At 38.6% G+C, this 72,089-nt stretch overlaps 1 pseudogene; it reads left to right on the top strand.

The window, feature by feature from the left end:
- The first annotated feature begins 14,173 nt into the window (after nt 1-14,173).
- On the top strand, nt 14,174-43,823 carry LOC143669630 (DNA repair protein XRCC1 pseudogene; annotated as a pseudogene).
- Nucleotides 43,824-72,089: the final 28,266 nt, after the last annotated feature.

Raw genomic sequence — 72,089 nt, 5'->3', positions numbered from 1 at the left:
TTCTCTTTACAACAGGTCTGATTTTTTGTACTAATTTTATTTTTAGAGCATCTTCACATTTTCTTCACACAGCCCTGAAAGGACATCAGGACTGAGATGATTATTATCATTTTTCAAAGGAGAAAACTGAAAACAAAAGTCTTCTTAGAATCAGACCTCTAAAATAAGGTCCCTTATAGGACCAAGCCTCAGCAATTTTAGCAAGAAAGTGGATTTTCATACATACTGAGGTTGCTTTTCACTGTGTTTGTTATACATTGTACATATAAATACAAAAACAGAATAGAAAAAGACATTTTGGAACAAATTAAAATATACTTTCTTCATAGAGATGCTGGGAAATAGACGTCCTCCCAAGTTGAAAGGAAACTATTCCATTTAAGAAAAAAACAGTACCCTTTAAAGTGAATGTAAAAATCATGAAAAATACAGGGTATCATGATTACCATTAAAATCCTATTGCAATCTCACAAAGGATAGGTTAAGCCTACTTAAAATTAGGCCAAAGAGTCACCCCCAGAGAACCTCTTTTGTTGCTCAGATGTGGCCTCTCTCTCCCAGCCAACATGACAAGCAAACTCATTCCCCCTCTCTACGTAGGACATGACTCCCAAGGATGTGGACCTTCCTGGCAATGTGGGACAGAAATCCTACAGTGAGTTGGGACTCAGCATCAAGGGACTGAGAAAACCTTCTCTACAGAATGAAATGAGACAAAATAAAGTGTCAATGGCTGAGAGATTCCAAACAGAGTCAAGAGGTTATCCTGGAGGTTATTCGTTTACGTTATATAGATATCACCTTTTAAGTTAAGGTGTAATGGAGAGGCTGGAGGGAACTGCCTGAAACTGTACAGCTGTGTTCCAGTAGCCATGTTTCTTGAAGATGATTATATAATGATAAAGCTTTTGCAATGTGACTATGTGATTGCAAAAACCTTGTATCTGATACTTCTTTTATCTACCTTATCGACAAATGAGTAAAATATATGGATTAAAAATAACTAAATAACAGCGGGAACAAATGTTAAAATAAATTTAGTAAATTGAAAAGCTGGTGATCAGTGGGGGGAGAGGTGGGGGTATGATATGTATGAATTTTTTTCTTTTTTCTTTTTATTTCTTATTCTGGATTGATGCAAATGTTCTGAGAGGTGATTGTAGTGATGAATATACAACTATGTGATGATATTGTGAGTTATTGATTAAATGCCAAGAATGGAATGACCATATGGCGAGAATGTTCGTGTTTGCATGTTGTTATGTTTTTAAAAAAAAATTTTTTTAATCCTATTGCAAGGAAAAGCAAACAAATTCATTGTCCATTTCTTATTAACAGCAAACATTACATTTGGTGATAAGATTAAGTGAGATAACAATCATTTTATTTTATTAAAAATGTTGGCATCACGATCTGGATAATGTATTTTTAGAGGAAGATAATGCACTTTTAATTTCTAAATTAATCTTTACCAAGAATCCAGAGCCTCCTGTGGTAGGCACTTAAGATTTATAATAATGATCCAAAGGACAGCTGCTACCCATCCAAATGAGGGCAACCATAGAGAAAGCGAGTACTGGTTTATCAGTATGATGCATCTATAGGGTGCCACAATTGATTAATTTTGCTAGAATTGAGGCAATGTGAATATACAAACAGGACCCAAAATGGCCTTAAAATACAGCCTCACTGAAACGATCCAGTTATGCCAGCGAGGTGGAAATGAATTCATCAAGTTTCTGCTGCAAAACCACACCATGTGAACGTCTTTATTTCACATGAGCCAACATTTCTGCTAACCTGCATCATTTCATGGAGTTAACTTTTGTGTTTTCAAGCTCAACCTCTATATCTTCGCTATAGGGATTTTAAATTTTACTTGTCACCCCTTATTCCCTGAAAGCAGGGAAGTAACTTTGCAAGAAGTAGTAAAATTATGAGAATAAACTGGAAGAAACATTTTGGAGAAAGAGCTGGTAACATTTAAAGCAAACTGCTCGGATATAAATTCAACCCTGTACAAGCACCGCCTCATAGATCACAGGGTAGATGGCTAGCGAAATTGATGGGAAATTGAGTCCAGCAGGAAAATAAAGGGCCATAAAACAAAAGATGATTAACATGAAATCGTTGAGTGAAGCAAAGTTTTAATAGACTGGGAGTGGTTAAATAAAACAGAGAGTGGGCAAGAGGACTGGACTCTCGGATCACGTACACCTAAATTTCTTTTCATTATATATTAAAATTCTCCTGTGTGTTTTTACTTTCCTGTACATTATCAATCCATATTCACCCAGTGAAAAAGCATCTGAAATTAACATGTGGGGAAAAGTAACCAAATCTGGGACACATCATCAATCAGAGAGAAGGAAACCCGGAAAGTAATGGCAATGAGGACCTTAAAAAGTCTATAAATACTGTCAGAAAATAAACCTTTTCTTTATTTCTTTCATTTCACAAAGTCCCACTAATATTTCGCTTATTACACACATGCAACTTTTTTTTAATGCCGCTGCAGTGCAGTTCTGTGGGTTGATTTGTTGCTGAAAATATGCAGTATTCAATGAACAGATATATTTCTAAAATATCCTTCAAGTCAATTTCCAAGGCCAAGTCGTTTTTCATTATTTGGGGGCAAAATCACTGTAAAAGGAAATACACTCTCTCCAATTTTACACACAAACATTCACACATACCATTGCCACTGTATTTGATTGCAGATATCACAAAACAAGTTTCTTTTGCCCAGACAACAAGTCATCCCTGAAGCCTTAATGGTTCTATTCAATGAGAAAATAAAGGATGCCTTGTTAAATTTGACTTTCAGATAAACAATGACTAATATTTTAGTATAAGTATATCCAATGCAAATATTTGGTAAAAACGTATTTGTTGTTTACCTGAAATTCATATTTAACTGAGTGTCTTGTATTTTATCTGGCAACCTTACTCTAATTGTATATCCCTTGGCAATTTATAGTATTTAGGACTTACACAGTCATTAAAGGAAATAAATAAAAAGAGCTGGTAGGGATGGAAAAGCTTCCATTTGTGAATAAAATAATGTACATAAAACCCTCTTTAACTTTACAAAGTCCAAAGTTCTCAATGAGTCATGACAGGGGAGTGGGAAGAAAGAATCAGCATCATTAGAGAAAATTTTCCCTCAAATTGAATGCCACTACACTGTACAAATATTATGTAGTGCTTTCACATTTCTTTTTTCATCTTGGAAGGCAGTGGTTATAAACACAAACTCTAAAGTGAGACTAACCTAAATTTGAACCATGACTTTGGCACTTAGTAGCTGTTTAATCCTAGTCAAGGTACTTAACCTCCCTAAGCCTCCACTTTTTCACATTTAACATGAAAAAGACAAGAGTAAATGCTAAAAAGAGGTACGTCCTCTGTTCGCTTAGGGTACTGCCTGACACTGTAAGGACTTGCTAATTGAATGTAATTACTCTTATGCAGTGCAAACAGCTTTTACCATACCCATTAACCAAAGACAGAGCCCCCTGGCAACAAGAGTCACAAAGGATTTTCTACCCTGAGTTCTCTATCAACAGGGTTTCCTGGGGGTGGAACTGAGACGAGCCAGGAGAATAACACTTAAACTGCAGAAATTCTGGCCCTGTGCAAGCACTGACTGAAACAAGTTAGGAGCCCAAGGAAACTCAAGTTCCTCTCAGAGCAATTTCTCTCCTCATCCTCGCCCATGCTGACTCACCTTCCCTCTCACTAGAATGGGCTGAATCCTCTCCCCAGCCCAACAGTCAGAAGCGCTGAGCCCATCCAGCTTCCAGGTATAGAGTTCCTGCCTGAATCCCATTCTCACGTTTGCCACATGTGGTCAGGACCAAGCACTGCAAGTACTGCATTCCTGCCGATTCTAAAATGATTCATTGCAGTCTGGTTCTGAACTTCAGAGTCAACGCTCCCCACACCCTATCTACCTGTTCTTCTTTTTTCCTTCACAAAAAATATAACAACAGAATTTGCCAGCCTCCCACCCGGTACCCAACAGTGGAGGTGAGTGTAAGTGGGGGAAGGGCTTCTTCCATCACTCTGAAGCTTACCCTCTGTGTGGGCAAGCCTCTCAAATCATATACCCTGCAGGCTTACACTGCTCTTTCAAGCTTATTACCTTATTAGAGGAAATAAGGCGGCTGTTTTCCTAAAGGAAATGCTGGGAAAGCCCAATTTGCGAAATGTGTTTCATTTCAAAAGCTGTAGCTTGCAGGCAACATGGATTAAGCAGGAGAAATTTATAACAGCCATTCCAGACTCACCCTAAAACTGGAGTTTCTTTTAAGGATATCTATCTTTCCAGCAGGCTCCGGGAAGTGAAAGACTGCTTGTACAACTCATTGCTACCCACAGAGACAGCAGATGCCAGAACTGCTAGAATTAGTATAAGCTGCTGATGTTTTGCCCCCTGGTGCCCTGAAAGCACATGTATATCGTATACCTGAGCCTTTTTAAACTTTTAACAGACACCTAGAGTCACACTGTTGAATAGCATGTAGATGAGTGTGCAGCCTCTTGAGTTTTTCTATAGAAAGAGAAAATAATTTCCTAGGACCCAGGATTGTTTTTCTAAAGCTCTCCCATCTGCCAAGCTAATTACCAGAGCGCACCCCAGTGTGTACCAGATTCATGTCTTTTGTTTGCATTGCATTCCTAAGATGTTCTTTCAGACAAAATGCTTTCCCCTGATGGCAGAGAAGGAGATTAATAACTTGATAGTGGCATCCAGGCAAGTCATATGTGCACCTAAGTGGTTTCTGTCCCTTCATCTTACATAGTCCCCTGGACAGTGACCCCCTCCCACCAGTCCTTCCATCTGCTCCATATTCAACTGGGAAACGTGGAGAATCTCATCCCCTCTATTCCGTCCTCTTGCCTTTCCCCAACGCATTCCAAGAACTGGCCGTAGGAAGAAGTCAAAAACAAATGTATGAGGGCAGGTCAAAGGTGGCTCAGCAGGCAGAGTGCTCTTCTCCCATGCCAGAGACCTGGGTTTGATTCCCAGTGCCTATCCATGCAAATATATGTATATATCAGTTTAATAACTGATCATCATCAGAAGCAAGATCAAAAATTATTTCAGAAGCTAAGCAACAGGTATATGGCTATAAAGGAGAGTTTATAAGCAAGAGTTCCTTCGCATGGGGCTTATAGTCTAAATGTCTGAATTCTAGATTTGGTGAGATGGATGAACAGATCAAGACACATGCAGGTACTTTGATTTTTGTGTAATTAAGATTCAAGAACACTTGACATTCGAGAATATTTTCTTGCTACCTCCTTAGTGTCCCGTGTCTTTCAGATCAGTGCCTGAAATGTAAAAGAACACTGTTATCCATAGATAAATAGTGAGCCCTCTTAAATGTGATATACTATCGGTGAAATTGGCTGTGAAATAAGCAAAGAGGTGACTGTAGCAAGGTTGCTCTTGAAAGACATAATGAGAACAATCCTTACCCTCTCTCAGCAGAAATTCAGTCCTGGTGAGAAGAAGAATTGAAAGACGATAAAATCTCTAGAAGGAAAGCCCACGTCTAGGTAGGACTGCTCTGTGGAAAACGCCCTTAAGAATGCAGAGAGGTACCTTAATGGATCCAGACCAATAACGGAAATTGTAGGAGTAGCACAAACACCCAACGGAGCCAACTCTGATTGCACAGCTTCTGGCCCTTTGGGGCCTGCATTTCACTATATTAAAGAGAAAAAAAAATTCTTCCATGGAGGACACTCTCTGGAAAGTAGATACTTGAGACTCTCTTCATAGTTAATTCCTTTCAAAGAAACCTTGCCTATCCAGCCTCATAGCAGTTAGCAGTATAGCTAATTCAAAGCAAGAAGCCTTCATCTGAGTCTAACAGTAATGAGTAAAATGCATGAGGATTTCAAAATTCAGTGATCCTAGGACACCCTATTTAGCCTCGATGGGCAATTACAGTTCCTGGGACCTAAGAGACAGACTTTAATTTTTACTCCAAATAGCCTCATTTGATCATTTATTCAGAAAACATTGAAGCCCTTTGTGCTGGTTTGAAAGGATTATGTACCCTAGAAAAGTCTGGTTAAATCCTGATCCATCTTGTGGAGGCAGCTGTTTCTTTTAATCCCTTTTCAGTGCTGTAGGTTGGAGACTTGATGAGATTATCTCTACGGATATGTGGCTCACCCAACTGTGGGTATTAACCTTGGATTAGAGGGGACATGTGACTCCACCCCAATTCCAGCAGGTCTTGATTAGTAATCCTTTAAAAGAGGAAACATTTTGGAAAAAGCTTTAGAGTCACAAGAGAGTCTACACAGCCAGAGACCTTTGGAGATGAAGAAGGAAAATACCCCCAGGGAAGCTTCATGAAACAAGAAGCCTGGAGAGGAAGCCAGCAGATGTCACCACGTTTGCCATGTACCGTTCCAGTTGAGAGAGAAACTCTGAATTTCATCACCCTTTTTTAAGTGAAGGTAACCTCTTGTTGGTGTCTTAATTTGGACATTTGTACAGACTTGCTTTAATTGGGACATTTTCATGGCCTTAGAACTATAAACTTGCAACTTAATAAATTCCCCCTTTTAAAAGCCATTCTGCTTCTGGTATATCACATTCCAGCAGCTAGCAAACTAGAACACACTTAGTATGTGCAAGACACTGACTGGGAATGCAGCAATGGAAACACACGTATGTTCAAGTTCCCTGCTTCCTCTGTGTACCACCAATTGTAAGGGCTGGTGTACCAGTTTGGAAGTATTAGGTCCTCCAGCAAAGCCATGTTTTAATTCTCATTCAATCTTGTGGAGACAGCTGTTTCTTCTAATCCTGATTCAATACAGTAGAGCAGAAACTGTTGATCAGATTATTTCCACGGGCAATGTGGCTCTACTCATTCCAGGTGGGTCTTGATTAGTTTTTCCTCTTTAAAAGAGGAAACGTTTAGGAGAAAACTCAGAAATGACAGAGCTGACAGAAACTTCAAAGCAGAGCTGACACAGATGCCGACACTTGGAGAACAGAGACATGCATGTTTGGAGATGCTTGGAGCCAGCAGACGTTCCCATGAGATATTAAGCAAGCCAGAACCTGGAGAGAACCAAGGGAAGCCAAGAGATGAAACCAGCCCTGGAGAAGCAAAGCGAGGAACCTCGAGAGGAACAGAGGCTGAAAGCAACAGAGCACAGGAGCAAGGGACCAGCAGATGCCAATCACATGACTACCCAGCTAACAGAGGTCTTCTTGACCCATTGGACTTCCTTGAATTAAGGTATCTTTCCTTGGATGCCTTAGTCTGGGCATTTTCATGGCCTTAGAGTTGAAAACTTGTAACTTACTAAATTCCCCTTTTAAAAGCCGTTCCATTTCTGGTATACTGCAGCCCAGCTGCTTAGAAACTAATACAGCTGGGATGGAGCAGTAAGGTGAGTTGTAACGTGTGGATAGTCCCAGTCAGTTAAAAAAAAATAGCTGTTGAATTTTGAGCCTGCCTTAAACATTGCAGATGGGCAGTCGCCTGGATTCATTCATTCATTCACGGCTTTCATGTTACTGAGTGTGCACTATGTGTTAAATACCAGATCTAGATGATGAGATCTAAGAGGCAGCCTCCCCGGGCTGCCTGAAACCAGTGGCCATATAAAACCAAGCCCAGCCCCAGCTGCACGAAGGTATCTCACTATATCTCCCAACATTTGGCCTGCATTAGCCAACTCCAGTCTCACACCCACTGACACTCGTATACACGGCCACCTGCAAATCAGAAAAATGTTCTCACTCAGTCTCTCTAAACTAACTTAAAACTATGAGCATCTGTCTCCAGCATCAGCCATAGTCAAATTGCTAAATGGACAACATGGGCTGTAATCCCTCATGTTTTTTCCCTTCTCCACCAGCCTGCCCAACTCTTGCCCCATCTCACTCCTGGGTTAGCTAACCAGACCCCATGCTCTAACCTTTTTCTTTTAACCTCTTTTTCTCACTCACTCCCTTTCTTCCTTCCATTTCCTTGGAAACCTGCCCAGGATAATAGCTAGTCAATTTAGATGAGATTAAGGGATTATGCTTGATTTCTTCAGGTCACATATTTGCATTTGTCAATGCATTATCAAGACACCAAGAGGCAGGACAGTTAAGCATTTCGGGGTGCCAGCTCCAGGACCAGGTGATTTGGGCCAAAATCTCTGCTCAACATTTACTCGTTTTGTCTGTTTAACATTCCGTACTGTTTCTCACCTGTGAGGGTGGAAGCCTACCGTCTAACGCAGAAGATTGTCAAAAATATTAAATGAGCTGACGTACATAAGAAACTTAAAGCAATGCCTTGTATACAGTATGACCTCAATAAATGTCATCCTCATAATTTATGGAGCCCAGTGCAAAATGAAAATGCCAGGCCCCTTGTTCAAAATTATTAAGATTTTCAAGATGGCAACAGGAGAGCATTAAATCAAGTGAAGGACCCTTCTAAGTCCTTCTAAGGACCAACAAAGCCAGCCCGCACTCTCAAGCACAGGACAAAACTGTATTCTGATCCTTAGAACCAGAGACTCTTCCAGGTGATCATTGGAAAAAAAAAACTGGACATGGGGCTGACAAGAGAAATACGTAGTTGGATCAGCCAGGTTCTCCAGAGAAACAGAACCAACAGGACGTGTGTGTGTGTGCTTGTATATAGAGATTTATTATAAAGAACTGGCTCATACAATTATGGGAGCTCTCCATAGGGAAGGCTGCAGGCTGGAAATTCAAGTAAGAGTTAATGTTGAAATCTTGAGACAGAAATACTTTGGATCTCTGACATTCTCAGTTCTGGCTATCAAGACCTCCAGCTCATCGGATGAGGCCCACCTTTCCTTAAAGCCTTCCCTTAAAGCCAACTGATTATAGATGCTAATCTCATAAGCATGAGCATGAAGTACTTCCACAGAACAACTCGGCCAGTATTTGACCAAACAACTAGACGCCACAACCTAGCCAAGCTGACACATAAAATTAACCATCACAGTAGCACTTTCTGAAAACACAGATAAAATATACACATATTTTTAAAAAAATCCCAAAGTAGGTTTTGCAAATGGCAAGCACTTGAACAACTTTTGGGTGGAAGATCTGGAACAAAAAATAACTTTGTCCTATGTTTTGTGAAAACTATTCTTCAGTGGAAAAAATCTTACAGTAAAGCCATATTAGTCACTCACTATCAACTCCTGCAAACAAAAGCTTTCACATATAAAAGCAGTGTTGGAACAACAGAGTATATTTATAAGAAGTTTGGATTTCTTCTGAGATTAGAAAAATTGGCTCTTTAGATTCATTTGCTTTTAAAGCTATATCCTTTACTGTTTCATTTCGTGGCTTAAATTGCCTGTCAAACCAGAAGAAAATAAAGCCCAAATCCAGAGCCAAATAAACCAGTTTTACTTTCACATGCAATTACATTGTTTTAATCTTTTTTACCAGTTCATCTTCAACCTCTTTTTATTTTACCTTTTGTAATCAAGTCACAGCAATTTACTATACAAATATTAACAAATGCCTTCCATTTATTTTAAAGATCTAAATTGTGATGAAATAGGACTATACAATCAATGCAAATTTCATACTTTTTCCACTGCCAGGTCCCCGGTTGTAAATCCTGATATGACAGTATCTATCCCGAGACTGAATCACTGTGACAGTTCACCTGGTTTAGTACCAGATCGCAAAAATCTTCATAAATCATATTCCTTTTTCCTCCACTTCATATTGCAGTGAAAACACATTCATTTTCAGACTCATTATTTCCAGCAGTGTTCATTTTCAACCTTAATTTCCTGGCCAATCTATTCATTCAGCCACCTTCTTTGGGGGGTGGTACTTGAATACACTGTATTAGAGCCAGAAATTTTCATTGAGCTCTTCTCATCTGCTATACAATCCCTGGGAAAAGGTTACTATATCCTTATATATTCTTAAGTTTAAAATATCTTCCTATTACATGAGCTTAAAATGATATCAAGGCAATTTCAGACCACTTGAACTATGGTCTGTGGGGGGCCCCTTAGCTCTCTCTCCTATTTCAACTGGCAGTGATAATATTAGATAATATTTAGGCACCAGAAATAAAGAGTAGCAAACAAAATTTCTTTGAATATACCTTTTTATGATTTCCAAAAACTACCTGTCAAAAAGTCTACCTCTGGGAGAAAATTATTTTAAAATTTCATTTCTGAAAGCAAACTTTTTGTACAGTTAGATGAGAAATGTATTGTTTCACAGCCTTGGAAAATCCTCCTAACTGTTTATATTAACAGGTTATTTGACTAATAACGGCCCTGGGCTGTTAAGAGGCCCTTCCCTTGCCTCTGGGCCCCTTTTAACTTACTGGGTACTACTCTCTTTCACAGTAGAAGAAATAAGTATTAGGAGATGATTTTTAAAGCTCCCCAAAGACATTGCAATTCCCTTGATTTAGTCACACAAATTCGAATGATGCTGACACTGGAACAGGACCTGGGGATCCATGAGGAGAATTGAGACCTGTCTCATACTCATGCACAGCCCCCCTCTCCTCCTTCACGCAAAGGTACCACCATGACTGTGAGCAAGTTTATATCCTTGAATTCAAGACCACAACTAACGGCAAAGTGAACAGTGACCTACAGCCATGACTTGGAATAGCAGTGGACAAATGAGTAACTCAATAATTATGTCACATAATTCTCCCCCTCTTTCTCAGATACACAATAAGGACCCTAAGAGAAAGGGAGAACTTAGCACCCAGCACAGTTCTGGACACATGGCATCCCATAACCTAAGGTGAAACTGATCCACTGATCTCATCGAAAAATGGCAGCTTGATGAGTGCAGTCCCTCATGAAATAAGACCCAAAAAAGGTAAGTTATGCCAAGTAGGGAAAATGTGAAAAACCAACCAGTGGGAGATTGTTGAAACCTTAAGAATTGATATAGGCCACGGGGAAAAAAAAGAGTAGACAAGCAAGATTATTGGAAAGGCACCAAAGACTAATTTCTCTAATTTGAAATTTTATCAGGACTTCCCTAGAGGTAGAGCCATTCTAGTCAGACCCACAGTATCCAAGTTGGGAAAAAAAAAAAAAAGACCCCTACTTGTTTCCAGCATTACCAGTAGCCTCAAAATAATGGACAGTCAAAAGTGAGATGATTGCAGCCAAGGAGATATTTAATAGTCAAGAATAAGAAGTGCTAGAACATTTTATAGTAGGACATCCTTTTACAGTTCAGAGGTTTCCTTGGCTTCTGAACCTCCTTCTCCAATTCAACTACCTCTAAAAGTCATACAAAGACCATGTCAGTGATTGTGCAGAGCACAAACCATTGGAGAGCCATGGTGTCCTGCAAATAGGCAAGCTATTTCCAAGATAAAATTATCAAGTGGCACTTTACAGGATCCAATGAATAAAATTATCCTCCTTAAAATATTTGATAAGATATGATTTCTTTTATGCTGAACAAAAGAAGTCAGACCCAAATGAGTACATAGTGTATTACTCCATGTATAGGAAGTTCTAGACCAGGTAAAACTAATCTACAGTGACAGAAAGCAGACCAGTGGTTACCTGGGGCCAAGAGATGACTGGCAAAGGGAGACTGATCGACAAGGGGCACAAGGGAACCTTCTGGATTGATGTAAAAGTTCAGTATCTTGATTACTTGGATGGTGTATTAGTAAGTGTTTTCTAGGGAAGCATAACTAATAGAACCATTAAAAGATTTATTATAAGGAATTGGTTCTTGTAACCATCGGGACCAGCAAGTCCAAACCCCACAGGGAAGGCCACAAGTTAGAAACCCCAGTAAAGATAACGCTGAAGTCCTTAGTCCAAATTCCCCAGGGAAACCTGGTTGGCTGGAAATTCCAACAAGAACCAATGCTAAGATTGAGTCTGGATTTCTCTTCTGACCTCTGAAATCTTCAGTTCTGGCTTTTAAGATCTCCAACTGGTTGGATGAACAGACTCCACACAGTGATGAGAGCAATCTCCTTTATTGATCATACATACAATCAAATGATTATAGATGCAAATCCCATCTTGAAATAGCCTCACATAAACAAGTTGACCAAACTACTGAATATCATAACCTACCCAAGTTGACACATGGAATTATCCATCACAGCTGTATAAATTTGCCAAAATACATCAAACTCGACTCTCAAAATGTGTGTGTTTTGTTGTATTTAAATATTTCCATCAAGTTGATGAAAAGAAGCTGTCTTTATTTACACATAAACTCTGAAGACTTTCAGAAAGTCATAAAGTTCTCTACAACTGTTGTTCAACACATGGATACATGTAGGCAACCAGCCAATAAAGCTCAGCACAGTACAACAGAAAGGTCATCCTGTAACATGTAATCTATATGACAAAGATTAATGAATCAGGAATGTATGTCTATGTTTTCTGTATTTTTTTAAAAAGTTTACCTAGTTCCCTTTATATAGCATAAACTCATTCATTCTGTCTCAATTAATCCTTTTTAAATCTAGAGTTAAGAACCCATATTATGCATTTGATCTTTGATAAGGCAGTCAAGCCAACTCACCTGGGACAGAACAGTCTCTTCAATAAATGTTGCCTAGAGAACTGGATATTCATATGCAAAAGAATGAAAGAGGACCCGTATCTCACACCCTATACAAAAGTTAACTCAAAATGGATCAAAGATCTAAACATTAGGTCTAAGACCATAAAACAGTTAGAGGAAAATGTAGGGAGATATTTTATGAATCTTACAACTGGAGGTAGTTTTATGGACCTTAAACCTAAAGCAAGAGCACTGGAGAAATAAATAAATAAATGGGAGCTCCTCAAAATTAAACACTTTTGTGCATCAAAGAACTTCATCAAGAAAGTAGAAAGACAGCCTACACAATGAGAGAATATTTGGAAACGACACATCAGATAAAGGTCTAGTATCCAGAATTTATAAAGAGATTGTCCAACTCAACAACAAAAAGACAGCCAACCCAATTACAAAATGGGAAAAAGACTTGAACAGACACCTATCAGAAGAGGAAATACAAATGGCCAAAAGGCACATGAAGAGATGCTCAATGTCCTTGGCCATTAGAGAAATGCAAATCAAAACCACAATGAGATATCATCTCACACCCACCAGAATGGCCATTATCAACAAAACAGAAAATGACAAGTGCTGGAGAGGATGCGGAGAAAGAGGCACACTTATCCACTGTTGGTGGGAATGTCAAATGGTGCAACCACTGTGGAAGGCAGTTTGGCGGTTCCTAAAAAAACTGAATATAGAATTGCCATACGACCCAGCAATACCATTGCTAGGTATCTACTCAAAGGACTTAAGGGCAAAGACACAAACGGACATTTGCACACCAATGTTTATAGCAGCGTTATTTACAATTGCAAAGAGATGGAAACAGCCAATATGTCCATCAACAGACGAGTGGCTAAACAAACTGTGGTATATACATACGATGGAATATTATGCAGCTTTAAGACAAGATAAACTTATTAAGCACGTAATAACATGGATGGACCTAGAGAACATTATGCTGAGTGAGTCTAGCCAAAAACTAAAGGACAAATACTGTATGGTCCCACTGATGTGAACCGACATTCGAGAATAAACTTGGAATATGTCATTGGTAACAGAGGCCAGCAGGAATTAGAAACAGGGTAAGATAATGGGTAATTGGAGCTGAAGGGATACAGACTGTGCAAGAGGACTAGATACAAAAACACAAAAATGGACAGCACAATAATACCTAATTGTAAAGCAATCATGTTATAACACTGAATGAAGCTGCATCTGAGCTATGGGGTTTTTTTGTTTGTTTGTTTGTCTGTTTGTTTGTTTGTTTATGTCTTTTTTTTACTATTATTATTTTTTTCTCTATATTAACATTCTATATCTTTTTCTGTTGTTTTGCTAGTTCTTTTCCTAAATCGATGCAAATGTACTAAGAAATGATGATCATGCATCTATGTGATGATGTTAAGAATTACTGATTGCATGTGTAGAATGGAATGATTTCTAAATGTTGGGTTAATTTCTTTTTTTTCTTTAATTAATTAAAAAAAACTGAAAGAAAAAAAGAACCCATATTATGGTTCTTAATATATAAGAGCTCACGCCAGGTGAGCTCAACTGATGACAGCAATAATAATGCCGGTGCCCAGCGTGGGCAGATCTGGCCAGCAGCACCCTGTAAGGACTGGTGTCTCAGGGGCTTTGTCCTATCAGGATGAGATGTACTTTATATTGCAGGACAAAACCAAAATGTCCTAAACCAAACAGCGCCAATAGGACAGTTACAGATTGAAATCACATGCCCCATGTTCATGACATGTTCATGTCTTTTACCCAAGTCCTGGGGAACTCATTTGTAAATAGGATCTTCAAAGATGCTTTCAGTCAAGGTGAGACCAAATGGGATCAGGGTGGGTCTTAATCCAATACGACCAGAACCCTTAAAAGCAGAGGAAATGTGGATGCAGACCCAGAAAGGGAAAGGAAAGAGATGGTCACGTGATAGAGGTAGAACTGAGTTATGCTGGCAACCCACCGCCAGAATGCTACAGACTTTGGAGAAAGCATGATCCTGCTGATAGCTTGATTTTGAACTTTGACCCTAAATATGATGACCTTATCCATCAGTAAACTTTTGACATATTCTGCTAAAGGTAGATCTATACCCCTATTTTATTACAACATCACATTTTTACAGTACAGCCCAAACCATTTTTATCATTTTGATACTAAAAGCAGTTATCAGCATTCCTCAATACAAGTTTAGGTCCTGAAAGCATTTCCATGAAAATATAAATTCTGCTGTTTAAGCCAACCAGTCTGTGGGATTTATTATAGCAACCCTGGCAAACTAAGACAAAGACCCATTCGTCTCCAGGTGGAAGAGAGGTTTTTATGTGCTAGTTTGTATTTGTCATTTTTAACGGGTCAATTTTATCCAAACTACATGCCATTCTTCACTGAGCATGGGGCACAAGGTGTCTTTCAGTGTAAAATAATTAAGCTTACTAATGATTTGGAGACTTGAGTTCTAATGCTGGCATGACGTCTAACAATTAAGGAACTCTTTAGGCTTCATCTATAAAATGAGAGAAAAAGAAGGAATAATATCTAAGATATGATACGTTCTAGCTCTAAAATTCTATGGAGGATTCTAGACATCACCTGGCCTCCTGAAGGTCAGATAGATACAGAAGGGATCCAGCCCTATCAACTTGCCTGTGGATTCACAACAATAGAACCAATATTCCTGGATCCTCAGTTGACCCTTCCATCAAGAAGACCATCTCAAGAGAAGAAAGCACAGCACAAATAACACCTGCCTATCTGGAAGGCATTCATATGACTGTTGCACTCCTAGCTACCATTTAAATGGCTACCATCTCCATCAATAAACTTTTGACATATCCTGCTAAAAGTACATCTATACTTCTATTCTATTACAACATCACGTTTTTGTAGTACAGCCCAAACAATTTTCATCATTTCAACATTAAAAGTAGTTATCAGTTTTGCTCAATACAAGTTTAGGTCCTGATAACATTTCCAAAATTTGGAAAACATGTAACAGGATTATACCCACAAGTCTCCTACAATTTAAGGGCCATGTTCCAAAAGGAATAGAAATCAAGGTATCATTTCAGCAAAGTGGCATTCCCACATGTTGTCCTCCTATGTGTTTTTTTACTGTCTTCAACACCATTACCAAATTCACCTACTGCCATTGGTTGAATTGTGCCCCCCCTTAAAGATATGTTCATGTCCTGGCCCCCAGTACGTGTGAATGTGAGTTTGTATGGAAACAGTTCTTTGCAGATGTACTCACATTAGTATAAGCACGTTGTGGATTTAGATGGGCCCTAAATCCAATGACTGGGATCCCTATACAAGAAAAGAGAGGAGGATTTGGATACAGAGACACAGATGCAAACAGAAGCATGACAGCAATGTGACAACAAGAGGCAGAAATTGGAGTGACTCAGCTATAAACCAACGAATGCCAAGGTGCTAGCAACGGCAGAAGCTAGCAAGAGGCAAGGAAGGATTCTTCCCTAGTGCCCTTAGAGAGAGCACAATCCTGTCAATGCCTTCATCTTCTAGCCTCCAGAAACTGTGAGACGATAAATTTCTGAAGTTTTTAAATCACTCCGTTTGTGGTAATTTTTTATGAAAGCCCTAGGAAGCCAATAATGAGGTAGCTTGAGTGTTTTGTTTTGTTTGCAATAGAGTATCTAGCAAAATGTAGTCACTGTTTCATGGGTTCTATGCTCTCAGAATGTCTTTGGTCACATGGCCACTCTTATTTGGGACTTATTTGGATTAGTAGAATTATATCCTTTATAATTTCACTGTCTTAGGGCACAAACACAGAGAAAGAAAGCAGTTAAGGAAATATACATCATTTGAAACTTGAGTTTGCAGCCTGCTCCAAGTATCAGTAAGCTGGGCCTTTGACAAATAACACAGGTGGGGAATTCCATGATGTGCGTTTGAGGAGCCACTTTCTAGGAAGGAATTTAAGAATTTTTATTAAGAAAGCCCTGGATGATCTCACATAGAATCTGTAATTAAGCAGGAAATGGCACTTTCTTATTAATTTTTTAAAGAAAGTATGTTTTATAATATCTTTGGTGAGTGTTTCTGCTATTCAAAAGAGTGCTGCTTTTGAATACTGAACCAACTCATTCATTAAATATCCAAATAATATCTTTTATAATCAGCTGGCTTGAAAGAATATAGGTTGTGCCAATATATGGCATTTCAAACATTTCAAAATGTGACTCTGAGTCAATGAAGGGAGGTTGCTCTTTCAAACCTGCAATGTTTATGATTCACCTGTCAGAAGAACAACTTAAGTACAAATGATTGGAACCATTTGCCTAATTTTTTGCTCCTAATATTTGTAAAACTTTGAAAAAATGGATACATATATTTTTTGACCATCCATCCAATGTCAAGCCTAAAAATGTGTCATTCAAAATACTCTGCCTGCATTCTCAGCACTGTACTCATGACAGCTGAGGAAATGGAGAAGAGCAAATCAGACATGGTCACTGCCTAATGGAACACACAGTCCAGTGGGGGAGACAGACATTAACAAAAATAATCATACAAGTAATATATATTCTAGTCCCAACCTATCATAAATGTTACAAAAGAAAAAAGAAAGTGCATAAGAAGATATAACTGGGGAGCCTAATTTAGAAGACTGATGGGAAAGCATTATGGGAGGGCTCCTAGAGGAAGTGACATTTTGCCAGCTATGATGGATAAATAATAGTTAAACAAAGAAAAGCTCAGAGAAAGACCTTCCCAGGTGAAAGGGTCAGCACATACAAAATCTCTAAGTCAAACAAGAGGTTGGCTTGTACAAGGAACCAAAAGAAGCCCAGTGAAAGCAATGAAAGCAACATAAAGCTAGAAAAACAATCAGTGGAAAGACAAAAAGGCTAAGTTAAGGACCTTCTATTTTATACTAATTATAAGAGGAAACTATTGAAGGATTTTAACCAAGGGAGTGACATAATCATATTTTCCATTTAAATTCTTTTGTCACATAGAGAATGGCTTGAAAGAGACGAAAGTGGGGGGAAAATATTTTAGAGGGGTTTGAGAGTTCCATTTCTGATGATATAGTAGAATAAGTGTTCCAGAAAACACTCATTATATAAAATATGCAGAATAGTGAATAAAATATTAAAAATTCCTTTAAATATTTAGCCAAGCTAGCAATAATAATACTTTTTAAGGAAGTAGGAATATTTGAGGGCCAGAAAGTGACCTTTTGACGTTCTGGACGAAGCTGTACACTTCTCCTACTGGATGTAGGAGATTAGAACTGACCCCAGAACTTGCCTCAACAAGTTTGATGTGTTTTATTTGGGGGGACTTAAATCCAGAATGGTAAGCTGTCACTGCAGCTGTGGTGTGCTCGAGCATTTGTGCACCACTGGGCCTGAAAGCCTGCGTTTTATGTACTGCACAGAGGACAGTATGCAAAGCATGATGGCAGCACAAAAGAGGGAGTTAGAATGGAGATCTACACAAACACCCAGAGCCCACAGAGTTAATAAATATATTCTTCTACTAGCAAAAATGATTGCAAAGAAAGGTTACTCTTGGCCTGGACTCAGGGTTAAAACAAATTTATAGATGTTTTTCATGAGAATACATAACTATTGAATTAATCAACTCCAAAGTTGGACTTTGAAATTATACTACCTTGTAGGTCCAGGAAACTTCGAACCAAGAAATTATCTTAATTAATCCTGGGTTGGTTTGCAACTGGGAAGGCTCAAGAGAAGTGAACACAAATGATCTGCATCAATTGTGTTGATTGAACACAATTGAACATAAGCTCAATTCAACATATAAAAGTCCATAAGCAAGAGTTAACAGAGACAACCAATAATAGAATTAAACTACCAAGGATTTCAGATATTAGAAAGAGTGGACACAAAATATAAAACAAATATTTTTAATTATTCAAGAAGAAATTGAAATCATGAACTAGGAATAAAGTGCTATAAAAATCAGGCTTATTTGAAAGAGAATCAAATATTACCTCTGGAAATGAAAAATGTAATCACTAAAATTAAAAACGTGTTAGATTAAGCAAACAAAAGTTTTTTGCAAAAATGAGCAAATAACAAATTGTAAAGAAATAATCCAGAAGGAAGCTCAGGGACATGATGAAATGCAAAATAGGAAAGAAAGATTAATATACATAAAGAATAATTTGAAAAGAGGTAACCAATGTTTGACTGATGGTCCAGAAGGTAAGAATAGAGAAAATAGGGGAAGTCAAATCTTTTTAAGCAGAATCAACAAAAGTAAACCCACATCTAGGCACACAGTTGAAACTACAGAATACCAAAGAATAGGAAAGATTTTTAAAATATGCTAGAGCGAAAAGATTACCTACAATGGAAGTTATATGGAAAGCAGATTTTCAACAGGACCATGGATTGAGAACACAAAGATATACTGTTCTCAAATTGCTGAAAGAAAATAATATCCACTGCAATTTTCTGTTCTCAAATTGCTGAAAGGAAATAATGTCTGTTCCAATTTGTTATTCAGCCAAACTCTTATTTAATTATCAGGGCCCCAAAAAATACATTTTTAGACAAACAAAATCTGGGTTTAATATAATCAGTAATTTGTAAAGGAAATATTTCAATAAGAAATAATTCCAAAAAAAAGGTCTATGAAGAAAGAAGGAATAGCAAACAAAGAAACTGGTAATACAAAGGAACATGAACACATAGAATAATAATGTAAATATACGGGGGAAAAAACAAGATAGAATCCAAATAACGAACAAAAGTGCTGTGTAAGACAAGAGGATAATGATGACTTAGGATACTGCATTGTTAGGGAAAAAAAACAGATTACTTCTGAACTTTAGGATTAAGAACAACCATGAAAAGAACAGAAAAAGAGTTACAACTTCCAAACAGAGGTGGAAATAGCAATTTTTAAATCAAAATATAATCAATAGAAAAAGTTCAAAAGAAACAAAACAGAGTAATAGTAGGATAACTATAAAGCACAAAATCAGATGAAAATAAATCCAACTATACAAAAAAATCACACAGAATATAAATAGATTAAAATCACTAATTAAAAAAATAAAATTTTATATCTGGTTTTAATTCAGCTCTAAGTTGTTTACGAGACATATTTTAAACACAGAAACTCCCTCCTTCAAAAAAAATAACTAAATTAGATCATTAAAAGTAGAAAAAGCAGTGAGCCTTTGTTACGAGCCCACTTACCACATATACATTATGTTCCAAAAGAAGCCTTTATTATTTCCATATTACAAAATGGGGAAATAGGGTGCAATGAGACTAACTGATATATCCAGGGTCATGCTTGATACAAACTTGCAGAGAAAGAATTTTCAAACCCAGTTCTGTCTGTTGGCCAAGACTTCTTCGGTGTCAGCAAGGGCTTGGGTCTTGCTAACAGGGCACGCTGCCACATGAGACAAAGGTGTTACAGGCTTTTGGGGAAGACAACCGAGAAATCAAGTAACAAGTGAAAAGAAAAGGTTAATTTGTACTAATTGTTCCATTAACAGGTTCTCAGCATATCTGTTTCAATTTACTTGGGGCTGCGAACCCACAGGTGACTGAATGGAGAAATGTTTTAACTGTAAACTCCTTTGTTTATACTCCACTTGCAATTTGAAGACCTTCAGATTTCATTCTTTTCTTATCCATATTTTTTTTTAGAAAGGTTTAATGAGGAGTTTGATGTATTTGCTAATAAATAGTCTAACCATGCATACACACACCTGTTCACTAGCTAGTGAATGAATATAAAAATGGCTCAGGAAAATTGAAAGGAAGGCAGCTGAACTGATTCTACAGAGAACTATCATCTCCGAGGTAGATAGGACACTCTCTCCAACTTCTCCTCTCTCACAAGGCATATTATCTTCAGAGCATTAATATGCTAGCAGCCTAAAAGTAACATGCATGACGGTGGAGAGATGCCATGTGTATCTAAAACCACAGCGTAAAAAGCTGCGGTCATGTCATGTTTTTGTTTCAGTAGTCAACACTTTGCATTATTATCAAGGGTAGTTTTTATAACATAAATTATACAAGCAATATAAATTCTAATGTAAAACATGAATAGTTTGATCCTGCATTTATAAAATTTATTTATTTATTCTTTTTGCCTGCCTTTCTAACAATCTCCTAGTGGTCCTTCATGGGGTGTTTTGTGTGTGTGTGTGTGAGAGAGTGTGTGAGTGTGTGTGTGTGTGTGTGGAGAGAAAGAGAGAGGAAGTTTAGCGTGAGATTCACCTAATGTGATGATGATTATTACTAAGCAGTAGGATTTTAGATGATATTTTGTTCTAATCTTTTACTTCTTTGCATTGCTTGAAATTTTTATAATTTGGATGTATTTTAATAAAATATTTTAAAAGTAATTCACAGCTATTGTAGAACATTTGGAGAATATCAGAAGTATAAAAGAAAAATAAGCACAACTCCTGATTCCATCACTGTTAGCATTTTGGTGTGTTTCCATCATGACTGATTTGAACATTCAGTTTGGACTTCTACTTTTTTATATAAAGTCTTTTCCTGTGTCGTTAACTATTCCAGGACTTGGAGGAGGAGATTTTATTCCAGCAGTCCTGATAAGAAAGAAATGATGGGCAGGTGGGCCACGGTGGCTCAGCAGGCAAGAATTCTTGCCTGCCATGCCATGCCAGAGGACCTGGGTTCAATTCCCGGTGCCTGCCCATGTAAAAAAAAAAAAAAAAAAAGAGAGAGAGAGAGAACGAGATGATGGGGACATGGCCTGGCATGGCAGAAGTAGGAATGGAAACAAGTGAAGAAACAGGAATAGTAATTAGAGATAAAACAGACAGAACAATGTGTCCACTTAGTGTATTACTCTGAATAATTTTCAAGTTACTTACTTTATTTCCACAAATGTAAAGCTCTCGTGTAACATCATAAACCAAGGAATGCACATGCAATAGTAGCTTCATTGGAAGCACATGAAAATATCTTACAAAGTCAGAATTTGAAATTGTGATTTCATACGTCAGTATATTTACCTTAAGAGTCAAAAGACTACGTTCATGAGTATTATTTTCTCTAAATTTGACTCAACAGTAAGAAGGTGTACGTTCCATTCTGAGCATCAGATAGAAACAATAGGACCTAAAATAACGCAAGGGAAAAAGGCTTTGGCTCTTAACTGGAGACTTCCAGGGCATATTTCTGTCTTCACTACATACCAGTGAAGTCCATTAAAAAATCCAAAAGAGAAGCAAACTTAACTCCTCATACTACTCCAGTAATTGGGTTAGCGAGTTTTGCTACGTAATTGAAATCTACTATATTTTCAAAGCAAACTGACTGATTTATGAAGAAGTGCACATGTGTTTTTTGCTTCACAAAAGCACATTTGGATATTATTAAACTGAAAAGATAAAATACTACACTGGTCTGAAGAATTAATTTTAAAATGTTTCTTTAAGATAAACAGGGTATCAACTATACCTTAAACGTCATCACTTTGGATGACCAACTAAGCAGACTTACAAACAGCTGCATGGCTAAAAAGGAATGATTTGGGTCTGTCATAAACCATGATGTCTGAAGACAAGACATCATCTCCTACACCCCCACCTGCAAAAACTCCTCCCTGCAAAAGCAGTGGAATCTTCACTGATAACAAAATACAGGATATACTCCACACCATGCATAATTCTTCCCAGAATTTTCCTATCTTAAGACTGGCTCAAAAATGAGCTGTTAAGGGGTGAAAAAAAAAATTCTAGCAATCACAAGCAAGAAGAAAAAGGAACTGTCAGCATTCCATCCTTCAGCCTGTAATTCAGAGCTATTGTACAAGGCACATGCTAGTCTTATCAGAATCTGCTTTCTGAGCTTTTCTTTACACATTCTAACCTGTCTTCACATACTTTGGGTTGTTTGTGATGAAATAAGAATCCTAAAATAGAATGACTGGTTGCCGTTTTATACTTTATTAAACAGGTCTGTGGCATTAAAAAGTTAAATCATGTAGCCATGCATTTTACAAGGGTAGGCAGCACAGACCCCAGCCAGCCATGATGTCCTGGGAAGGGTCCTTTGCTTATGCGTGGGTTGATGCAGACACCCCAAGACCTTTCAACTGCTCAACTGTGACCCCAGAAGGATTATGAGTTTTGGTAATCTAGGCCACAGAGTTCTGCTCCCTTGGGGAATGAGCTTGGGAAACACTAGGGCAAGCTATTCCTAGAACAAAGGAGTAAAAGGAGACATATACAACTCACTGAAAACCTTTTCCTCCCATGAGAAGGTCATTGGACGTCAACTTGCAATAAACCCACATCCTGCAGTATTTCTTGAAGATTCATGCATCCAATTCCACAAATATTCACTGAGAGTCAAGCTGTGTTCTAGGGGCTCAGAACACGGCAGAAAACAAGAGGCAAAAATCCCTTCCACATTTTGAGAGGCTTAGTCCAAAAGAACCCAGAGACAGGATTCCTTCTTCTCCCACACAGAAAGAAACCCCATTGCACCCTTTACAATAAGTAAACTCTGAAGAGAAAATTAGAGCTTCTGGTTATAAATAATAGCTATTAACAAATGCTTATAGCAACTGGGACACTACATTCCTTCTCTGAAGCTGAATTTCTTCAGTCTTGGTAAGCACATAGCCACACTTTCCTGGGGGGAAAAAACCAGAGGATGAATCATTTGAACCCCTTGGAGCAAAGTGTTAATCTGATACTTAGCTTATGGGTAACTATTCTTAAGAGCAGCTACCTCATGGTTCATTACCTTGGAGAATAAGAAAAGAAAAAAAAAAAAACTTGTATCACAGATGCTGGGAAAGTATTGTATTAGTAATAGAAAACTGCAGTAACGTGAGGAATCATTCTCAGAAGACTTTAAATCCTCTCTCACCTTCCAGCACATGGGAGGCTCAAGGATCTTTAAAAAGATCTGGGAGAAGGATGGATAGTATCTCTTAGCACCATGACTCTCCCAGGAACCCAAGATAAAAGCATGAGGCTGGGGCCCCATCTTTCAGCAGTTTCTAGTCGTTTGTAAGAAAACAATGGCTTCTTTCTTATATAAAGAACAAACCTTGCTATTCACTGCAATTGAATTAATCTCAATATGTGAGGAAGGGCAAAAGCTAAGAGGTAAGTCTGAAAGAAGAAACAGTTTATTTTATAAACTCGATTTGAATATAAACCTTATATTCAGGCTAACTGAATCCAAGAGTAAGAGTATTCATTCTAAACATAACAAGGGGAGGATCAATTTTGAGTTTTTCCCTAATTATAAGACCTGCTAGGAGGATAATAATGTGGAAAACTTTATCATGGAACTAGATCCCACGAAACCTAGCAATAAGGAAACCTGAAAACTGAGAATTACAAATTATTCCATAGTCTCCTCTTTTTTATTCCATTTTCTCTTTTAACCCATCTAGCTATCTATATTGTGGAGTCTGTATTATAGAATCTATTTTACAGATTTAGAGAGAGTACACTCTAAAAGTAAACCTTCCTTTTGTTTCACCAATAGGCCAAAAATTTCTATTAGGACATTTTTTTCTAGTCATGTAATGTTTTCCATTGACAAAATGTTTATTTTTGTAGTTTCTAGACCTCAATAGGTGAGCAGATTAAAAATTTATTAATTTTTAATGGTTCACTTGAGATGGCAAAAAGAACACTTTTTAATACATCAGCAACAAGATTAAAATCATTTTGCAATCTTGATTAAAGAGATCAACATTCAGAAATAAGACTGGGGAAGCAACATAGAAATTCAGTAGTTTGGTCATAACTCACAATTTGTGAGTTTACAGTAGAGCCTGTTAGCAACTGACAGGGCCTTATATAACTAAAACGCAATTCTTGTTTACCCAAAGGTTCCAGGTTTATTCTCAGGCATAACACATAAAATGCTGTAGAAGTCCCTGACATCTCAACCTTGGCCTAGAACTACAATTGAGTTATGAAGAAACACAGCATTTTCTTGGTACCATAAGAGGAAAAATAGGAAGACATAGCCTCTCCGATGAAGAGCTCAACAAATACTTCTCAATTCTGTGAACAAGCAAATCTCTCAGATGTCCAGAGCAAGGGTTCCCACCAGTTCTTCATCAACTCATCCTAGTTCTGAGAATACCTTCCATTCAGTGCCTTTGAGGCTTCCTCAAGCTCAGAAGCTCTGGTCCACAAGACTCATTTCACACACAACTAACTTCCAGACACTCCATTCTGATGAGTTGAGGATATAGTACTCACCAGTCTCTGGAGAAAATGGGTCAAGGGCCACAGGTCTGTCCACTGATAATTAAGCACAGGGAGTAAATGAGACATATGGAATGTTTCTTACTCTCTAACTATCTCACTGGGTTGAAAATAAATCCAATATTCCTTTTCTCCCTTTATTATTTGGAATATAATAAGTGTTTTAGTTTGCAAGCTGCCGGAAGCAATGTACGAGAAACAGGACAGCTTTTCATAAAGGGGAATGTAATAAGTTACAAGTTTACAGTTCTTGGACCATGAAAAAGTCCATATTAAGGCAAGGCTATAAAAATGGCCAAATTAAGGCACCCAAGGAAAGATACCTTGATTCAAGAAGGCTGGTGACGTTCAGGGTTTTCTCTCTCAGCTGGAAAGGCACATAGTGATGTCTGCTAGCTTTCTCTCCAGTCTTCAGCAGCTTCCCCAGGAGTGTTTTCTTTATGCCTCTTCAAAGGTCTCTGGCTATGTGGGTTCTGTTTGTTCAAAAGCTCTTTACAAAATGGTTCCCTCTTAAAGGGCTCCAGCAGGCAACCCTTGTACAGATGGAGACATCTCCATGGAAACCATCTAATCAAAAGTTACCATCCACAATTGGGTGGGTCACATGTTCATGGAAACAATCAAACAGATCCCACCAAGCAATACTGAATGAGGAATAAAGAACTTGGCTTTCCTAGGGTACACAACAGATTCAAACTGGCACAGTAGGTGTTTAGTAAATATCACATTACATAATGCAAAAGATTTGTCCACAGAGTCACAAAACTGACTTTATAATAAGCATAACCAAGAAAACGAATGTCATATACATGTACCCCCTTTGAGGCTACTATAGCACTAAACATTCCTTGCTTTATTCAGAGCCAATAAGTAAACCACTCAAGAAAATCAAACAAATTGCTTTACAACAAACCCTTTGTCTTTTCCCAGTAGCATATGATTCAACTCATCTACCATTTCATTTTTCAGAACTAATTTGATACATTTTTACTCCCCTCCAAAAACAAATACTCCCCACCCCAATGGTATTCAAATTAATGTGTCATAGTATCCAAAGGCATTTGCAAAAGAAAAATTCATAGAATGCTGTGACTAAGGAAATACTTGGAATAAATATGTGGCCTCACAAGGTGAGAACCTTGAGGTGGTACCCACGTTTACACACATATATACACTAAAATGGCAAATACTGACCTAGGACTATAAGCTTTAGCTTTACTTGATTTTATGTATTTGGGTGACATTCTGAATTTGCAGGGAAAGAACTGATCTTTTGTATATTTTTAAATATCATGAATAAGATTTTGCTCACCAGATAATCATGTAATTATATCATCGTGACTATTATTCAACAATTTTCATTTAAAGTTACACTTGAAAATACATATCACATCATTTAAAAATTACTAACAGCGACAGTGAGTCTTTTTACTTTATTTCCAGACTACTAATACTTCTTTTATCTTTTAAACTAAACTTCCTTCCAAGAAACTGCTAGATTAAGATATCATCCTTTTAAGCAAATTTGTTAGCGAAACATTCCAGAGATGTCTTTTCTTAACCAAACTATTATTAATTCCTAAATTTAAAGTAATTTGTTCTAATTTATTTTTTTTCTGAAGTAAAACTCATCATGGTATAATACTGAAACCAGAGATTTCACAGTGAGTTTCTTTATTTTACTGAAATTGTTATTGAGATCACTGTAGAGTCACATGTGGTTTTAAGAAATCATACAATGAGATCCTTTGTACACTTTTCCCAATTTGTTCCAGTGGTAGTATTTTGCAAAACTGTAGTATTTTACAAATCACACCAGAATTTGACATTGAGATAATCCACCAATATTATTTAGATTTTCCAAGTTTTACTTGTACTCATTTGTGTGTGTGTGTGTGTGTGTGTGTGTGTGTGTGTGTGTGTATGTGTCATGGTCAGGTTCATGTGTCAACTTGGCCAAGTGGTGATACCTGTTTGTCTGATTGGGCAAGTGCTGGCCTGTCTGTTGCAATGACAACATTTCATAGAATTAGATCATGATCACGTCAGCTGCATCCACAGCTGATTCCATTTGTAATCAGCCAAAGGGGAGTGTCTTCTGCAATGAGTGATGCTTAATCTAATCAAGGGAAGCCTTCTAAGGAGGATTCAGAAGAGACAGGCTGTTCCTGCTTCGGCTGGTGAGCCTCTCCTGTGGAGTTCGTCCAGACCCTCCATTGGAGTTGTTAGAACCCTAACTAATACAGTGTGTGTTAAGTTCTACACAATTTTATCACCAGAGTAGGTTTGTGTATTTACCACCACAATCAATAAATTATTTGGTAGACATCTACACTGTGGTAAATGGAAGATGCCAAAGTGTTCCCTGATTCATTATCACCCAAATGCAATTTTCTTGGGGGGTGTCTATTTTCAAACTCATTTTCCTAAGCAAGTAGCCTACATCTCAGATTCTCAGATTAACACATTATAGACAGCTTTCCTGTTACAGCCAATGCCAGGCCCAGAGAGGGCACTGCACTGCATGCACCAAGCACATTGCTACATTCTTCAAGGACAGGATAGCCAGATGAAGGCAGTTTGCACTACCTGGTTTATCTCAGTAGTGCCCTTCCTGGGGAGGCAAAGCCACCTTTGGGTATCTAAGGACTGCATAATAGACTCCATTCCTGGGATTCACCAAAAGCACCAACGATATAGCATTGAAGCTCACTCACAGGAAAGGAGCCGGATGACCCCACCACAGATTCTCTCATTTGGGCCTCACAGTTCCTCTGTTCCAGTCATTGGAAATAACCCAAATGAAGTTTATCATCTGATACAGTCATTGCTTAATTGCATTTTCATCTAATTATACCCCTCAGCAGCTCCTTAATTCCATTCAACAACTGAACGAATATCTACTAAGTACATAGAATTTTGCCGTGGAAAGTAATAAGTGAACACTATTCAATAATATTCTTTCTACAGCTTAATATTGCATTGCTTTTATGCAAGTTCCTTCCACATTTTTGTGAGAATTACATGGTATACCATATGTATTTTCAACAGTGGTGCTAAAAGCTTCCTCCAGTGGCCTTACAGATTATTTTTTTATGCTAATCAATACAACTAAATTGCTAGTCTATGCTAACTAACCCACATAAATTAGTATTCTATGCTGATTAACCCAACTTTTTTTTTACTCCATGCTTGCTAACAGTTCCCAAACTGTTGCTGCCATTATCAGTTAGTTCTAAAGAGGGTAGGTGCTTCTCCTAGGGGCTCTTATAGCACCTTGAATTTTGGGATGAGAGTATTGATTGCCCTGTAGCGAAATTGTTTTTTTCCTTGCGAGCTGACCCTCCTTTAGCATTCCCGCAGAGCATGGACTGTGTCTGTCTTATTCATCATTGCAATCCCAGTGCCTGGGGTCAGTGCTCACTTATTATAGTGAGCCTCTGTTTTCCCTGTTGGTGCATAGCCTTGTTTAGATTGCTGATACCAGGATAATGCGGACACAATCTTATTCCCCACCACTCTGCTGCAAAGGAGCTCAAACATACCTTAATACACTCTGACCCCTTCCCAGCTTCTGTTTCACTCCTTGAAAGCAAAACAAATTAAAGGACTTTTCTTTTTCAGTAAATTCTGAAAAATAATCGTCTTGCCAATCTTACCAGGTGAACCTAATTAAGCAGTTTTAATGCAATTAGCGCTAATTCATCAGAGAAAATGGCCTAAATCCTGACTTTAACAAAGACAAAAGATCAGGGACTCCTCTAATTCAACTCACAATATTGGGCTGCATTTCTTTTGCCATGAGCATGGTGAAAGGGATTCAACTGAGTGAAGGAAAGAAAACAAAAGGAAAGGTTAAGTAATGGCATATTCAATTTGTTTTCTGGAGGGGGAGAGTTTCTAATGCTAGAACACAGGGATTACTTCAGAACGTGCTTTCCCCATCTTTATTAATGACTTTAGGGAGGAGAAGCAAATAGCATCTTAATAACTTCTGCAGGCAAATCACAACATCCATCTGTGCAGTGTTGTTAACATTCAGAGCTGAGAAATGAAACCAAGTAATACAGTCAGATTAGAAATGAAGGCAGGCAATAAAATAAGATCCAGCCTAGTAAGCTAATATCTCTGTAGGGAATGTTATAAAACACCTTTATGTAATGGAAGGAAGGTCCTTGTAAAGGTATAATGGTAGAGAGACATAGAATTGTTATATGAAACCAAAACGGGATTTACTATGAGTGATGACAGCTTTAAAAAAAACAAAACAAAACCAGTGACTGAGGTACGGGTAGCACAGACACGGGCACCCAGTGTCACTTAGAAGTGATGTGACTGCCTTAATAGGCCTACTAAATCAGCGTCATAAAGTTATGCTTAGTCCTCAGGACTCCATAAGAAAATACAGAAAAATCAAAGTGAATTTAGGAGGCATAAAGCAATGAGAATTAAAGGACTCAAGAGGATAATGTATGTAGAAAGAACAGAAAAATCAGATCTGAGTAATTCACCTAAATAACAACTTTGGAGAGATACAACTAGCTACAGAGGTTTATAAAGCATAAAAACCAAAGAAAACAGAAAATTACTTAGAGTGCCACAGGAAATAGATGAAAATTTTTAAAATGGAATGAAAGTGAGTGAAAAAAGTAAGTATGGTGGATTTGGGAACAGTCTTTCAAAACACATGGAGGAAATCCCACCACAGGCTATATCTAAAATATAAAATTTTAGATTTTATATTACATGTAATTTGGGGATATTTTTAAGTACAAAAGAAAATTATGGATTCTTCCTTTTTCATATAAAACAAAGGGGTTACATTCCCCTATGCTTTCAACTTAGACTAAACACTAATATTATGCAATGCCTGGTTGAAAGCATATGAAAATATTTAACTGCTGGCCCATACCAGTTAATGGAATTCAACACTCCTGTCCAAAAATTTGGTGCTGGGACCTATTCAGCTATGGATGCCAAGGTTGGAATTGAAGCTACTTAATACAAAACTTTCAATAAGTAAAGAGCTTTCTCAGGCATATACAAAATTTACTCTATAGACAAAAGAAAACTGAGACTAGAGAAACAAGAAGTATAGGTGCTATTTTCTGGGTTTCTTCTTTAAAACCTGTTTTACCCTATCATATTAACCCCAAACTGTGCAATGTATAATAGGACCCTATACTTTAATCAGTTGTGTGTGCTGCAGAGATACCTAAAATGGATTCTAATGAAACCAGGTTTAATTTGTGTGCTAAAACCTCATTTTCTACCTGCTACAAGTACTGGACACAGTCCCTACCATCAAGAAATGTGTAATCTTCTTAGAGACAGTTGGCATGTACCTAAAAATAATCCACCAAGAGAAAGTAGAACACAACCCCAAATAAATAGGACAAAGACACAGTAAGCCATAAAGTCAAGAAACCAAAAGAGATCAGGGACAACTAAGGGAAGATGTAGATGGTGGAGTAGACAATGCATTCCTATGGCCAGAACAACTACTCAACATGCAGGAAGTGACTGAAACAATAATTTTAAACTCCGGAGGCCAGAAGAACACCGTACAGCATCCAGGCTGCTAAATTACTGTAATAATAATAAACTGCTCTCTCCACATGGCGGCTGCTGGGGCCCATCCCCCATTCTCATGGCAGACTGCCATGAGGTCTAAGTCTCTCACTAGATCACTGGTAACAGACAGAGACATAAAAACCCTCTTCCCCAAGATCCAGGGTAGACACAGTTGATCTCAGGTCACAGCTTTTGATTAGCAACTTCTGATCACTGGGGTCCAGCTCTGAGGGCAGTTGTGGTTTCAACCTGCCCCACGCAAAGGCAGCAGCTCCCATTGTTTCAAGACACTTCAGACAGGGGCAATGACAATGAAGACTAAAGAAGCCTGGGCTGCTGGAGACAGTTGAAGGGCTGCATTTACTGAGCAGGCCAAGAAAGCTCACTTTTGGGAACCCCTGCAAGAAGTTCTTGATCCATTCCTGATGCCCTACTCAGGGCACTGTGGAGACATCAGCACCCCATGTGGGTCCCTGGTCCTTCTCAGATGGGAAAGAATAATTTAGGAAGGTCCTCTCCAACTTGCCCCTTCTCACAGGATTTGCTCTCCAAGCAAAAGCAACCTGAAACAATGAAAGGAGAGTAAGAAACTACAGATGCGGGACAGTCTGCGACAAAGACCTGCCAGCTTCAAACACCTGGGAGAGGGAGGTCTGTTTCCTAGGAAACAAGAGAGGACAACCAAACTTCTGTAAATAGGGAACTCCAAAACAACTAAGAGGCAAAAGCCAGGACAAGACACAAGACCAGAAAGACAGGGAAAATCCTGCAGACACCATTCACCGTGGGCAGACCTACCTGATGGAACGGCTGAGGCTCAAGAATATCGTTATTTTCTCACCAGCTGGTTACAAAATCAAGAAACAGAAATTGCAGGGAATAAATCCAAGAGTTCACATTTTTAAATATTAAACTATACAGTGTACAGCAACAAAAAAGTACAAGACAAACAAAGAAACAGGAAATGATGGCCCATCCAAAGAAAAAAGATAAAAATTCAGAAAACACCAACAAAGAAAAACATGATATGGGCATACTAAAAAAAAAAAAGGTCTTTAAAAAAATTACCTTAAAAGTACTTGAGGGGATGAATGCAACTAAAGAAAAGGAAAAAAGTACATCAGGAATGAATGAATGAGCAATATTTAGCAAAGAGACAGAAATTTTATAAAGGAACCAAACAGACCTACTAGAGTTGAAGACCTCAATAACTGAAATGAAAGGAGGGTTTTAAGAGTACATTGAAGTTGGCAGAAGAAAGAATCAGTGAACTCAAAGATAAGACATTTGAAATGAGTCAGGCTGAGGAGCAGAAAGAAAAAATAAGTATTAAAAGTGAAAATACCCCCAGGTACTAGAGTAACTTGCCAGAAGCCTACAACCTCCAGATGGGTCCCTGGTCCAGATAAGTGCTGAAACCTAGCCCAGCCTCTCCAGAACATCAGATAGTTCCATCTTCCTATGCCATATTAGTGACAGCCCTTCCAAAATATCAAAAATTTAGACTTGCCATAACCCAAACAACCCCAGTGAGAGGGATGGAAAGATAAAAGGTGATGGTGGAATTATACATAGAAGGTAGGACTTAACAAATAATTATGAAGTTCTGAATCATTAAATTGATATTTCTTTTAGTGCCCAGTATTTTAGAGCAGCTAGAAGTAAAAACCTAAAATTGTGAAATTGTAACCCATGCCAAAGTCTGAAATACGTTCTACAACTAATTGTGGTGCTATGCTTGGAAATTTATAGCTTTTTGTACATATGCCATTGTTTACAAAAAAAGTCAATTGTGATGATAAAACAAAGTATTTAAGCCCTCTAGCCTCCTATATTCTGGAGCAGCTAGAAGGAAAAATATGAGAGGATCGTATACACAGCCCATGACAAACTCTGGGATCTGTCCTATAACCACTTTTTGAAGAGTGCTTCAAAAACTATTGCTTTTTTATTTCTTTGCTTTGTATATATGTTATACTATACAATAAAAAAAAGTTTAAAAAAAAAGAAAAGAAAAAACTCATTCATACCTTACCCCTTACCCCTTCCTCTCATTGACCACTAGTATTTCCATCTACCCAATATATATAATTTTTATTTTAACATTTGTTTCCCGTATTATTTATTTATTTTTAATCTTTATGTTTTACTCATCTGTCTATACCATAGACAAAAGGAGCATCAGACACAAGATTTTCACAATCACACAGTCACGTTACGAAAGCTATATCATACAATCATCTTCAAGAAACATGGCTACTGGAACAGAGCTCTATAGTTTCAGGCATTTTCCTCTAGCCTCTCTAATACACCATAAACTAAAAAGGAGATATCTATATAATGCATAAGAGTAACCTCCAGGATAAACTTTCAGCTCTGTTTGAAATCTCTCAGCTACTGACACTTTATTTTGTCTCATTTCTCTCTTCCCCCTTTCAGTCAAGAAGGTTTACTCAATCCCTTGATGCTGAGTCCCAGCTCATTTTAGGATTTCTGTTCCATGTTGCCAGGGTGATTTATACCCCTAGGAGTCAAGTCCCACGTAGAAAAGGGGAGGGTGGTGAGTTTACTTGCCATGTTGGCTGAGGGAGAGATAGGCCACATCTGAGCAACAAAAGAGGTTCTCAGGGGGTGACTCTTAGGCCTAATTTTAAGTAGGCTTAGTCTATCCTTTGAGGGGATAAGTTTCATATGAACAAACCCCAAGACTGAGGGCTCAGCCTATTGATTTGGTTGTCCCCACTGCTTGAACAAATATCAGGAATTCTCCAAGTGGGGGAGTTGAATCTTCCCCCTTTCTTACTGTTCCCCCAAGGGGACTTTGCAAATACTTTTTTATTCACTGTTCAAATCATCTGGGATTATCAAAGCATCACTCTGGACAAGCCTACAAAATCTCATGCCCTATTCAAGGTTCCAGGTACTTAAGGTGTTCAGTTAAACTGTCCATATAATTTATATTAGGAAATGCACTAGCCAAAATATAAATTTTGTACCAAATAAACATTTTTTGCTTTAGTCTCACACATAAGTTAAAGTTTTAAAATATGAATTACCATTTCTTTTCAACATCCTGCAATATTGACATTCTTTTGTTCTTCCTCATGCAAAAACATTTTTGCAAATACACCTTTTATGATTAATTATTACATTAGCTATCTTCTGCCAGGAAATCAAGGGTTAAGTGCCCTCCCAAATATATGGTCACTTAGATGAATCTATTTACATTTGCTTTACCTTTATAAAAAGAGCTTGTTCGATAGATGAGCACTAGTTAAAATTCTAGGAATACTGTTCAATTCACTTCAGAAAGACAAAATCTTAAGTTCCTCTTAAAGACAAACTCAGACTGACTAATACATAATAGCTGCCTACAATTTTCTGTTAATTACGTTATTGAACTGTAGTTGAATTTCTGAAATAAAAATTTTTGAGTAAGACCTTAGATGTAAGTAGAAACTTTTTCTAACTCATTCATATCTTGGGGACATTTTAAAGTGATTGTTAAAACAAAAAAGAGAGAGAGAGAACAGAATCTTAGTGATTGACTAGCCCAACTCTAAGATTTTTGGGGGGCGGGGGAGGGTACATGGTCTAGAAATCAAATCTGGGTCTCCCGCATGGAAGGTAAGCATTCTACCACTGAACCACCTGTGCACCCCCCAACGCTAAGATTTCACAGCAGAGAAAAATGTGATCCAATTAAGTAACCAATAGCAAATCAGTAGAACTGAAACTAGAAGTTTCTTAACTCTCATGTTAGTGTTATTTCATGCTCTCTTTACATCTGCAAAATTAGTATTTTTAGAATAAACTGTACTCTTAAGAACAATTTCCGATTTACAGAAAAATCAAGAAGATATACAAAGATTTCTCATATACTGTGCCCCCAATTATTACTATCTTACATTAGTATGGTACATTTGTTACAATTAGTAACCCAATATCCATGCATTATTGTTAGCTAAAGTTCATACTTCATTTAGACCTCTTTAGTTTTACTTACTCCACATAATTTTTCAAATATTCATTAACATCCTATGGAGAGAAGAAAAGATGTTTCGTGGCAAAATACATATAGGAAACATATGAAACATATTTCTTGCCTTCTCAGAGCCTTTACGATATTCAATTTAAATCTCAAAGTGGAGTGTGGAGTAAGATGTATTTCCCAAAATGGTTGGATCATGGGCCCTTTTTAGGTAGAACACTTTGAAGGATTGAATGTTTCTGAAGAAAAATTCAGCACTACATGATGGTTTGACATATTAACCTATATTGGGTTAGAGCTCAGTCTCATTTGAATACTTGGATGTCTGGAAGGATGACTGAGAAACTGATAACAGTGGTTAGTTCCCAGAGGTAATTGTTGGCTGAAGATAAACGAAAGGGAAAAATCTGTTTCTTGTATACTCTTTTGAACCTTTCAAAATTTTGTACCATGTGCTTGTATTACCTATTCAAATATTTTTGAAATGTTAAAAAATACATACTTTTTTTTTTAAAAAAAAGTGAAAATATCCTAAAACAGCTATGGGACACCATTAGGCATGCCAATGTAGGCATTATGGGAATTCCAGAAAGAGAAGAAAGAGAGAAAGGGGCAGAAGTAATATTCAAAGAAATAATGACAGATAAAATAAGCAAAAGATGTGAATGCAATCCAAGAAGCCCAGAGAACATCAAACAGGATAAACGTGAAGAAAAATGCACAGCATGCTATACTGACCACACTATTGAATTCAAAGGACAGGGTGAGAGTTCTGAAAACTGCAAGAGAAAAGCAACAAAATAAGACAGTCCCAATTACATTAAATTCCAATTTCTCATCAGAAACAATGAAAGCAAGAAGGCAGTGGGTTGAAATACTTAAAGTTGCTGAAAGAAAACTATTACCAATCAAAAATTTAGTATCTGGCAAGGCTTTCTTTCAAAAATGAAGGAGAAATTAAGATATTCCCAGATAAACAAAACTGAAGAGAGGTCATCACCACTAGATCTCCCCTACAAGCAATGCCAAGGGGAGTTCTTCAGACTGAAAGGAAAGGGTACTAGACAGTGGTTCAAAGCACATAAAAAAATAAAGGCCAAAAGTAAAAGGTAACCATTTGAATAATCATAAATGCCAGTACTATTGTACTATATAGGTTGATATGTAAATTCATTCCTTACTTCCTATTGGTAAAATTTGCTAAAATGAAAATACATAAAAAGTAATGATAAATCTATTATTTTGGATATACATTATACAAAGATAAAAGTGTTAACAGGTACAAAAAAAGGTGGGGAGATGGGGGGGTTAGGAAAAGTATTTGTGTATGTTATTGAGGTGAAGTTGGTATCAAACCAAATACAACTGTTATGTATTTAGGGTGTTAAATTTTAACCCCATGGTAACCACAAAGAAAACAAATAAAAAATATATCCAAATAAAAAGACAAGACTCCTGTTCAAACTTTTCCAAAACACTGAGGAAAAAGGAACTCATTTTATGACGTTAGTATCATTCTAATACCAAAACCAGGTGTGTTTGAAAGGAAGTATTCCCCCTAGAAAAGCCATGTTTTAATCAAAATATCATTTCATAAAGGTAGAATAATCTCTATTCAATACTGTATGTTTGAAACTGTAATCAGATCATCTCCCTGGATGGTGTGATTTAGTCAAGAGTGGTTGTTAAACTGGATTAAGGGATGACATGTCTCCACTCATTTGGGTGGGTCTTGATTGGTTTATTGGAGTCCTATAAAAGAGGAAATATTTTGGAGAATGAGAGATTCAGAGAGAGCAGAGAATGCTGCAGCACCACGAAGCAGAGAGTCCATGAGCCAGCAGCGTTTGGAGATGAAGAAGGAAAACGCCTCCCGGGGAGCTTCATGAAACTGGAAGCCAGGAGAGAAAGCTAGCAGATGACACCATGTTCACCATGTGCCCTTCCAGTTGAGAGAGAAACCATGACTGTGTTTGCCATGTGCCTTCTTACTTGAGAGAGAAACCCTGAACTTCATCAGTCTTCTTGAACCAAGGTATCTTTCCCTGGATGCCTTTGATTGGACATGTCTATAGACTTGTTTTAATTGGGATATTTTCTTGGCCTTAGAACTGTAAACTAGCAATTTATTAAACTCCCCTTGTTAAAAGCCATTCCATTTCTGGCATATTGCATTCTGGCAGCTAGCAAACTAGAACACCAGGTAAAGATGCTAAAAGAAAGGACTGTTAATGTTGACATATTAACCTACATTGGGTTAGAGCTCAGTCTCATTTGAATACTTGGATGTCTGGAAGGATGACTGAGAAACTGATAACAGTGGTTAGTTCCCAGAGGTAATTGTTGGCTGAAGATAAACGAAAGGGAAAAATCTGTTTCTTGTATACTCTTTTGAACCTTTGCTAGCTGCCAGAATGCAATATGCCAGAAATGGAATGGCTTTTAACAAGGGGAGTTTAATAAATTGCTAGTTTACAGTTCTAAGGCCAAGAAAATATCCCAAATAAAATTCCTGTTTATACCAGGAATGCAAGGATGGTTCAACACAAGAAAATCAATTAAGATAACACAGCACATTAGCAAATCGAAATGGAAAAATCACATGATCATCTCGATTGATGCTGTAAAAGCATTAGACAAAATTCAGCATCCTTTTCTGATATAAACACTCCAAAAATAGGAATCAAAGATAACTACCCCAATATGATAAAGGGAATATATGAAAAATTGATAGCCAGCATCATACTCAATGGACAGAGACTGAAAGCTTTTCCCCTAAGATCAGGAACAAGACAAGGATGCCCACTTTCACCACTATTATTCAACATTGTGTTAGAAGTTCTAGCTAGAGCAATTAGGCAGGACAAAGAAATAAAAAGCATCCAAATTGGAAAGGAAGAAGTAAAACTCTCATTATTTCCAGATGATATGATAACTATACTTGGAAGATCCTGAGAAATCTACAGCAAAGTTACTTGAGTTAATCAATTTAGCAAGGTGGAGGGATATAAAATTAATGTGCAAAAATCAGTAACATTTCTACACACAAGCAATGGCCTAGCTGAGGAGTCAGTTAAGGAAAAAATTCCATTCAAAATAGCAACTGAAAAAATCAAATACTTATGAATGAACTTAACTAGGGAAGTAAAGGACTTGTACACAGAAAACTACATAACATTGCTAAAAGAAATCAAAGGAGATCTATATAAGTGGAAAGACATTCCCTGCTCATGGATAGGAAGGCTAAATATAGTTAAGATGTCAATTCTCTCCAAATTGATCTACAGATTCAACATGGTACCAATCAAAGTTCCATCAACCTACTTTGAAGATATGGGAAAGCTAATTACCAAATTTATCTGGAAGGGAAAGAGACCCCGAATAGTTAGAGTGTCCTAAAAAAGGAAGAACGAAGGGGGAGGATTAACACTCCCTGACTTTAAAACTTATTATAAAGCCACAGTGGTCAAAACAGCTTGGTACTGGCACAAAGATAAAAGCATTGACCAAAAGAATCGAATCAAGAGTACAGAAAGAGACCACCAAATCTATGGTCAATTGATTTTTGACAAGGTCCACAAATCCATTAAACTGGGACAAAGTAATATTTTCAATAATTAGGCATGGAAAAACTGGATATCAATAGCCAAAAGAAGGAAAGAGGGGTGGACAATGGTGGTTCAGTGGCAGAGTTCTCACCTACCATGCCCAGAGACCAAGGTTCAATTCCTGATACCTGCCCATGCAAAAAAAAAAAAAAAGAATGAAAGAGGATACCCATCTTACACCCTACACAAAAGTTAACTCAGAGTGCATCAAACACCTAAATATAAGAACTAGCACCATAAAGTTTCTAGAAGGAAATGTAGGGAAACATCATCAAGACCTAGTAGTAAGAGGTAGCCTCCTAAACTTTACACCCAAAGCACAAGCAACAAAAGAAAAAAATAGATAAATGGGAACTCCTCTAAATCAAATGCTTCTGTCATTGTCAAAAGACTTTGTCAATATTATTTCTGGACTTTGAGAGGCTGTTTTATATATATAACCTGATATTTAGAGATAAGAATGAAGCCGAACAGGTTGGGGTTAAAGTAATTCAGAACATAAGGGTAAGGAAGACAGTGTCTATATTTTAGAACTACACATACTCTTTGAGACCAATGAAAGAAAGGTTTATTTGCTCAGGAAATGAAATTTTCTGTAGTGCATAATCTAATTCAACCTATCTGTATAGCTCATTTGAACAATTGAAACACAGGGAGCCCAGAAGAGAAAGAGGTTCTTTAATCTTGTAAAGATTATTGTAATGTCTTGATACATCCTAGAGTATATTAAACAGATAATCAAAAAGTATGGGCAAAGTCCCCTGAAGGATGCGAAAAAGAATATGGAACTATTAAACCTTACCATCAGGGAATCCCCTGATACAGTGTCAAACTTTAGGGACACCCAAATCAATTGGCCATGCCCTCGATCATGAGGCTTACTCTTGTGAAGTTTATGTGGGTAATGGAGAAGCTTAGACTACCTATAGATGTGCCTAAGAATTACTTCTGGAGGGCCTCTTTTGTTGCTCAGATTGACCTCACTCTCTCTAAGCCCAACTCTGCAAGTGAAATCATTGCCCAACATCAAATTAGCCATAAGGGAAATGTAAATCAGAACCACAAGGAGATACCATCCCACACTTAATAGAATGGCTGCTATCTTTAAAAAATGGAAAATCACAAATGTTGAAGAGGATTCAGTGAAATAGGAACACATTTATTATAGGTGGCAATATAAGATGGTACATCCATTGTGGAAGACAGTTTGGTAGGGCCTTAGAAAATTAAGTACAGAACTACTGTCTGATCTGTCATTTACACTGCTTGGTACATCCTCCAAATAATTGAAAGCGAGGACTCAGATATTTTCTCACTGATATTCATAGCAGCATTATTAAGAATTGCCAAAAGATGAAAGCAGCCCAAGTGTCCATCAACAGATCTGATAAATAAAATGTGGTATATGAGTACAATGAAATACTATTCAGCCATAAAAAGTAATGAAGTCCTTATGTCTGAGACTAAAGCAAAAAATGTTTATTTGTTAAAAAATTTATATTTTGACTAGAGCATTTCCTAATATAACTCATGTAGATAGTTTGATTGAATGTCATAAGAACTTGGAATCTCATGTAGGACATGAGATTTTGTTGGTTTGTCCAGAGTGATGCCCCGATGAATCCCAGAGTGATTTGATCTGTGACTGGAAAAGTATTTGCAAGCCCCCTTCAGGGAATGGTGAGAGCGGGGAGAAATTCAACTTCCCCAAGTTGAATTCTTGATATTCTCACAAGCAGTGTGGACAATGAAAGCTATAGGCTGAGCCCCCAGTCTTGGGGTTTGTTCAAATGAAACTTAACCCCACAAAGGATAGGTCAAGTCTACTTAAAATTTAGGCCTAAGAGTCATCCCCAAGTGAGCCTCTTTTGTTGCTCAGATGTGGCCTCTCTCTCCAGCCAACATGACGAGCAGTCTCACCACCCTACCCCTCTCTGCGTGGGACATGACTCCCAGGGGTGTGGACCTCCCTGGCAACGTGGGACAGAGATCCTGGAATAAGCTGAGACTCAGCATTAAGGGACTAAGAAAGACCCTAGAATGAGCTGAGAATTAACATCAAGGGATTGAGAGAAACTTCTCGACCAAAGGGGGAAGAGTGAAATGAGACTAAGTGTCAATGGCTGAGAGATTCCAAACAGAGTCGAGAGGTCATCCTGGAGGTTATTCTTATGCATTAAGTAGATATCACCTTGTTGTTCAAGATGTAGTGGGGAGACTGGAGGGAACTGTCTGAAAATGTAGAGCTGTATTCCAGTAGCCATGTTTCTTGATGATGACTGAACAATGATATAGCTTTCACAATGAGACACTGTGAATGTGAAAACCTTGTGTCTGATGCTCCTTTTAGCTACTATATCAACAGAAGAGTAGAACATATGGAATAAAAATAAATAATAGGGGGAACAAATGTTAAAATAAATCTAGTTTGAAATGCTAGTGGTAAATGAAAGCGAGGGGTAAGGGGTATGGTATGTATAATCTTTCTTTTCTCTATTATCGTTTTATTTCTTTTTCTGTTGTCTTTTTATTTCTTTTTCTAAATTGATGCAAATATTCTAAGAAATGATGAATATGCAACTATGTGATGATATTAAGAATTACTGATTGTATATGTAGAATGGAATGATATCTTAATGTTTTGTTTGTTAATTTTTTTTAATTAGTAAAAAAAGTTAAAAAAAAAAAGTTACCACCCATAATTGGGTAGGTTATTTCCCATGAAAACAATAAAAAAGATTCCCCCCAGCAATATTGAAGGACATGGTAAAAAAAAAAAAAGTAATGAAGTCCTAATACATGGACATCGTTGAATGTTGAAGACACCACATTGACTGAAATAAGCCAGACACATAAAGACGAACATTTTTTTATCTCATTGACTTGACATAATTAGAATAAGAAAACTCATAGTGTCAGAATCTAAATAAAGGTACTAATGTTTGAAGTAAGGATAGGAAAAGAGAAGTTAAGGCTTAAAATGTTCACGATTCTTATTTGGAATGATGGAAATGTTTTGGTAATGAATAGTGGTGATGGTAGCACAATACTGTAAACATAATTAACAGCACTGAACTATACATCCGAATGTGATTAAAAGGGGAAATATTAGATTGTATGGTGATAGAATAAATTTTTTGAGGTCCATGGACCTACACTACACAAACAGTGAACCCTGAGTTAAGCCATGGACTATAGTTAATAGTACAATTTTTGAAATGTGTTATCACCAATTGTAAGAAATATTCTAGACCAATACAAGGTGTTAATAATAGTATGGTATATTACAATCTTATAGTTTACGTATAAACTCACAACTTCTCTAATAAAGAAAGAAACCATTTGGCGCTATTAAGCTAGCCAAAAGGTTAAGAGAAAACTTTTTAGAAGGATTTTGCCTCCCTATTTTTAGTTCGTTGTTTGTTTGTTTACAAATGAATATTCAGCTCCTGGTGCACAAAAGCAACCCTTAAAATAAGTGTTCCTCTTGAGAACATTCATTTCTGCATGCAATAGGTACCTACCCACATGCCTACACTCTTAGTTCTCCAGGCCACTGTGACATATACCAGATATTAGGTTGTCCTAAATAACAGAAATTTATTGGCTCACAATTTCAGAAGCTCCCTCCAGAGGTCTGTAGCATTCAGGTTGGCCAGCAATCCTTTGGTTCCTTGACTTTCTGGTTACATAATAATGTCCTCCCTTTCCTCTTCCAGGTTCCAGGTGACTTTGCTTTCTCCTTCCGTGGCCCTCTCTTTATAAGGTCACCAGTAGTAGGATTAAGGGCTGTACTGATTTAATTGGCCATACCTTAACTAAAATAACATCTTCACGAGATCCCATTTAAAAAGGGGTTCACACTCATAGAAATGCAGGTTAAGATTAAGAGTACGTGTTTACGGGGGTACATAACTCAATCTACATTCATTCTATGTGCCAGGCACTCTTCTAGGAGCTAGAGATACAGCGATGAACAAAATCAAGTCCTTGTTCCCATGGGCCTCACAGGGAAGGGAGGAAATAGGAGTAAAAAAAAAGAAACTTTAAAAGTGCATTTTTTTAAAAAACCTGCATATAAAATGCGTATACAAAATGTCAGGTGGCAAGAAATGCGATTAGGAAAAATAAACTGCCCCCATCCTCGCCCCAATTCTGGATCATCCCCCAACTTGCCTGGCCAGGCTGATGCCGAGAACGGTGACAGGCCGGAGGTCCGCCTCCCCAACTTGGTAGCCCTGTGGCCACCAAGAGTCGACCCACTGTGCAGAAAACCTTCTCAAGGAGGACACTTACCAAGAACGGCGGGCTGCCAAGGTAGGCGAGAAGACCGTCTCTGTGGTCCCCCAGCAGGAGAAGGAGGAGCAGAAACACAGCGTGGACATGGGAATTACCGCGCCGCCTTCGTAGTTGTGCCGGTGGGCAGCTGGGCTGCAGGGCGCATGGAGTAAGACTTCGAGGTCCTTCTGGTCTCCTCGTCTCTCACGGCGCCTTCGGAGAGCTGCAGTGGCTCAGACCCCAAACACGTTCGCATTTGGGGGCCTGAGAAGGTGGTCTGGGCAGCAGTTGAGAAGCATTGGGACCTCATCAAAATTGGTTATGTCCAGCCCTACAGCAAGGATGGATGCCCCCTAATGCCTGAGTTTCATACGGCTTCCCAGCTCCCCAGACCAAGATGAAGCTCCCCTGGAGTTCTCATCCCAGAAGGTGCCCAAGCTCAGCTAGCTCCGTGGAAGGAGGAGGACCGGAGTGGCAAAAACCTGCCACCCGGGCTTGTCTTCTTCATCCAGGTCAACAAGACATCCCCAGCCCGGGCGAGGGACCAGGCAGGACCTGCTGCGCTGCAAGCCTCCATGCCTCAGGAGTCTCCTAAGGTGAAGAGAAAGGTGGATTTGAACCAAAAACAGAAGATGCCCAGCAAACCATCAACCCGCCCTGGAGAGTCCCAAATTGCGCATGCCCCGCCCACCCCACCCCACCCCCGACACCCCAGCCCCAGCACAAGGGCAGTGCCAAGGGAGCCCCGGGGAGCAAGCACCAAGCTCAGGAGGCCCCAGGCAGTCCCCAGGAGCTAGGAAGATCCTTCAGGGTATGGTGGTGGTGGCGCTGAGGGGTTTCCGGAACCCTTTCTGCTCGCAGCTCGGGGACAGGCCTGAGGACCCAGGTCCTAGGCTTCAGAGGCCGCCTCGTGCGTAAACAGTGGGTGCTGGGCTGGCAGCTGCTGCCCTCCCGCTGGCACCTCACGGCGGGATGAAGCTCGAGCACCAAGGACCAGGGGCCTCTCGGTGGCAGCAGCAGGAACAAAGCACCCACGCTTCCCCCGCAAGCACCCCCTGACCAAAACCAAGCACTCCGAGGCAGCAGGACCCAGCTCACCCCAGAGGCCCCGGGCCCGGACCACACCAGCCTGGCCAGAGCTCCAGGATGATACTCCCAAGGAGGAAGAACAGCAAGAAAATAGAGCAGAAGATTCCGGGGATCCCGAGGATGAGCTGAGAAGGGCGGCTGAGCAGAAGGAACAGAAGCATCTCCACCACCACCACCACCATGGCCAGTGAGAAGACCGGGAGGGCCCGTGAGCCGGATTCACAGACAGCAAGGATCACCGGGGAGTGCCGCAGCCTGCCTGTTCCTGAACTGCAGGACTTGTTCGGGACAAACACTTCTTCCTCTTTTGGGGAGTTCCCTGGGGACCAGCCGTGGGAGCTCACCCTAAATGTCACAGCCTTCAAAGGGGAGCTCAGGGACTGCGTGAGCGAACAGGTCCACCCTGTGATCACTGCACAGGCTTGAGTCCTCAGCTCTGAGGAACACCTGATGTTCACCCACCCCTGGTGGATCTACAGTTGCAACGAGAAGCAGAAGTCATGGACCTCGCCAGCTGTATGGGTGCCACCCCAGGCCTGAAGTGTGTGCGTGCAGATGTGCGCACGCGCACATACACGCAGGATGAGTTTAGTAAAGGTGACTTGGGTTTGGAAAAAAAAAAAGAAGAAGTAGAAGAAGAAAGTAGGACACTGGAAGAGAAAATAATGTTGGAGTGCTATTTTAAATGAAGTGGACAGAAAATCACCTCTGACAAGGGGGTAATTATTAAGCAAAGGCTTAAATAGGGAGAGGAGGTGAGCCATGCTAACACCTTGTGAAAGACATTCCAAGCAAATGGGGGCCATGGCAAGTGCAAAGACCTGTGGCGGTAGTGCACCTGCCTGCCATCTTTGGGATTTGCAATGACAGAGAGGAGAATGGTTGGGCAGGAGATCAGAGAAGAGTCAAAGAACAGGATGATTTAAGTCCTTGTTAGCCATGGCGAGGTACTGGCTGTTACTTTAATCTGAAAAAACATTGGAAAGTTTTAAGCAGACGCATAAAATGATCCACCTTAAATTTTAAAAGGCTGGTTCTGGCTGCTCAGTGAAGAATAAAATTCAGGGGACAAAGGTGGAAAGCGGTGCCCTAGTTAAGCAGCTATTTCAATAATTCAGGAGATCAGTGATGATAGCTCAAAGCAGAATGAATGCAGTGGGTATGGTGAGAAGAGGTAAGATACCGAGTCTATTTCAGCAGCATTTGCTGATGGGGGGTTTAAGAAACAGAGGAATCAGGTGACTTTCCTAATCGAGTAACTGGTAGAATGGAGTCGCCATTGACTGAAATAGGAAAGGCTAAGGAAAGAGCAGGTGTAGGGGGGAAGGGGAGTGGCAAAGAGTGGGGGAATCAAGAATTCTCTTGTGGACATGTGGACATTTGCATTGTCTATGAGCCTTAGAGATGTAAGTCTAGAGTTCAGGGTCAGAGATACACATTTACGAAGCCTCAGCAGATTGAAGATATTTAATGCCCTTAGGCTTTATGAGATTACATTGGGATGAGTATAGACAGAAAGGCACCTGAGGACTGATACCTGGGACATTTCAGTGGCAAAAGGCAATCCAGTTTCTTTTCAATTTGAATCCATACTGGTGTCAATACAATGGTCAAATGTTGAAGCGCTTCTCAGTTCATAGTATAATAAAATTCCTATTTTTTCCAGGTCACTGAATGGCATTTAAAGTTCAACATTTTAGCTGGTATCACTAATATCCTGAAAAAAATTAAGGCCTAAGTTCAGATTGACAACCAAACGTTGCCCTTCTTGACCCTCCATTTAAAAACTAGCAACAATAATAATAACAAAGAAAAGATTTATGGATCACTAAGTAATGCAGCAATGCACTCTAGTTGTTGTAATACACAAAATGGATCTATTGAACCACAAGGAATCTCTTAAAATAAATGTCTAAAGTCTAAACCACAGAAATGGAAAGATTGGAGATTTCAGAGATTTGAAGGAAAACCAACATGAACTGGGTGAGGAGATTTGGCAAACTCAAGGCTTTCTGAACCGGAGATCAAGGTGGAAATAAAAAGAACTACAGGAATGAAGGGACAGTGGCAGGGGTGGGAGAGAGGATGAACTGGGTTCTGTTTTCATCAAGAGAAGGGTGAGAAAATTCAGATTATTAATTTGATTGATCAAGAAAAAAAAATAAAAGAAACCAAAGAGGCAACAAGAATGTTTTATGATGTTGGGGTATAGGAAACAGGTCCAAGAAAGCAAAACATTTCACGTTCCTTTTCTATTTACAAAAATAAGAAGAATTTTCAGTTAAGGTTTGTGGTTGCCTATTGTTTCAATTAATCAAAGATAGGCAAGGTGAAATCAGATTTAAGATACAAGGCATTTAGTTGCGTTTTTGGAAAAGTTTAGTCAGTAGTTCTTATGGTCTTAAATCACCCTTCAAAATGATGGCCCATGAGACGAACACAATGTTATTTATCTAGACTTTTCCATGATAGAACAAAAATTTCTATGAGAACTTACTACATCTCAAAAACTCTAACTCGCTCAATTGCTAATTCACAGTATAATAAAAGTGTAAATCAAGGAAATTTTAAAAGTAGCCATGATGTGCAAGATTCATTCCAAAATTCTACATGTTTTAGAATAATTTCATAGTTAAAAGACATATATCCTCTAAAATCGTCATCCAATATTCAGGAAAGTATATGTAGCTTTAGTAATAATAATACCAATAGAAATTTGTGGTCTACAAAGCACTTTCATGACATCACCACACTTAATAGAACCCTGCAACTGGTTCAGTAAAAACAATAATTTTGGAAGGATACATATGCCAGTGCAAATCACAAAGCTTAAACGATTTCCAACCCTTGCTGTAGGTTTGAGCCTAGGAATTGTTATTTGTTATCATTTGGTCTGTAAGTAAATCACAGAAGACAGACCAGTCCCCCCTGGAAGCACTGAGGTAAACATAAGGCTCCAACACCAGAAGCTATGGATTGTAATTTAATTCCACAATGCATTTGTTGCAAGAACTCTGACAACCTTCAGCTCTACAAGTAGGCTTGGCAACAGGGAGAATTTCTGTGGAAGATATTACACAAACAGAATCACTCCTCTCTTCTTATCCTGGCATAGAAAATGTGGGTTTCTTAAGAATTGATGTCCAGAGAGGATATGAGATAGAAATGCCAAACCAGTGCCTAAGTAAGTGATATAACTTTAACAACAACAACAACAAAATGCATCGCATATCTGTCTGCTAAAATCCTCCTCATTTTTCACAATCAGCTCAAACAGCACCTCCTCTAGGTTATCTTCTGTTATGCCCACAGTTAACACTTGCTGGCCAGCTCCTCTAGCCCTGAGCATGTGGTATTTTCTATATCTCACTCATATACCTCACTATACCTCACCATAGACCGTGCCCCTATGGTCAGAGACTTTCCAATTCATTTCTGTTACACCCACTACAATTGGCCTACACCATGCACAGAGCAGACGCCAATAAATGTCGGTTGAATACTGTGCTGGTTTGAAAGGAAGCATGCCCCCTAAGAAAAGCCATGTTTTAATCAAATTCCCATTTCATAAAGGTAAAATAATCCCTATTCAATACTGTATATCTGAAACGGTAATCAGATCATCTCCCTGGATGATGTGATTTAGTCAAGAGTGGTTGTTCAACTGGATTAGGTGATGACATGTCTTCACCCATTTGAGTGGGTCTTGATTGGTTTATTGGAGTCCTATAAAAGAAGAAACATTTTGGAGAATGAGAGATTCAGAGAGAACAGAGAATGCTGCAGCACCACGAAGCAGAGAGTCCATGAGCCAGCAGCATTTGGAGATGAAGAAGGAAAATGCCTCCCGGGGAGCTTCATGAAAAGAAGCCAGGAGAGAAAGCTAGCAGATGACACCATGTATGCCATGTACCCTTCCAGCTGAGAGAGAAGCCCTGACTGTGTTTGCCACACGCTGTCTCACTTCAGAGAGAGCAGAACAACATAGCCACAAGAAGCAGAGTCCACCAGCCAGCGACCTTTGGAGATGAAGAAGGAAAATGCCTCCCGGGGAGCTTCATGAAACAGGAAGCCAGGAGATGAAGCTAGCAGATGATGCCATGTATGCCATGTGCCCTTCCAGATGCGAGAGGAACACTGACTGTGTTCACCATGTGCCTTCTGACTAAAGAGAGAAACTCTGAACTTCATTGACCTTCTTGAACTGAGGTATCTTTCCCTGGATGCCGTAGATTGGACATTTCTATAGACTTGTTTTAATTGGGACATTTTCTCGGCCTTAGAACTGTAAACTAGCAACTCAAATTCCCCTTTTTAAAAGCCATTCCGTTTCTGGTATATTGCATTCCGGCAGCTAGCAAACTAGAGCAAATACTTTAAAACCTTGATATGATCCGTTATTCCACCTTGGCCAATAATTTTCTTAAAAACTTTTTGTAAGTTCTTTTGGAAATGACTTTTTGGATATTTTTAGTATATCCAGTGATAAGTCTTTGCCTTTCCAGGTGATTTTATTTTATTTTAAAAACTTGCCAAACCATACAAACCAAGCCTGTATTTCTGTAAATTCTCTCCGCTTTCCCCTCAATGTTAAGGAACTGTCCCTTCTTCTTTCCATGCCAACTTTTCCACAAATAAATGTGTTAAATGAATGAACACATGAATGAATGGAACTGTGTTAGATTTATACACATGATTGAATTTAATCCACATAACAAATTTATAAGACAACAAATTTATACCCAGAAAACTGAGGCTCAAAGAGATTAAATAACTTGTCTAAAACTCCACATCTACTGAAGGCAGAGACCAGAATCAAAACAGCTGTAAGACTCCAAAATCCGTGTCATGTCCACTGTATGTGACCCTAAAATGCATCTGGAAACTGGTGAGACTGACTTCTTCATAGGACTTATCACTTGCTGTGAAGACAATTCAAAAATAAGAACTGCGAAATGTTTTTGAGCTAAGGTAGTGTCATGGGAATAGTTGATAAATTCCTAGGATTTCTACTTTGGGTTCATTTGAGGGTTCTCTCTATACATGGAAACAGTGTAAGGAAAAGATCTAAAGGGAATAAAACAGGGGACTGAGCCTTACACGTGTTGGCCAGATAATTTGGGGATTTTCCTTCCTTGCTACCACACAAATCCAATGAAGACAGCAGTTTCTGTGATGTAAAACTCACTTGAAAGGTTCACTGCCCTCCACCATAAGTGACTTTGCATAGAGCATGTAACTGAACTTCAGTTCCTATGGCAAACTTATTTCTTTCAATGTTTATAGAGCATTACTCAGAGCAAGTTTTTACTTTACCCTTGGCAAGTGCAAGCCAAATGTCAACAATGTTCAACATAATAGACTATATTAGGGAGAAAACACCATGAAACTCTAAAGACCTTGATTACTGGGGCAATCAAAAATTCATGTCCTGCTCTGGTGGAGCAAAGCTTTGGCAGGGTTAAGTGAGCCGCCCTTGTAATGTACAAGGAAGTTTCCAACCTGCTCTTTCAGATAAATGATTTTCATTTTACTGTTTGCTTGTGCTTGATAAGGTTACTGGATTGATTCAAATTGTTTGCCATGCCTTGAAGGCAAAGGATGTTAGAGCACCCACTGTCCTCATAACACACTGTTGTTTTTCTAAGGAAATTTCTTGTCATAATATCTGAGATAGCAACAGAAAATATTCCCTTATTATATATTAACTTTAATCTGGAATAAATAAATATAACTATCAGAAATACCCAGTGAGGATTTCATGTAGATGCTTATGTATGTTTTCTTACCTATGGGTAGATGGCAGGTACGTCTTTTTTAATCCGTGATTCCCACTCTCAGGCCACTGCAGACAAATATCAAAACATATTCTCAACATGAAGTTGAGAACTCTAATAAGAATTTTATTTTCCCCAAATCATAAATTATCGAGAAAAGTATCTTGACATTTTAAAATACAGATCATTGTAAAATAGATCCTTCTGCCTTTATATAAACAAATTGTGAAATTTAACGTAAAAGTTATTCCTTGTAACAACATCTTATTCTTACCAAAATTAATAGAAAAGTAGTTGTACCAGTGAATACCTCTGAGGCTACAAAAGACCTTCCTCCCCCTTCCAGGAAAAAAAAAGAAAACAGAAAATTGAAAGCATTGGTTCCTTTCTCCCTTTAGACTAAATTCTAAGGAATTAAGGCAAGAAATCAAAAAAATATATATTTGTCAACCAATATTAAATATAGCATTATACAAGACAGAGTGAAAGAGTTATAGAAAGATATAGGGGGATGGTTTCTTTCCTTAAGGAATTTATAATCTAGAGTCAGAAACTAATATAACATTTTGAACATATGCCAAAGAAAGAGCAAAAGGAAATAGAGAGAAAAGACAAAAAGATAGAATTTGGGCAAATACTTTTATGTGAGCCATTCAGTTCTGCCCTTAGTAACCTCTGGAACAGTTCAACTTCCTCTGGCCCCACCAGATGGCCATTTCCCATCACTGGAGAACTGTGCAGATCATGTCAGCTTCTTTCCCTTCTCAGCTTAATTCATTCATATACAAGTCTACACACTTACTGGGCTTATACTGTTTATTATGAGCTAGACACTGTTCTAGGTGATGAAAATACAGATATGATATAAATAAGTTTATTCACTCTGTTGCAGATTGCATTCCAATGGGGGAAGAAAGACCATCAACAAAATAAATATGCAAAATATATATGTCCGAAGGTGATAAGTGGTACAGAGGAAAATTAAGCAGGGAAGGGAGATAAACAATGCTGGGAGGAAAAAGATGCAAAATAAGGTGGTGAAGGAAGATGTCATAAGCTGAATAATGCTATTCCCCAAAGATGTCCACATTCTTATGTGGCAGAAGGGGCTTCGCAGGTGTGATTAAATTAAGGATCTTCAGATGGGGGAGGTTATCCCAGATCATCTGGGTGGGGTCCAATGTAGTCACCAGGTTTCTTATAAGTAAAAGAGGGAGTCAGGAGAGTTCAAGAAAGAGATGTGATGACAGAGGCTGGAATGATACACTTACTAGCTGGAAAGTAATGTGGACAGCATCTAGAAGCTGAAAAGGCAAGGAAACAGATCTTCCCCAAGAAAGAGAGTGTTTGTTCTTTTAAATTGCTATGTTTGTAGGAATTTGTTACAGCAGCAATAGGAAATTAATATAGAAGGTCTCACTGAGAAGATGCCATTTGAGTAAAGACTTAAGAAAGTAGGGGGAGCTTGCTCTGCAGATACCTGAGAGAAGAGTGCTCCGGGTAGAAAAGCCCAGAGCATGCCTGGCAAATATAGGTGAAGCAGACGGCAGAGGGTGCCAGGAGGATGCAGTAGGAAGGACAGGAGCGCCAGCTTATTTAGGACCTTACTGATCATTGTAAGGGTATTAGCTTTATGGTCTGTGAACATTTACAAGAATTCTGAATCTTTACAAGAATAAAAGTGGTGTGCTAGTAAATCAGCTATTGAGAGGGTGGAGCATCTCGTGTGGTCGCTTGAGTCAGAAGCCCTTAACAAGAGACATGTTCTCAATCTCGACCCAGGCTCCCGTGGGTGTGAACCCATTTGTAAAGAGGATCTTTTGATGATGTATTAGTTAAGGTGTGGACTCCTTTGTGAATAGGATCTTCTGCGACCCCGTTTAGGTGTGGCCACACTGAATGAGGGCAGGCCCTAATCAGTACGACTGGGGCCTTATTAAGAGAAGAAGTTGGGATGCAGTCAGAGGAGCCAGAAGTCAGAGGAAATGGGACTACCAGGCACAAGGAAGAGAGAGATGACCATGTGACGGGAGATAGGGACACAAGTCAGGAACCCTAAGTTTTGCTCTAAGCCAGCATCAGATCTGCCACAGACTTCGGGGAGCAAGCATGGGCTCGCCAACACCCAGATTTTGAACTTCTAGCCTCTGAAACCCAGAGATGATAAATTCGTGTTGTTAAACCAACTAATGTGTGGTATGTGTCACAGTAGCTCTGGAAAACTCAAACGCCTGGATCTGTAGCATTTGCTGATTTCCACCGGTGCAAATATTCCCACCATGGTCAATTTCAAACTGCCAACAGTTTAACAACCAATTCATGAAATTCCTGAATATTTAACTGTCAGCTCTCCTGATATCATCCCCATACGTCAATCCCTGGCTTTCCATACTATATTCCATTTGGCCCAAGCAGTTTAGGAATCAACTAGTGGCAAAATATATAAGAAAAAGCTCAGTAAAAGCCAATGAGAAGATACCCAGGTTTGGTAGTTGAAAGATTCTAGGATTTTCTATTTCTTGACCTGCTCTGCCTGGGGATTTAATGATGAGCTAAATAGGAGTCATTCTACTTCCTTTTCAGCATGTAGCCACCTAGCATTATATTAATTATACTATATTGTATTAATTATATTATATTATACACAGTTTAACTATATTCAGCCTTGTCTATTTTTCGTTCTTCTTGACAAAAACATTATCCAAGGCCAGTTTCATAGAGGGAGATAAGTGATAGAAATTTGAATTATTTAGGTAAAAAATGTTGAAATATACGTTGAATCATCAGAGAGAAAAAAAATAGATGGATAGAAAAAGAGAAGAGAGTCTTGGTCAACCCAGAGAAGCCAGACTTGGGACGCACCAGGACTGAAAAAGGAGCTCTGCTTTAGAAGTATGCAATGTCAGAGTTTTAAGGAAACTGCAAGATTGCTTAGTTCAACACTTAACCAAGAAGAAAGTAAAATGTGCATGCTTGTGCAGTGTTGGCTTGAAGTGATTATGTCCTAGGAAAGCATGATCAAGCTGGCACATGTGAAAAATAGTAACTTTTCTTCTCCAGTGAAAGGCATTCCACATTCCCTGGTTTAATCAGGATTCCTGAATTAATGTGGCTTCATGCAGGCCAGTACCCGCTGCCCACCCCCCCCTCCTTAAACCAAGCTCCTTTGTTCAAGGGGGGTAGAAGGAAGATTATTAGAAGTAAGGATAGCTCAGGATCCAGGACCCCAGGGGAAGCCAAAATGAGGGCAGGGGAAAAACACAGTAGTTGGAGGTGGAGAAGGAAGAAGGGGTCACCAACTTCCCTTACAATCTCGGGGCCACAGAGAGACTTCCTCTTCTGTTCATTTCGCATCCTCTCCCTCCCTATTTCACAAATAAAGAAACTACTGACACACAAATGCCTGACTGGATGGAAGGATTTTAGGGCTCCTTCTCCCAATCTGAATGTTACTAGCTAGGAAGCCAATGAGTTAATAAGCAACAATCCTTGAGATTATTTGTTGGACTGCAGAGAAAATGTAGATATTGATTTTCTCCTAATGCCCGGCTGAGGTTGGGGTAGAGGGTTGAAGTAAGAAAAGAAAGAAGCAAAGCTGGCTCTGGCATAAGGGGCTCCTTAGAAGTGATCAGGCCTGAGTGGAAAATCAAGAGGGATCTCACAATAGCTCTAGAAAGGGCAGCCTGAAGACGCAGGATGCCCAGGAACACCCATGCCCAGCTCCCACCCAGCATCTCTGAAAGTGGAGCCCACGCAATGTGCTTTTTAAAATACCATTCTAGTGATTCTAATCTATAATCAGGGGGATAAGCATGGGTTCTGAGGCTCAAATTTTCATTTTATGTAAAATGAAACACATAAAACCTACCATGACGGGTAGTTGTGATGCTTAAAATGGCCCCATAGGAGGTAATCAACAAATGTTGGTCCTTATCTCATTCTCTTGGAATTCTATTGAACTTCCTCCCTCAGTGTCCTCAGAAACTCCTTGAAATTTTACAGTATGCAATATTGACATAGGGCTGATTTTAACTTCTGTTTTGCTTTACTTCCGTGTCTTGCAACAAATGTCAGATCTGTCTAAATAGCACTACCACCTGCAACCAGCTTTCCTCTCAAACAAACTTCTCATCAGCTCTATTATTAACAAACAGGGAGCAGCTTGTAAAAGTCAAAGAATGAGTGGGATTATACTTTAAATCTACAACTCTGCCAACACCTTCAATTTGTTGAATAACTCCAACAAGTTTTCCAGTTAGAGTAATAGAATATTTAGGTCTCTATAAAATTCTGAGATACTTAGCCATAGAGGCAACAAAATATTTTACAAAAAGCACAGGAGAATGACACCTTAGAAATGCTTTCAAAGTAAGGAAAGTGTTTCTTTTTAATTAGTGCATTTTCTTTCATTACACAGTCACAAACCGTGGCTTAGTTTATCTATTGAACACTCATTGTATGGTCCTTGTGAAATGCTGGACGTCTGCAGTAATGTCATCATTGGACTTCTGACAAAATCCACAGAAGACCCCAGGAACCACAACTAATCAATCCGCATGCAATGTCTATAAAGTGTTTTCAACAAAACACTGAACAATTGACTTCCAACAAAGCTGGAATCAAACCACATTAAACACTAAGCGTTCTATCCAAACTTTTCACGATGCCAAAACCATGGATCAATGAAATATTGGAAAACACAAGCCAATTATGCCTCACTGCTATGAATTTATTGTGGTGTCATCATGGGCCAAATCAGAGTTAAACAATCATCTAAAGTTGTTTTCAGGATGAACTCAAATATTTTTTCAAAGTGAACAAAATGTGTCATATTTTTCAACTTGCTCAAAACAGATTCTTCAGTTCTGTGTACTCCTCCACACAATCCAAAGCTTTTGATAGGGTCAGCCTTATGCAAAATTCTTAAGTAAGCAGCTTCTGGTTGGTGGACTCACCTCCCTGCCTTCCTCCCTATGGTTCACTTTCTTTGCCTCTCGGGTGTCACGGGTGCTATGAGTGAATACATTAGGTGATCTAGCGTGATGGTCAGTTAGGGCAGATGTCTCCAAAGAACTAATACTTGGGCTGAGATCTACAGCACGTGAGTCACCTGGAGACTTTATTAAAATGCAGATTCTAATTCATTTGGGTTGGGATGGGGTCTGAGAGTTTCTGCATTTCTAACAAGCTGCCAGGGGATGGCCCTGCTACTGGCCTTGGACAATGCTTGGAGTAACAGGGATGTAAGGGAATGCCAGTTAACAGAGGAAGGACAGTGGGAGTGCATCACCGACCCAGCCAACTCAGAGACAGCCAGAACTGGGCCAGCTCGGGGAGCTGAAGAACAGTGTGACTGAGGCATATGCGTACTGGGGCGAGAGGTGAAGCCAGAGAGATAGACAAGGGCTAGGTCAATGTGTTAATTGCATGCTGGGTTCAAGGGACTGTGTTAGGTTCTGGATAAACAGAAGTGAACCAGGCTGTCCTTGTCCTTGTATACTTAGAGGTTACAGTCTAGCAGAGCTTCCTTATAGTTGGGGAACCACTAGAGATTTTTAAACAAAGAGGCATGATCTAATCAAAATCTTCAAAGAGTCACTCTGGCTGCTCTGTAGAGAATATGTTGGAAGGTCTCAAGAGTGGAGAGGAGTATAGATTTATTGTCCAGATCAGAGATGAGAATGAGGCTAGCAGGAGTGGATTACTCTAGGATATATTTTGGAAGTAGAGTAGTAGGATTTGGTTGCAAGTAGTGATGGTAGAGGGGAAGTAGGAAAGAAAAGGCACCAAGGATTGCTGCTGAGTTTCTGTCAGAAGCAAGAAGTTAAATGAAGATGATTTTTGTGAAGAACTGGAAGATTGGGGTAGAAATAAATTAACAAATGAATAGATTTAGGAAGAGACGTAGATTTGGGGGCAGCACTCAAGAGTTCTGAGTTCTGGTTCTAAAGATGCCTATGAAAATCAAAGTCAAAGTATCAAGAAGGAAGTTGGATATATGGTTTGGTGCTTAGCAAGAGAGGTGTGTACTGCAGATATTTATTTGGGAGCTATTAACATAGGATTGGCGTTTAGAGGCACGAAAATTAATAAGATCTTGTCTATAGTCTCTGTTGGGTGTGAAGAAAGGAGGACCCAAGAACAAATCCTGAAGAACTTTAACTTTTAGAGGTTGGGTAAAGGAGGAATTGGAAAGAAAAAATGTCTGAGTTTAGCAAAGGGAAGGGAGAAAAAGAAAAAATAGCAAAGTGTGAAGTCAAAGAAGTCCCCCTCAAAGAAAATTTCAATCCATAGGGAGAGGTCTACTCTACTGAATGTTGCTGAAATAAGGAGGCTATTGGTGATCTTAGCAAAAGTAGTTTCATGGGCATGATGGAAACAGAAGCCAAGTTGGGCTCGATAAAGAATAAAAGGAAAATGAGGAAGAAGAGACAGTGAGTATGGAAAAGTCTTGAGGAAAATTTGGCTCCATGAGGGGAAGGGAGCATGGTTTGATAATAGAAAAGTACAGAGAATCAAAGGAAGGGTTTCTCCAAAATAGAAGACACTGTTTCTTGAATAGAAGATTTGTATTTAAATGCTGATGGAAAGCACAAAGAAGGAGAGAAATTAAGAATGCAGATGAGAGGTGGAAAAGCAATGAGTAGAATCTTGGAAAAGCCAGGAGCAGAAGGGATCTTAGATCATGTTGAGGAGAGGGATGCCTTTTTACCAAAGAAAGAAACTGCCTCCCTCACTGGGCCAGGAGTGGAGAAGTTTATAAATGATGAGGTAAGATATACTCAAGTGTAGCTCTCTATTTATGCTTTAAATAAACTTTGCAGTACATGACTTCATACAGTGACCCTGTGAATTAAGTGGGACAGACCTAGCAATCCATATTTTCTATATGAAGAAACAAAGGGAGGAAAAATGAAGTGGTCTGCTTGAAGTCACACAGCAAGTTAGTTACACTGTCGATTTTTGGTCACAAGGTTCCTGACTTATTACTTCACAGCAGAAGTGGAGATTGGATTTGATGTGATGTCAGGTATTTTATTTTTAAAGCTTAAAAAATAAGACTATTCAGAGTCATATTTTTATTCATTAACAAAGTGCAAATCGGAAGGTCCCTAGACACAAGTCAAGATTTCCATTCTTACGGTTGTGTACAAGAGTGAAATAGTCCCAGGTCAAATAGTTAGAAGAAACTCAAACAGAAGTAATGAAGTGATGAAATTAAAGCTGGCACAATAGATGAATGTTGTTCTCATTAAGTGAGAGATGATGTAGAATGAGAGGATTTCACTTTCAGGAATCTGAGATTTGGGGGAGAAAGCCAAGTGATGCAAAATCAGAAGCCCCAAGATGGGGAAAAGATGAGAAACATCAATTAGAAATGTCCTTCAAATTCAAATAAACTAATAAAACTCTCAAATCCCTAGGACTGAAGTCCAGCTGGGAAGATCTCTGAAGGAAATGTTCTCCCACTCCCATGAGATAACAAACATGATTTAAGTAAAAAGCTTTTAGTTTTACGGCTGGAGAGGTAGCGATAAAGAAAATGAACTTCCTGCCAGTGATTCTTTTTCAAGCCCTGCCAACTCCTGTGTCTGGGGAAACTATAAAGAATGTCCAGCCTCATTCAAAAGAATTGCGGATCTCTAGCCTACCTGCATTCAAGCATCCGGACATCCGTAGTCTGTTCCCAGACTGTCCTGGAATTGAGAAAAGAGCAAAGAGTTCCTTTCCTGTTCCTCTGAGTTCAACTACACTATCTCTGTGTCAGCATAAACAGGGACATCAACGAAACCTGCTAGAGAAATGCAGAGAGTAAAAATAAACAGCTGATGAGAAGCAGAGTCTTTTCTCTTTGCCAACAATACCAAAAACATGAAGCACATCTCTTTTCGAGCTTTCCAAACCACTTCAAAAGTAAATTTTCTGGTGTGGGTCCAGAAAGCTAGGCCAAGTGCCCCTGAGTGTGTACCCACCAGCCAAAGCACTGATGAGTGAAAGCAACCCAGGATCCCTTGCTCAGGCCCAGCCATGGTCCTGCTCAGAACTCTGCTGGGCACATGCATTTGAAGAAAGAAGAGTTGTTTTTTTGTGATCTTCGGACAACTCAAAGTTGGCCAATTCCCTAAACTCCAGGAACTACCCAACTCCAACTGATGACCCCTTTCTGGTGGCCTGCCAGGCTCACTGTCCCCAGATTGATCCCTCTCTTTGTCCCTGTCGAAACCTACCAATCCTGGGTCTCATTTCCTTTGGACTACACAAATTAACTAGCTAATTTGGTGAAACTGTTTCTAAGTGAATTCCTGCTCATGTTTCACTGGACAATGGATGCTGAAGAGTTCGCCAAAGATTCACCAAAACTCAATTTTGCTTTGTTGCACCAAGGTCTGTTTGGGTTGAACAAAACTTTGAGACCAAAGCTTGAGATCCGAGATGAGTTTTTATACTATCTCCCTCCATCATTTTTCTTTTTTTTTTTTTACATTTCACAAAGACATTCTTAAGCTTAATGCGAAAAAAAAAAAAAAAAAGGAGAGACTAGTGTGACATTAGAACTAACATAGAAAAGCCAGCAGGTCAAAATGTGGAGATGGTTTTTTAGAGCACAAATTACATGAAGTTGATCCATAAAGCCCTCCCCCACTGCCTCTCCCCAAGCTCTGAATCTCCACTTTAAGCCACGTAATTGAAAGTGGCAACGCCTCTTTGTGAAATGTGCAGTTTGAAGATTAACTCCTGGAGACTAATGAACTTTCAAGAATCACAGAATTGGCTGTCTAGTAGAGAAGCAGCATAGAGTTTCAGCACCGCTGTGTTATCTGCGGCAAGAGTCCTTCTCTCTCTGATCCTCCATTTGATCATTTCTAAAATGGGACTAATAACGTGTACATCGGAGTAGATCAGGGGTTGACCATGATGATATTCAACCTCATTTCATGGGTCCAGTAATTAATAGGATGCTGGCAGAAAGCAATTCCTCACTGAAGAGTAATAAATTTCCCAGCTCACCACCACTCAAAAGTGGGATTTCTGGCAGAGGAAGTTCCCGGCAGTCCTACAGGTGATAGACTCATTTACAGGTCGCTAAGTTTGCCTGAGTCCAACCTGCCACTCTTGATGAATGCCTATAGCTTGGTGAAGAACAAGGGGGACAAAAACCAATGTCCCTATGAAGATGCCAGAGGATTTACCTCATTATGTAGTTCTCTCAGACTTGTTTCCTGAATCTCCTTTTAGATTTTAATTCTGCAAGGGACATGTACATACTAATCAGGGTGATTAGGATGGTATTTAGCCAGGAAACAAATCTGCTCACCATGTCCCCAAGAAAGTATGTACAGAAAGCAAAGCACAGTAAAAGAATACTTTATTATTCACCGGAGAGTTGTCGCAAACCTGGACAGAGCTTTCCTGAGCTAAGCTTCAAGTCGAAAGAAGTCTGTTACTGACTTGGTCAAACGCCAAAGTAAGTCCGAGACCCCTTTCGCCTCCTTCTCCCCAACACCAAATCCAAGTGTTAGATCTGGCCACGCCAGAGTGAGAAAGTGCTGGAACTTCTGTCAGTGAGGAAGGTAGAGAAAAGCTAGCAAGCCAGGATGTGGCCTCAACAACACCAGGAGAGCTCACTGAGGCTTTGCTTTGGTTCTTGTTTAATTTGTTTTTGATGTGTGTGTGGTAGTAGAGAGTGACTATGGTGTGCATTGCCAAAGGATTAATCTGCAAGCCTGTCTTACCTAGCGCTTAGGGAAACAAAGAGGAGTCCCCACAAAGAGAGAGAAACAATCAGATTCTCTCCCAGAGGGAACAAGCCTCAGCCCACTTGAACGCTCTAGACTGCTTAGAAATAGGAAAATTCCATCTCTACCTGTGGACCGTAACAGACCCTGAAGCTTAGCCAGCCATAGCAGTCCTCCTTGGAGAGGAAGTGAAAGGGAAGGTATGGGGGAAGCAGTGAGTTTTCCACCCTCTAGAGGTCAATGGGTACATCTTCTACTTGTTTCAGAGCCTGTAAACAGTGAAGTTTCAAAAGATGTTTCCTGACTAACAATGCCACAGAACTGTTTGCCATCTCATCATAAACAAATAGTGTAAGCCTTTCGAAGAAGTTTTGGCCTGCAGTAGAAAGAATGCCCTCTGTACAGATTAATAGAATAAAGCTGCTACCCTGATACAAGTGAGATTTCAGAGTGTAAATAGGTCCTGGCACCAGATGAACTTGCCTTCAGATCCGAACCATGCCACATAAGAACTGTTCAACCTTAACCAAGTCTCTCAAATTTAGTTGTTCTACAAAATCAGTATAAGGGCTTCAGGAGGATTGAACCAAACAATGTATATAAAACACTTATTACTAGCACTTGCTCATAAATTTTGTTATTTGATTTCAAGGCCCATGCTTTTAACTACAATGTTATAAAGCTCCCTTTAATAGCTTAAGCTATTAGAAGTCTTGTGTGTGAAATTCTGTAAATGTCACAGTGGATCTGAGATAAGAATGAAGTAAGTGTTTAATAGAAATGGTCAGCGAGGCTTGATTTTTAACAAATTCAGAGTTTGGGCATGAAGCATGTCATATCTTAAATCCTTTAATAGGGGTTAGATTTTTATCCAAGGGAAAAATGATTGTTATTAAATAAGGATTCTCTCTCTCTCTCTCTCTCTCTCTCCACCCCCCCGCCCCCGCTCTCTCTCAAGAAATCAACTTTAGTTGCAGAAACCTGCCATTCTAAGATGCTGTTTCCTCTCTCCTCTCTTGGAGTATAAGCTAATGCTCCATGGAGTCCAACCCCTAGCTCAAATCTGAAGAGTCTGTCTCTGCACGTGTGGAGTGCTTCTGTCTAACTTAGACAATCAAAGAATGTTTGCTGAGTGGAATCAAATGTCTGCCTCCATGCTGCTTGCCAGCCAGCCTACCTCAGAACACACCTCTGTGGGTTCTGTCTGGCTTGGACCTCTGAGTCTACTTAATTCCATCCATCGGACCCGAGTTCAGATGGAGCCAGAAAGCACAGATTCTGGTGTCAGCTTGGCCCTTGGAGTGCATGCTAACACCCTGCTTGCTGTGAATTGACTACTTTCTCACTACCTCTGGCAGGTCCTTTCTCCCTTTTCAAACTGCCAGTCAGCCCACCTCCCAGTTGGCTGGAACCCCTACTGAGCTCCCGGCCTGCAGGAGCCACCAATGACTTAGTCAAAAGGAGGAGACAGATCAGATCTGCTGGCTCCAAACCCAGGTTTTCCCCAAATCCATTCATGAAAGTGTTAAATAAATAGGCTTGCTTTCTTTTCTTTTTCTCACTTTGCTGCATCTCAGAACTTCTGCATTTCTAGAATCCTGACTTCTCAGTGTTCCATAATCCTCTAGAAAGTGACACAGCAAATATGCTGAATGCACAGCGCAAAGCGCAGCTGATTTCATTTTTTCAACTGCCTAAAAGCACAGAAGGTAATTTCTAAACCAGCAGTAAAATCTATTTATAAAGGATACTGATTTGTTTTCTGCACTTTCCAGCACAGAGGTTCAATTTATTTTCCTAACCATAAAAAGAACCATTACTTTTTTTAAACAATCATAGTACATTTTAGAAATGTTTTAATTTCAAAAAAAAAACCCAATTGCAAATTAGAGTGTAAATAGCTTTCTTAAAATGGCACCATTTTAAATCCAGTTTGCTGAATGATGATTTCCCTGTGCTTCAAGGCAAATGATTTCACAGTCATTGGGTATATAATAGAATGATGTTCTTATAAAGCCGTTGGTATCACTAAAAACATAATTGTTACAAATAAAATGACAGGAAAAAAGGAAATCGTCACTCTGACAATGCTGAATTTTGAGTTAACTCATTGCTAAAAAAAAATAAATTTCTACAAGACAACCCCTACATACTCCTTTTGTGGAACAAACCTAATAACACCCCCCAAAACTTAATAATTATGGAAAAAGAACTGTGGTAAATTTTTTAAATACATTGTGTTCTTGAGGCAGGCTGTCTTGTGTTATTAGAAGGCAAACAGCACTCCCTTGTGGAAAATGAAAAAAAGGGCATAAAGTTTGTTCAAATACTGCCAAGTTGTATAAAAAGTACTTTTTAGGTTTGTATTGCTCTTTCTACAAGGAAAGTGGTGTTGTGTTGGTATTTAATGAACAGCATACAAAACAAACAAACAAAGATAAAGGACAGCATAATCTTGCTCTTAAGAGAATTAAAAATGACCCTGAAATGTCTTCAAAGAAACACATCATGTAAATATACTTATATGGACTCTTTCTAAGAGAAAATGCTGAAGTTATAAATTCCAAAACTGAGTGGGGAAAGAAATGAAAGATGTCTTCAAATCTACCAAAACTCAGAAGAAGGGGAAAAAATGAAATCTTTATAATCAGGCAGTATCAAGGATCATCCATTCACACAATTCCTAATTTGTAGTATTATTATAATATAAAAAATAAGTCCTTTCCCAGACCATGCACCACCACCCCCCTGCACACAAACACACAAAAGTAAATCCCAGCAACAAGAATGTAAAGGAAAGGAAAAAATAGATGAGAGCTACTATAATAGCCTTCCTTCCACATGCCCCAAGTGCATCTCCAACCATATCCAGCAATACACACACACACACCCACTCAGCCTCTGCTAATCTCTCCTGCACACACCCCCTCCTCTTAGAACATACTGCTACCCTCTACTCTGCGACCATCCTAAGAGCAAACTCTGGCATAGGCATTCTCAACCCTACAGGTCCCGGAGACACTTTCAGGAAATCTACTAGGTCAAAACTTTTTTATAACAATTCCCCAGTGATACTTGCAAAAATGTAAAACAATGCCACACTTCTCATAAATTGTATTGTTTTGAAAAATAGTTTTATTTTAATAAAAATGTTATTCATGTTGACATGTGTGATGGTAAGGTCTATTGTGTCAATGTGACCAGGTAATGTTGCCCAGTTGCCTGGTCAAGCAAGCACGGGCCTGACGTTACTGCAAGGACATTTCATAGACTTGACTCATCAGTAAGTTGATTGCATCTCTGACTGATTACATCTGCAGTCAACTAAGGAGTGTGACTTCAGCAAAGAGACATTTAATCCAATCAGTTGAAGGCTTTAAAGGACAGGAGAGAATGTGTCTCTCCATTTCAGCCAGCCAGCCTCTCCTGAAGAATTCATCAAAGACCTTCATCAAAGTTGCCAGCTTGCAGCCTGCCCTACAGAATTTGGACTCATGCATCCCCACGGTTGCATGAGACACTTTTATAAAATCCCATATTTGGTTCTGTTTCCCTAGAGAACCCTGACTAATACAATATGCAATATGTGTATTATTTTTGATGATTATTAAACAACTGTTATTAAGTTTATCAGTTTTAACTTTTAAAATTTTATTGAATTTGAAAAAAGTCCCATCATCCCTTTCCAGGTTCATTCCCGAAGTCTTAATTTTTAATATGTAAGTATAGATAGATGAAAAATGATTGATTGATAGGTAGGTAGAAGTGAATAGATAGAGATAAATGGATGGATGAATGGACAGATGGACAGATGGACGGATGGATGGATGGATGGATGGAGATAAGTAAATAGATGTAACAAACATAGACAAAAACCCTTTGGGTGTCCTCAGTACTTTTTAAGAGTGCACAGAGTTTCTTGAACCTAAAAGTGTGAGAACCTCTCCTCTAAAGTACATACTCCCTAATGTAGCTTCCACTCACTCCATTTCTTAAAGACAATCATCCATCTCTCCTTCTCCTCACTCTAGGCTGGTTGCAAAATCCAGATATATTTTCTGTATTTCAGGCCTCCCTGTAACAAGAAAGTGCCCAATATTGTGGACATTATTTATTAACATCTTTAATTAAAAGTTTCTTCAATATTACTAGCTCATTTCAACCTACCAAACGAGGTAGGGACATAACCTCCTTCTCACTCTCTCTGAGACATAGTTTGTAAATACTCCTTTTTTCAGAACACAAGTTGGCTCTGCTTAGAGAAGTGTTAACAGAGAAAAAAAAACATTCTGTAAGACTTCTAATGAACTGGAAAATGATGCAATGTGGTAGAATGCTTGTCAGGAGTCTCAATCATTTTAATAAAAATGTTATTCCTGTTGAATAATGCAGGCTTTAAAGAGTTTATAACTCGGAAAAAAAGGTAAAAGAGAAAGTCATTAATTGTGATATAGTTCACAGTAAGAAATATGGAAATTTGGACTAAATGTCTCAGAAAAGGCCTCAGAAAGAGAAGTTTGCAGCTCAAGACAGAGATCTAAGCTGGATTTATAATTGTTAGAAATTTTATCCTAGAGATGTCAGCTGGAGACCAGCTTTATCTTGGAGAGTGCATAGGATGATAACATAGGAGACTGGGTAGAACTTGGGAGATAACTAAGGTTTTCACTGTGATCAGTGAAACACAAAACATTATGTTTCTCTTCACCCAAAACCTGTTGTCCCACCCTGCAGTGTGCTTCCCTATTACAAGAGTAAGCACCCCTGCCTGTGAAAAGCCAGGCTTAGCCACATAACCTGCATTATTCAATGAAATGTGAGTGATAGTGGTATGCGTCTCTTCCAAGAAGAAGCTTTAAGACTCCCTTTTGGCTCAGGTGGAACGAATGTCAAACATTCCATCTCACGGCTGCTCGGTAAGCCTGAGTTCATAGCTGACCCATCAGGAACACATAACGTGAGCAAGGAAAGGGATCTTTAAGACTGCAGAGGTGACCCAAATCACCACCCGAAATAGACATGTAGTTATCTGGGTCAGAGGAGCCACAGGAGAGAGGCTGTCAGGAACTGCCACAAGAAAGTCAGTTTTAAGCCAAGAGAGCGTCAAACCTCTTACCCAAAAAGAGAGAGAGAGAGGAAGAAAAAGCTATTCTTCCCTCTCAGCTGTCCATTGTCAGGATAATTTTTGAAAGACTCGGAAATGGATTTAAAAAAGAATTATGGGTTCCTGGATCATTTGACTCTGTCGGCAGCTTTCAATGTCTTTGAGCTATTTTATACCTCTGTAAATTGGTGGAATACAATTGATTATTAAACTGTAGTCTTGATCATCTTTGCACTATTTACCATAAACTGATTTTTAACATGACTGTTTGCTAATATAGGTGTGTTCTTTGAATTCCCCTTTCAACCAGTTGTCACATCATACTGGCTCCTTCATTAACCAATGAGTCAAAAAAATCTTGACATGCATTCATTTATATTTGTACAGAGTAATGATTTTAGATTTTTTAAAAATTATTACTTAATACCATATACCCACCCATCCTCCACAGCAGCTAATAAGGTCAGGATGTGGGGGGCCCTGGGAAGATAAGCAGATGCATTTTCTGAAGACAAACAGCTGCTATGCCCAACGATGTTGAAAAAGGAAGAGAATTTTTCATTTTGAGTGGCTATTACAGGGTTGAACATAGCTAGGACTGAACATTTTTGGTATTTGCACCGTAGCATGAAGGTAACACTCTCAAGAATGAGCAAAAATGTCATGATGTCAGCCAGAATTTTCAGCCAGAGTCCATAGAAGAGCTTTTCCCAATGAACAAAGTCCAAAGAGAAACAAGTTGCAATTTGAATATTTTACAAGTCGTGTTTGTTCAATATATGGATTATGTAAATTCAGGATTTGGCCATTAGGAGGTCGCTGATGTCATGAGGGTGATGATTTCAGGCTGTGGTGGGAGTAGAATGAGACCTCAGCATGGAAGTGGAGAGGAATGCAGATAAGAACTTTTTGTTCCAGAGAAGAAATCTATAGATAATCTTTTCAAGACGTTTGGCTCCAAGGGGAAGGAGAGGGAAGTAGCAAAAATGATGATGATGTAAACATCACAGGTTTGGAGGATTTTCCTTCATATGGGAAGCCCCGACTGTTTTTATGCCCTGATGGCAAGAAGAATTTGAAAGAGAAGCAAAAGCTAAAAGGAAAAATTGATGGAGGAGAAGTCAGAGGAATCAGAAGGGGAGTGGCATCTAGAGCAGAAACAAAAGGATTAATTTGATAAGAAGTAAAGGAAGAAAGGAAGAAAGCGTGTGGAGGGATGTAGAAAGAGGAAGCAGAAAACTGAGAGAATTCATTCAAGGTAGAAGTGGTATAAGCAGTGAGTGGAATAGTTGTCAATGGGAATTATGAAAAAAGCTAATTAGAAATACAAATATACAAATAAAGTTAACTAGATATTTATTAAACAACAAATTATAATATTTATGAAATGCTTAATATATATAATGTATATATATATATACACACACCTTAACATGTGTGACATAGTTGAAATTTTACAAAACTGCATATATGTGCAAAACTTTTAAAGTATTTTCCTTTATTTCTATAAATGGTTCATCTTATACCTTCTCTTTCTGTAGAATGGGAAAAGTCTTTTAAACCAGCCAATTAAATGCAACTCAGCTTCCTTCACACTAATTCTCTTGAGTACTCAGTCAACTCAAAGTTCAGCCTCCCTAATCAAGGCTGCTTCCTTGGTCAAATGGTCTACCCTGGGGATGATCCAGCCCACAGAAGGCATCTGGTCTCACATACACTCATGGTGGGGGATGGGGAGGAGTGGCAGCACACCATCCTCTGAGACCAGCTGGTCTCTGCTTGTATGGTCAGTCAGGTCTTTTCTCTGGACACTCTGCACTGATGTCTGTGGCCAATCCCATCTTTGGGCATGTACTGACACCCTTCAGTACATGAGGCATACTTCAGTGTCTGCTCACTGCCATTTGCCTCTGGTCACGAATACATCACATTCTGAGGCCTCTACTGTGTTCACTTGTCCTATCAGAAGATTTATGAGTCTTCCCACTAAAGCTTAAGGGAACTCCAGCTCTCCTGCACAGCACTCATAGGCTGAGAGCAAAGGGGTATATTTCAGTCCTCTCTCCCAGGTTCTTCTTCTCTCCTTGCTGTTCTATTATTCCTGGGCCCTGGTGCATGCAGCAAAGATGCAGAGAACCAATCTTCATGTTTTCTGATATTCCTTTACCTGCCCATCTTTTACCTACCTATTTGACCAAGTTCCAGGAGGGTGCTGGAGCTGGTTACCTTATCAGAGACTTAGGCAGCACCTTCCCATTGTCACATACCCTCAGAATCCCCCCTTCCTCCATAGTGGAAGGTTTTTCTCCCAACTCCAGTGGGCGTTCCCTTACTTATACTTTCTATCTTCTCTAACTAAGACTTACAGTAAAATCCTAGTAGGATCCTAGACAGCCAAGTTCATCTCCTTTACTCTGTTCTCTATGTCTTCGGTCTTGTGCAGTTTGAATATAATATGACTAAGTGTAGGTTTTTAGGTGTTTATCCCATTTGGTGTTCTCTCAGCTTCCTGGATTTGTGGCTTGTTTCTGTCATTATTTTGGAAAATTCTCAACCATAATTATTTTAAATATTTCTTCTGCTCTGTCTTTCTTTATTACTTCTTAGATTCCCATTATATGCATGTCACACCTTTTGTAATTGTCCCACAGTTCCTAGGCATTCAGAATTCAGAATTCTTAGGCATTCTGTTCACCATTTTTCTTTCTTTTCTTCTCTTTCCATTTCAGCTTAGGAAGTTTCTATTACATATCTTCAAGCTTACTTACTCTTCCCTCAGCTGCATCCAGTCTACTAAAGGTCCATCAAAAAGGAGCCCATCTGCTGCTGTGTTTATGATTTCTACAATTTCCTTTAATTCCTTCTTAGGGTCTCCATCTTTCTGCTTATGTCACTTATCTTTTCTTGCATATAGACAACTATACCTGAGACCAGTTGTGATATTTGCTTTATCATTCAGATTGTGTTTTATTCTTGCCCTTTACCTTACTTTGTCACTTTTATTAAAAACCAGCCTTTCATTTGTATCTTTATGTTTTCCTGAAATCAAAAACTTGAAAATGTTCAGTAACATAGGTCATTACTATAGCAAAGTTAATGGTTCTAATAACTTTCTGCTTCTTATTTTGAGAGTGTACACAGTTTTGTTAGCCAATCAAATGGCATTTAAGTTAGTATTTAATATTTAGAATTCAAGAAAATCTAATATCTGTATCTGTAGATTTTTTCCTTGTTTACCCTAATTTTAAATTGGTTTATAAAACTTACTGTACAAACACAAGCTTTACAATGTTTATATTTTATTTAAAATGCCAAAAAAGAAAAAAAAGGAGTTGTAAACTGGCCATGATGTGTCAATAATAGGAACTGAAGTAGACAGGCCTTTGGCAGATTTTTGTTTATCTAAGAGTTAGGCTCTGTTTGCTGTTTGCGGTAGGTACGAAAGTCTTCAATTTCCTCAAGTTTCTTTGTTTTAGTTATCCTTTTGTCTTTGGGTTTCCCTAGAAACTCCTCATATAGAGTCTGAGTCTTAGACTTCTTTCATATGTAACCCTTTGAAATTATACAAAAGCCCTGTTGCTGTGGGGCTGATGTGTGGGGAGAGGAAAGGTATTCTATAATCCCATAACTCAGTGTCATTCGGTTAGTGTGCCTGAGCCCCTGTTCCGTGACTTTCACAAATGCTTCTCAACTCTTTTCCCACTTCTGTGAAACAGGAAAGATAGAGGTGACTGGAGTTGAATAATTTCCCTTCTCCAAAGTTAAATAAGGCACCAGTGAAGTCTTTTCCTTCACTGGGTAGTCATTTGTTACGGAGAACGCTTTGGGCTTATTTCAAAATTGTCATTTTTCTCTCTGGGATAAAACACGAGGAGATTTTTCTCTAATGACAGATTTTCATCTTGAAAACTTAGTGAGGCTCCTAGAGGTAAAATTCATACAAATAGGGAGGTTCCCCTTAGAATGGGCCACCAGACGTTTTTAACTCTCAAGGTATTCCACACTCAGACTCCAGCAATTCATTAAACTTACTATTTAAGTGTTCCTACTAATTCCTGGATCCAATAGCTTCTGCTTTAAGAAAGCTGATCTGTATTCTCCGTTTTCATCTCTCTTTCTCTTTCTCTCTCTCTCCTGTTTTCAGGTTGGCAGTTGACCCTTGACATTAATTCTTTGATGGATCTAGGAAAAGTCATTAATTTTCAGTGTGTTCAGCTTTTTCCTTGCTGTGAGGGTGGAAAAGAGGACTTTCTAGTCCTTTACATGCCAGAGCAGAAATTGGAAGTGGCACAGTCCAAGCTGAACTCTTGTATGTATAAACAAAACCTTTATGACTTTAAAATTAATTTATTTCTCAGTAAATTCTGTTTCTTGGGTCTACTGTCTTATTATGGGTTTTATGCTCTTATTTTGGAAAAGAAAAGGATTGCATTGATTTTTTTGGAAGGGGGTGCATGGTCTGGGAATCGAACCTGGGTCTCCCATATGAAAGGCGAGTACTCTACCACTGAACTACCCTGCACCCTCAACATTGATTTTTTTTTTTTGTAACACTAAGAAGGTATTTTAATGAAACACTTCTACCTCGAATAGCAATGCAACACTAAATCATTTATTAACATAAAGAAAAATTCCTGAGAAAATAAAAATTCACATCACTAATTTTATTTAAATTCAGGGAAAGAGATTATCGTTTATTGCTTTCTTACATATTTTGTAGTCTTTCTCATGAATAATGTTTTTTCTACATTCTAGTTTTAACTCCACAAAAGCAACATAAGGAAATTTTAAACTTGTTCGAGTAATGCATTTACAGTGACCCCCAGTGGCAAAAGGAACAAATGTGTCAATTTTAGTAATCCACATCTTTAATGCTCTTTCACACTCACTAACAACATCTGGCAATTTTAGTAACAAGTTCCATTTTCATAGCAGGTTCACTTTGGTCAACATTTATAATTCTCTCTTTTGATTATCACACTAGAAAGGTATTATTCCTATTCAAAAAAGGATCTAAATTATGGATTCAAAGCAAACATGAATAGATATTATACACATATATATTTATATTCAGGTTCTAAAACTATTCTCTTTTATAATAAATCTCATAATCAAGGTAATTTTATTTTTCCCAATTAAGTAGTATATCAAAAAAGCTTCTTAATCTTATAAGAAAAACATATTGTCATGTTTTCAGTACAAAAATAAGACTTCAATTTTGTTTAATATTTCAAATGGAAGTTTCCTCTACACTTGAACAATCCTATTCAATGTACAGATGAACCCCTTCCTTATTTCTAATCTAAGATTTAACAAACTTACTTGAATTTTATAGAAATGAGATTCTTAGAATTTCAAGCATTTACAGTACAAAACAGCAGCATGAATTGGAAATGTGCACCTATGATTCTTAGACTTCAGAGTATATTATTAATATATAATTATATGTCCCCTAGAAAAACCTTGATCACACTGGATAGTAAGGACATGTGTATTTGTGATATCTAACTTAGTCCTTGTTCAAGCCCAGGAAATAGTAGATAATCAATTTAAAAGAAGAATGAATTGAATAGAACTACTACAAAACAGAAACCTTTTGGTTTTAGCCTCTGTTCTTAGCATTTTCTCCATTTGAAAATAAAAGAATGAAAAGCCTAATGATTATATGGGTCTATCACTATTAGAAATAAGTTCAAAAATAAATCTCCTAAGAATCGAAAGCGTGACTTTTTTTGAGTTACAGGTCTAAATCAGTTCTTCTTAAAGAACGAGATACTTCACAAATGCTAATTGGTTCAGTTACTATTGGGTAGGATTTGAACTTTCAATCAAATTATTTAACATCTATTAAGTTTTTTAATTTGGTCCAATATTTAAGCCAAGATGAGGAGGTAAAATGTGAATCCAATTAAGAGGAAAGAATAGTTGCAGAGACAGATATACTGCCTGGAAAACGAGTTTCCTCATGGATTGCACTTGTATATACATTTTATAAACATATTCTTTATATTCTTTCTTTAACTCTTTTTATTGTATAGTGTAGCATATATACAAAGCAAAGAAATAAAAAAAGCAATAGTTTTCAAAGCACTCTTCAAAAAGTGGTTACAGGATAGATCCCAGAGATTGTCATGGGCTATCATATGACCCTCTCATATTTTTCCTTCTAGTTGCTCCAGAATATAGGAGGCTAGGGCTTAAAATACTTTTTTATCATCACACTTAACTTCTTTTTCCCCCTTTTTTTGTGAACAATAAACATATATACAAAAAAAGCTATAAATTTCCAGGCACAGCTCCGCAATTAGTTATAGAATCAAAATAGTTCCTACTCATTTCTAATTTCTACTATAACAATCTTATTGTTTTCCATGGCAATAGACGCTTCTGCCCAAGCAAGGAAAGGTCAATTTTAAAAATCACAGAAAAGCCTCTTTAATGTATTTCAAAAACTTAACTCCATTTAATGTGGACTGTCTCATTTAATTGTCTTAACAACCTTATGAAGTAGATGCTATTATTATTCTGATTTTATAGGACGCTAAGACTTACATAATGTACATAATTGCTTAAAGTCATGTAGCATGGTAAATAGGGCAGTGCTTCATTTGCAAAAGCTGCCAGAATGCAATATACCAGAAATGGGTTGGCTTTTACAATGGGGATTTATTAGCTTGCAAATTTAGAGTTCTAAGGCCATGAAAATGCTCCAATTAAGGCATCAACAGATGATACCTTCTCTGAAGACAGGCTGCCGGCAACCAGGGTTCCTTTGCCAGCTCACAAGGCACACGGCTGGCACATGCTGGTCCTTCCCTCCAGTTCTCATTGCTTTCAGCTTCTGGTTCCAGTGGCCTCCTCTCCAAGCTTCTATGCATCCTCTCTTAGTGTCTCTGGGGCTTTTCTCTCTAAGCCGTCTCTGGGTGTTTCACTCTCTGAGTTCTCTGGGCTTATCTGTCTTTTCCCCTCCTAAAGGACTCCAGTAAAGGAATAAGACCTACCTTAAATCTGGTGGGTCGCAGCTCAACTGAAATAACTTAACCAAAAGGTCACATATACAATAGATTTGCACCCACAGGAATTATTAAAAGTGCATGGCCTTTCCTGGGGTACCTAACAGCTTCAAACCGGCACGGGCAGGAACATAAAGAGGCAAAAGCATTAGAATTGAGGGAGAAAGGTTGAAGAGGTGGGTCTAGGCTGGTTAGGAAAGAAAGTAAAACCAGGAGGGGGCTAATTCTTGTCAGTAAAGGAAAGAGTGAAAATACCGGGGAAACAATGAGGTAGAAGAGAATATGAATTGGCAGTAAAGAAGTCAGAACCTGAAAGAACAGGTCAGCAAGAGTGATAGTAGAGCTTACAACATTAGAGTTAGGTTTTAGGTTATTGAAAAGTTAATTTTACAGCCACGGGAGTAGGAAGCTGAATTGGAGTGGAAGTAAAAATCAATGGAGGATTAAATTAGAAAGCATACTATAGTGCTTGCATATAATGGGCACTCTAAAAATATTAATAACCTTAAGAAAATCAAGAACTTCAAGCTACTTACCAATAGTGGGGCATTTTCATCATGGTCATATATACATGGCAATATTATTATTTTCTCTAGAGGGGGAAATAATTCAGTAGACTTGATTATAGGCTATAAAAGACTTCCTCGGCCTGTGAGCTTGGCTGAGCTACAGTGTATCAGGATCACTTAAGAACTTATTGTAGGGAATAATTATGAAAGATTTTCAGACGGTCCAAAACATTCTATATATTTAGCAAAAAACTGGGCTTGCCCAGCATAACCTTCCAGGTTATATAAATCATGGGCTCTTTTCATTGTCTTTAAACTTCTTGCAATCCTACAAATTGTAGATAACTGATAGTAATACAAATGATTCCTGTCTATAAGCATGCAAATAAATAACTTCTGATGGAAGTATAATTAATTTTCCTCTCTTCACCTCCCGTGGAAGAACTCAGTTTTGTGTCTTTGAAACAAATCCAGTTCAGTATTCCTTATTGTTATGACTATATGTGGCTCTTTTAATTCTCCATAGAACTCATTGTAGCATCTCATTGGTTC

This window comes from Tamandua tetradactyla, chromosome 26 (genome assembly GCF_023851605.1).
Source record: "Tamandua tetradactyla isolate mTamTet1 chromosome 26, mTamTet1.pri, whole genome shotgun sequence".
Taxonomy (NCBI): domain Eukaryota; kingdom Metazoa; phylum Chordata; class Mammalia; order Pilosa; family Myrmecophagidae; genus Tamandua; species Tamandua tetradactyla.
This window is presented reverse-complemented; position numbering and strand designations above follow the sequence as displayed.